This window comes from Heteronotia binoei, chromosome 15 (genome assembly GCF_032191835.1).
Source record: "Heteronotia binoei isolate CCM8104 ecotype False Entrance Well chromosome 15, APGP_CSIRO_Hbin_v1, whole genome shotgun sequence".
Taxonomy (NCBI): domain Eukaryota; kingdom Metazoa; phylum Chordata; class Lepidosauria; order Squamata; family Gekkonidae; genus Heteronotia; species Heteronotia binoei.
Window position 1 is genome coordinate 14,636,492 of NC_083237.1, and position 70,554 is coordinate 14,707,045.

Below are 70,554 nucleotides of genomic sequence, written 5' to 3' on the forward strand. Positions count from 1 at the left end.
TTTGTCAATAGATGGAACCAAATAAAACAAAAGTAAATGCATCATTAATCAGAACACATATTAAGTATCTACTACAAGAGTAAAATCATCATTTCCAAACAACTGAAATGCTAAAATTACAGCAGCCAATTTTGACCACTGGGCTGATGACTGTGAATCAATAAAGTTCACTTCCCACACCCTGGAGATCCATCTGTAAAAAGAGTTAACACATCTTGCAAATGGTATGGAAAAAACAAGCTATTAGTTTTAAGGCATTTGGAAAAACAACAACAAACATTTATCTTGGGGGGGTGTTACAAAGGATTGTTCCCAAAAAACCCTCAAAAGCTATTTGGAACTCTGGAATAGTCTGCAACAACCTGTGAAAAGGGAAAATAAACAACATTAATATCTTTTCCTGTTAACTGGATTAGATTACTTCTGGATTTAAAAAACAAGTCAGAGATTGCTATAATCTTTGAGAACAAGTTCTTTGAAAAAGTATGTGATAGATGAATCCATTCCACGACAGCAATTTCTTCAAAGGTAGACTTCAATCTTTTCTGCAGGAGATGAATGTCCAGCAAGTGCTAAAAATAAACGTGACAGTTCCATGGTTGTGAACTAATTAATGTTTCCCAATGTACTTTGTAATTGTATAAATGTCAATGTCTTTAAAAGCTGTACTTGTAGAAAAACTGGAATTAATGAAGCTGTGGAAAACTTGTGCCTTAAATACATATAAGGACTTTGACGTTGAATCTTTTCTGGTGCAATCATAAGGCCATATTCTTGAAACACTTGTTACTAAAAAAAATCCACATGATGACTTAATGTCCACTTTCAGCCAGCAGAATGTCATCCATATTTCCAGTGTATAGGCAGGGCATGTAATGACACTGCTGGATTTAATGATCCTTGAGCAGTTAAAACTGCAGCCAACAGGAGGCAAAACCCCACATTGTGGCACACTTTGAGCATAGATTGAATATCAGTGGTGGGATTGCTGTAGATAGGTGTCAAAGCTGCCTCGCAATCCTCATTAGCATTTTCAAAAGCCAACTGTTTAAGCAAAAGTTTTCTGGCTCTGGCACTGTCAATCTGAAGCTCAACTGCCCTCATAAGTCCATTAACAGATTCAGCATAGAGTTCTATGGCACCTTGGCTTGTGTTCTGGAATGTATCAAATCTGCCACAAACAGCTAGCTGTCCTCCCTCACATGAGCCTTCTGGGAAAACAACTTCACTTTGGCCTTGATGTTCTGTATTTGGGCTTCCTCTGATATTTTCATCCCCCTCCTCCAGCACAGCAGCTTGGAGATCTGTAGTTAATTGTGCTGGCCTCTGCATTTTTGGAACAAGAGCAATGCTGTTGAGTAGCTGCTCATTCGATTCTGAGCCATCCGGTGATTTAGGGGGTAGATGGTAAGTTTGGTCATTCCCAGGGGTTGTGGCAAATGACCCTGAAGGCAATGGGGGCAAAATTTGAGGTAAAAAACCAGAAAGCATTGTTTCAGCCTTTGTCTGCTGATTAAATAGAATGTTGGTAGGCTTAAGCCCTTCTAAACAAGCTTTCACTTTGGCCCAGGTGCACAGAACTTTGGCTGTGATTTTTGGATGATCCTGAAAAGCATATCCTATTTTGTGCCAGTCTTGTATTGTTAAAGTTTTACTCTCAGGAACCCACAGACAAATTTCTGTTATAGTTTTCACCAAATCAGAAACTTCAGATTTTCTAACAACAAGTCCTTCTTTGGAAAGAAGACAGTGTAAATATTTTCTGAGGCTGGCTTGGCCAGCTGATAAGGAACAACCCATTTTTTCAGGGTCTGTGTGCTCTTTACTTGACAAATCACTCCCACTGTAGGGATCCTTGTCCGGATGAATAAAATGTCTTTGAAGCGGAGTGGAGTGATTTTCAAGCACTAAATTAGCCTGAGCAGCACGTAACGTAGACCTCATCTTCACTATAGTGTGTGTGTGGTCTAACTTGACAAGCCAACTCACCCCGTTGGGACCTTGGCCAGGTGAAGTTCGACGTCGTTGGCCCTCGCCGGGCGCGAGGTGAGTGATGATCAATAAATCAGGTTATCTTGTCATGCTATCTCTTCTGAGCCTCCCTGAGGGGCACCAAAATGTCGTAATGCAGAAGCTGGGACCGAGTGCGTAGGTCCAGCCTATGCACTGGTGATAAGAGAGAGATTTACACCAAAAGAAAAACACACACATGCACACAAGGAGGCGCCTGGAAAAAGTTATCTAGTGCTGCGCAAATCAGTCAGAAGCTTCTTCAAAACTCAAAAACTCTTTATTATCTTCTTGGCACATTCTTAGTTCCTCCAAAGAGCCTTACAAAAGACAAAAGACCAAAGACGCTACAAAAGAAGAAGAACTCCTCCCAATATCGAGGGCTGCCTTTTATATCTTTCATGACTTCATAACATGCCACCTGTACCAGCCAATTAATTACCCTGTGCATTCTGCCCAGAGACAGTAGCTCACACATGCGTACAATAAAAACAACAGCAAGTTTCTTTGAGACATAAATCAAACTAGGCTGCAAAACATCCCGTCCAAGTTCTTATCTCTTTATGTTCCTCAAGCCTGCATTCCAACACGTCTTCTCTGTATTAAACTGAATGCCCACAGCTAAACTGGTGGCTACAGTGTCAACTGAAATCAAGATTTCAGAAGGATAAGGAAAAGGGTTTTTCGAATAAGCCAATTGAATTAGATCTTATTCTAGAGACTAAAAAGAAGATAATCTCTAAGGTGTATGATTGGTTACTCCAAGTTAAGATGCAAGACGAAGTTGTAAAAGAAGCATGGATCCATTGGCTGAAGGACTTTGGATACAATATAGCCCTAGATGAATGGGAAAAACTATGGAAACAGAACTTAAAATTAATAAAACCAGCAGATCTCAAAGAAAATGTATATAAATTGGTATATAGATGGTACCTTACACCAGACAGACTGGCGAAAATCTATCCCACATATTCAGACAAATGTTGGAAGTGCCGAGAAGCTAAAGGGTCGTTGTTTCACATTTGGTGGCAATGTAAAGATGCCAGAAAATACTGGACCCAAGTTAATATATGGATTCAAAAAATCTTGAAAATACATATTAATCATGTGCCAGAGTTGTATCTCCTGAACATTTGTAGACAAAACTTTCCTAAGATAAAACTGAAACTGTTACTGTACATACTTACTATCGCCAGAATACTTTATGCCAAGTATTGGAAGATTGACAGAATCCCTAATAGAGATGAATTTATTAACAAGCTGTTGGATGCCGCAGAATCTGATCTAATGTCCACAAGATTAAGAGATGGTAATGTTCAAAAATGTCAGGAGGAATGGGACCCTATATAAAAATGGGTTAAAAGTAAAGGTTTTGGCATGGAGTAACAATATTTTTTCTTTGTCTTTTAAATCCTCTCCATCTCTTAGTGTGTTTGAGTGGGTAGTTGTATAGTTGTTAGATTTATTATTGTGTTATTGTGTTTATTGTGTTTTGAATGTACTGCGCATTGAAGTGGTATGAATGCTCTGTGTTTTTCAATGTATTGTGCATTGATGTGTTCTTGAATGTTTTGTGTTTGTATTTTTGATAGTGTTGGTGGTACTTGTGTTTGTTTTATTTTTACTTTTTTTGTGTGTGTTATTTGTTTTTATTCTTTGTGTGCAAACTTTTTTTTCTCTCTCAATAAAAATCCTTTAAAATTAAAAAAAAAAAAATAACCCAAGGACCCCTGTTGTCATTAAGGGAAAGGGTCTGTTTAGTGTTACATTTATAGGTGTGTCTCTCTGACATCTACCTTTGCTGCCATTAAGTGCAAAAGGGTGAAAAATATTGTTGATGTTAAGGAATTGGATCTAATAAGTTGATGTGCCCTTAGAGAGTCTCAACCTCCAGCTCAAAGGAGGTCTTTCTTGTCTTTTTTCCCTTTTCTTTGTTACTTTGGTTATAAAGCCATAAAATAGAACTTAGAGCAATTTTGTCTTTTTCTCTTGCCCATTGGGGCTCAGCTGTCACCAGTCCAAGTCCACCCAGATACCTATTACATCCCACAACAATCTGGTGTTTGATTGTAGAAACCCAAGTCAATCCCACCAACCATAATTAGGAAGCAATAGCTTAATGTATATCCACTTCATGCATAAACTCGATTTTCCCCAGATATAGTCAACTTTTTGACATTATCCTTGAAATAGCCTTTAAAAGTAACACATTTAACAAATTGGGCAATGGAGTACCTAATTGTGATATTTATTTATTTCTCCTTGTCATTTGGTCCCGATTATTCATCTCAGGCCTCAACAAAAGGATATAGCATTTAGGGCAAAAGATGCAAACCAGTAAACCAGAACTGGAGGATAAGATGGAGAAGATCTCCACAATCACCATGGATTTCCCTTTGGTGCTTAAGTATGTTGGAACAAAGGACACCCAAACACTGCAGAAGACCAACATGCTGAAAGTGATTAATTTAGTTTCGTTGAAACTGTCAGGCAACTTCCTGGCCATGAAAGCCACAATGAAGCAAACAATTGCCAGGAAACCCATGTAGCCCAGGACACAGTAAAACATGAGAACAGAACCCTCATTGCATTCCAGTATGATTTTCTCAGAAAATGAGTGCATGTCCATATCTGAGAATGGAGGAGAGGTGCTTAACCAAAGGGCACATATACCTACCTGAATAAAGGAGCAGGAAAAGACTATAGAATTTGCCAGTCTTTTCCCCACCCATTTCCTCATCCCAGAGCCTGGCATGCTCACCATGAATGCCAAAACTACAGTAATAGTTTTGGCCAAAACACTAGCGAGGGCCACACAGAAGATGATGCCAAATGTACTTTGCCTGAAAAGGCAGGTCACCTGTCCCGGCTGTCCAATGAAGAGCAACGAGCAAAGGAAGCACAGAAAGAGTGAGATGAGGAGAAAGTAGGTGAGTCTTCTGTTGTTGGCTTTAACAATGGGAGTATTCTGATTCATCACAAAGGTTCCAAGCACCAAAGCTGTTATCAGGGAGAAAGATATAGCCATTGTAGCTAGGATGATTCCTAATGGTTCTTCATAAGAAAGGAAAGTGACACTTTTGGGAAGGCATTGGTTTCGGTCTTTGCTGGGATAGAGATCTTCTGGGCACTTTATACAAGTATCCATGTCTAGAAGGAGGGAGATAAGGAAGGAAAGGATGGGGGGGGGAGAGGGAGGTGATCATTTATTTAAAAAGGTCAAGGTAGTCCCCTGTGCAAGCACCAGTCATTTCCTACTCTGGGGTGATGTTGCTTTCATAATGTTTTCACAGTAGACTTTTTACGGGGTGGTTTGCCATTGCCTTCCCCATTCATCTACACTTTCCCCCCAGCAAGCTGGGTTCTCATCTGACCGGCTTCAGAAGGCTGAGTCAACCTCGAGCCGGCTACCTGAACCCAGCTTCTGCTGGAAGTGAACTCAGGTTGTGAGCAGAGGGCTCCGACTGCAGTACTGCAGGTTTACCACTCTGCGCCACGGGGCTCTTTGGTCATTTATTTACCTTTGTACTAGTTCTGTTAAAAATGAATATTAATGGAATATCATGGATATTCTATTTTGTATGGGCCATTTGGTCTGTATTTAACAACAAACTAATCTGCAGCCTTAAGAAGACAAAGCCAAGAAGAATAGCATCTGCTGACATACACATCGGCAGATAAAACATGGGTTATTTGGGGTGACTCAGAGATGCCTCAGAAGCCGACACAAAAAACCTTTCCAAACGCTAACATCTGCCACCCCCCATCCTGTACTCACCCATCCTCCAGCATCCTCAGAGTGGCTCAGAAAGCTAGCACTGTCAAAGTGGCTGCAAATGTTTGAGCTACATGTCAGTTGCCTCTTCAGAGTCTGGCCATGGCAGAGCACAAGCGAGGCAGATTGTGAACCCTCCAAGCCACCCCAAGCTGCTTCCAGGTTTGTTTGTTTTTTTACAAATAACTTCTCAGAGTGCATTTGCACATGTGCATATGTGTGCATGTGTGAATACATGCACATGTACATGACCACTAAAAATTTCCGAGAGGAAACCCCAAACCGAGCAACTGGGATGGCGCGTGACAGTCATCTGATCACACCCATGTCGCCCCATGGATGGGATGGGGACAGCTTGTGGGGAAGTGTGTGGATGCTTCAGGATGCCTCTATCTGAGCTGGCTCAATTTGGGTTGCCTCCCAAACTGTCCATCTGTTATCAGCGATCACGTGTCAAAAAAAGCAAATCTGGGCAGATTTTCTTTCTGCCTATGAGTCCAGACTGTTTCTGAACACATCACATACCCTTCTCATCAGAGAAACTTCCTTCTGGACATGGAGCACAATCATAGCAGCAAAATTTCTCTCCCTCCTTCCTTTTCCTGCTGGAGCCAGGATAGCAGTGGTTGTTGCACACAGAAAGTGGAAGAACCTGTCCATGCACAGACAGGGAGATGAATCTTGATTTTTTTTTTTTTAATCATGGCTGGTCTACAAGAAGAGGGCAACATGGCATGATAACACAAAGAGTTCAACTCGTAGTTGTGTGGTCAAGCAGTTAATACCTTTCTCCTTAATTATTGGGAAGAAAAGTTGAACCTGTGATTCATTTATCGAGGATGCCCATGACATAACTTAAGTGAACTGAAACAAAATATTCTGCTTCAGTCATCAGCAGAATATGGAAATATTTAAATGAGTGACAAAAGTGTTTCAGAAAAGAAATATGGGCCTCTTTGACTTCTAGCAATCAGAATGGGGAATAAGAAGATGCTGTGACAATTTAGAAGGATTAAAGTTCCATTTAAATGGGTTTAAAATCCTTTAAAATAGTTTGTGCCTTATATGCCCAAGTCATAAACCATCAAGTGAAAATATCAGGGAAGGAGTACATAAATCTCTTCCTAAACTAGAAATTTGGCATCAAAGAGACTGGGACACATTTATTCTGTGTAAGATTGCATATAATTCATATGATATCACTTACAACCAATATGAAAGACATGTTGTAGCAGTTTGGTACCCCTTATTCTTGTATTTCTCAGAAAATGGTATTATTCCAAAAAAATAACTACTATAGTAAGCTAATTTATTTTTGACTGTCTTCTTGTCAATATTACTTAAGCAATACAACTTTTAGCCGAAGTTATAGCTTACTGAAAACTGGATTGTATGCTTGTACTAACAAAACAATTGTAACAATATATATATCGCATTTTATGTATGCTGTTGAAATTATCAATAAAGTAAATATTTACTGTGGGAAAAAATCAAGGAAGGAGTGATAGCTACTTATTATTATGGTCACTAGACCATTATATATATATATATATACACATAAGTATACAAAATAAAAAGTTAAAATTGAAACCAAGTTAAAATACACTTTCCATGACCTATCAATACACAAAATCTAGCTGCCTGATAAGTAATCTTGGGATTCTTACTACATAAAAGGCAATCAAATCTAGCTTTATATGTGTAAGGAGCATTAAAAAAAAGGAATTCATCAGTACAGTAGGAAAGCGCAGGTGACGACAAAAAGTTAGTTGTCAAAATGTTCATCTGCTTCCTTGGAAACCAAGAAAGGGTTTATGTTGTGGGAAGAAAGCATCTCCACGTACATCTCACCTGGTTAAAACTTCTATGCCATGTAATTTGATCATCATGAAGGGCTAACTCTTCACCTGAAGGAGCCTGAAGAGACAGTCGCCCCACTTTTCTTTTAACAAATGAGCCATTTGGCAAGGCTACCCAGTTTGTGACATCAAAACCTGATAGTAATTCCCCATTTTCATCAAACCTCACGATGTCTCCAGCACTATTGTTGAATGAGATGATCTTGAGAAAACGATGGAACTAAGTTAAAAGGGGGGGGGGGATACGGGGAGAAAAGTTTTAAAATCTTTTACCATTGGGGCTTGAACCTGTAGCTCAGCTTAGATTGAAATCAATCTCTATCAGATTTTACAAATTGCCTTGCATCTCCATGAGAAAGGTGGACTAAGATGATGTAAATAAACAGTAAGTTTTTTTTTTTTTTAAAGCATCATTCATTTCTTATGTCACTAAAGCTAATGCATTTGAAAACTGAATGACCATGATTCTGGAGAATGTAACTAAACAGATTTACAGTTCAGAGTTGTATTCATCTCTGAATATTTATTATTATCAGGCCTCAGATTCAGCAGGAGCTCACAGGAGCACAGCTCCTGAACCTTTCTGAGGTTTCCCCCTCCTCCTCCCCACCTACCTTGTCCATTGAATAGTAGGTATAGCTGCATAACAATCCCTGGATTAGGAGAGCGGGCAGCCAGCCAGCCACCAGGAGCTTTGCCACACCCCCAGCAGCCCTCACTAACCCCTGGAGAAGCCCGCCCCACCCTTTCTCCACTTCTTATGTGATTTTGGGCAGTGGGTGGCTTGCTGGTCTTTTGACCCACACGTGGATCTCTAGCTAGCTCAAGCAGGCCTCACTCGCCTGGGACTCTCCTTTCTTACAATGGGTTGCTTTTGATTGGGGGGGGAGCATATGCCAATGAGTTATATTAATAAGCGCCAACACTTATTTTTCTACAAACCGACTTACTATTATTATTATTATTAGTAGTAGTAGTAGTAGTAGCAGCAGCAGCAATCAAGTCATGAGGTTTTTGATGCAAGAGATGACCAGAAGTGGTTTGCCATTACCTTCTTCTGGCCCCAACCCTGTTCTTCCTTGGTCTTCTCACATCCAAATACTGACCATGACCATATCTAGCTATCAAGTGATGACAAGCTCAGGCTTTCTGAGCTAGTCTGTACAATTGGGTCTTTGAAGTAATACTGCCTGCCATGGCTTTCCATTCTGGAAATCCGGAATCCTGAGTTTGGATTTGGACATGTACATTTCATGCAAAGCATGAGCTGCTGCATAGACAGCATTGTAGACATTGTAGCTGTAGCCAGTCATGCTCATCTCAAACAACACCCTGGGAAGGCTCTCCAGCTTCTCATCCCCAGTGCAGACTTTTTTATATTCCACCTGAGTAGTAAACGTTTTCAGTGAACAGCTGAAGGCTTGTTCCCAGAAGTTCTGGATAAAGCCATCTCCTTTTGTCCAGGAAGGTCTTATGACCTGAAGGAATTTTTGGAATCCTGGTGGCTGATTGGAGTGAATTGTAATTGAGAGGGCACCGTGGAAAGAGTCTATATTCCAGATCCTTTGAAGAGAGACTGATTCGAAGTCCCAGTGGGATGTAATAATCCACACTTTTCCTAGTGGGGGTAAAGAAAACATGGGGGCCTGAAACAATAGTATTCTCAATATGGTCATGACTGAAGGTTCTCCATATACACAACATACATTGGCTTTCCCATCCATGAGAACTGGGTACCATTCCCACTGCATTAAAAGCAAATTTACAAACTCTTCCACGTAAGCCGGTTTTGGTAATTTTAACATGAATGCAAAGCAAATGCTATTCTTGGCTAGGATTGGTAGTATTGTCTGCAAAAACTTGTCCCCATAGTCATCATCCACAGTCAGAAGCCCAACCCAAGTCCATGTAAAATAGAGCAGTAATCGGACAATCCCCCAGTACTGGTGGGTTTCACTTGGGACCATCTGGTACAAGAAATGGAAGAGTGTTTTCTCTTCATGCACTTTTGAAAATGACCCATAAGCAAGCTGAAAGAAAATATGTAAGTATTTTTAATATATTTCAAATTTCAAAGAATTATTAAATATATGCCATAGTGGTATTTTCCATATGTGTAGCATACCTGTGGAGCCTTGTAGATGGATAAAATGGTGGCCATACTGACAGATGTTCTGGACAAAAATCCTCCAATGACAGCTATTAGATTTTTCTGGGTAACACACTTGAAGTTGGGGACAAATCTCTCTTGGGTGGAAAGAAGGGACAAGATGGCCTTGTAGGTCATCCTTGCAACATAGTAGCTGTTGAGGATTTGGAAGCCCAGTGTGTTGTTTGGTAAAAGTTGAGGATCCCCATTAATCTCATTTACAGCAAATACCAAAGCCAAGACATGCTGATAGTTCTTGGTTATTGAACTGCAAAGAGAGTTATAGGGTATAGAAAACAACAACACAAAGTGCATGTATACTGTTCAACCACCCTGGGCTTTTTCTAACTTTAATTGTGCCTTAATTAGCTTTTTGTTCTACAGAAACATAAGGTTAGAAGACTGTTACATGATGCTAACCTAACTCATAACTCTTGTTCATTGCTACATGAGGTAGATTTGAGTCCACATCCCCCCACCCCCGGCAATTACAATCATCCAATATCAGGAACCCAGATTGTCACCTAGGAGCCTACCATAATAAAACTACAGACTGACCCTGCAAGTAACACTTTCACACGCCCGCTTATCTCTCACAGTTGTTGGTTACATCCTCCTCCTGGTGATGTCCTTGCTCTGCTCAGGAGGCGCCTGGGAAGCTAGCTGCGCACTCTGCACTTCAAAGACCTCGTGGGCCTTTGATACCCAGGAGACATTCATCCTCTCCCCCCCCCCCTTGTTACTGTACATGGTGTCAGGGTTAGTAGCAAAGGACTTTATTAAACATTCTGGTTAGTAAGCAGCAAGTAATATATTCAGCAAGCAAATGTATAACTTCAATGAAACAAGGTCTGACACTATTTTCCACAGTGAAAATAAATCTACTGATAAATAAACAGTGCACTGCTGCTCAACAAACTCCTCTTAGTGGTTATAATCTTAACATGTCACAGAAAGCACAAAAGCATTTCCTTACGCAGGTTCTATCAATGACTGGGTGGGTTGTTCTCTGAAGGAGGGTGGGTCACTCACATAGAAGACCTGAAAGACAATTCCACCAATGACATGGTCTCCTGGCTGATAAAATTCATAAGGAATTGGAGTAGGGTCATCCCGTGCGGTGCAATTAATAGAACCCGTCTCACATACTGTATGATGCAGCAAAAGCAGCAGCAACATTAATACTAGCAGCATTCTGATGACAAAATTCCATTCCAAATATCAATGTGTCCCCATCTACTGTATTCTTTCATTGGTATCCATTCTATTTTGCTGCAGACATCCCTATATGCCAATTGATTCTGTGGATGGGCCGGTTTCAAGGCTGGCATGTAAGCAAATGTCTTCATCCTGGGGTCCTGCCTTCACATACATGATTCGTTCCTCTTTGTATGATCTACGAAGTTGTGGCTCAGTGGTAAAACACCTGTTTGGCATGCAGAAGGTCCCAGGTTCAATCCCTGGCATCTCCAGTCAAAAGGACCAGGCAGTAGGTGATGGGAAAGACCTCAGCCTGAGACCCTGGAGACTAATGGAGAAGGGCTCTGGCTCAATGGTAGAGCATCTGCTTGGCATGCAGAAGGTCCCAGGTTCAATCCCCAGCATCTCCAATTAGAAGGACCAGGCAGTAGGTGATATGAAAGACCTCTGCCTGAGACCCTGGACAGTCACTGCAAGTCTGAATAGACAATATTGACCTTGATAGACCACGGGTCTGATTCAGTATAAGGCAACTTCATGTGTTCAAGTGTTGTAATGTACTCGATGATGAGACGTGTTGAAGGCAACATACTTTATTAGCTGGTACATCACAAAAGAGCGAAACGCGGGCCGGGTCCTGCTTTAGATACAATACCCGGAACAGCCCTCCAACTGGCCCAGTCCAATCCTGGCCAGTCAAACTTCCCGCAACAGATCTTAATTGGCGGAGTACTTTCACGCGCTATACCCAGTGACCAGGGAACTTCCTCTGGTCACCTCTGCCGCGTCGCAGTACTTCCGGATTACATTGCAAGACACAACACTCCTCCCTCCCTAGTTCAAGATACATAGTCCTTCAAGAAGGCCGGTGCCCTGCGTTCCCGCGTTGACCTCCTCGGGGTTATTTGGGGCATTGGAGCTGCTACCGTGGAGGGGGTATCTTCTCGGGGACTCGCCACCGGTGGCTGGCTGCCTGGCTCTGGTTGCTGTTCCAGAACCGCTAGTCTGGGTGGGTCGTACTCCCCGCTGGTTGGCCCTTCTGCTCGCGTCGTCGGTAGGGTCGGCGCCCGTGGGGCCGCTTCCGGGGGTTCTGTTGCTAGCTCTCCCCCGCTCCCGGGGGTTCTGTTGCTAGCTCTCTCCCCGCTTGGCGGAGTACTTTCACGTGCTACACCCAGTGACCAGGGGACTTCCTCTTGTCACCTCTGTCGCGTCGCTGTGCAATTGCTCTTATATTCTTTATATTAATTGTTAATTTAATTTCAAGCAAGTCATTTTTTTGACAGCAATTTAGCTCAAAGAGATTTTTGCATTTAGGAGATGCATAGGACTCGCTGCTTAAAATCATACGCTTAAGCGCCTTTGAGCTGAATTGCTGTCAAAAGAATGGCTTGCTTGAAGTTAAATTAAAATTAACAATTAATTAACAAGAGTATAAGAGCAATTGGTCATCTAAAGAACAGCTTGTTTTCAGTAATATATTGTAGAGGGCTATAGGCCAGCAAACTCCAGAAGGCGTGTGCATCTGGTTTTAACAAATAAGTTTGGACTGGCTCAGGCTCCTAATACAAATGGAGGATTGGCTACATCAGGGAGTGTGGCCTAATATGCAAAGGAGCCCCTGCTAGAATTCCAAGCTCTTAGAGGACTGGCTACATCAGGGGTGTGTGGCCTAATATGCAGAGGAGACCCTGATAGAATTCCAAGCTCTTGGAGGATTGGCTACATCAGGGGGTGTGGCCTAATATGCAAAGGAGCCCCTGCTAGAATTCCAAACTCTTGGAGGACTGGCTACATCAGGGGTGTGTGGCCTAATATGCAAAGGAGCCCCTGCTAGAATTCCAAGCTCTTGGAGGATTGGCTACATCAGGGAGTGTGGCCTAATATGCAAAGGAGCCCCTGCTAGAATTCCAAGCTCTTGGAGGACTGGCTACATCAGGGGTGTGTGGCCTAATATGCAAAGGAGCCCCTGCTAGAATTCCAAGCTCTTGGAGGATTGGCTACATCAGGGGTGTGTGGCCTAATATGCAAAGGAGCCCCTGCTAGAATTCCAAGCTCTTAGAGGATTGGCTACATCAGGGGTGTGTGGCCTAATATGCAAAGGAGCCCCTGCTAGAATTCCAAGGTCTTGGAGGATTGGCTACATCAGGGTGTGTGTGGCCTAATATGCAAAGGAGCCCCTGCTAGAATTCCAAGCTCTTGGAGGATTGGCTACATCAGGGAGCATGGCCTAATATGCAAAGGAGCTCCTGCTTGAATTCCACCCCTGCTCCCATGTGACTCGGTGACGTTATCAGTGCAGGGGGATATGAGAAGTTAGCCTTGCCTAGGGCACGAGACAATCTAGGGCTGGCCCTGCTGAACGATGAACTCTTTGATTGCCACACACGGATGAGGCAACTTGTGTTTACCACAACCCAACCCTTGCCACTTAGGGCCAGCGCTCTCAAGTGGCATCTCCCCAGAGAACCGGGCCTCTGCAATTTGAGATAACTGTCACCATTCTTCCAACTGCAAATTAGAAGCCTGTGAAGTGACTTCGGAATAAAGTTGGTTCCTAAAGGTGGCTCTTAAGGCAGATGACACCAGAAGCACAGGCAGCAATCCTAAACCAGTCAACTTTCAAGAAAGACCCAATTTATGGAATAGGTCTTAATCGCGGGAAAGTGTTCTTCAGATTGTAACCAGAGAGGCAAACTCCTCAGACTCTGGGAGGCAGCTGCTGCCTCTCACACGCGGTGATTGAGCAACATCAACCACAAAAGAGCCAGCAGGAGTTTAAGGACAGCCTAAGAAGCATATGGAATAACTGTCCACGCTTTCCTTTGCTACAGGGTGCTCCCATCCTACGGCACACTTTGTTACCGTTCAGAGCTGCAGATTCCCTGCCTCCCCAGGTTTTGATGTGCAGACCTTCAGCATGTGCCGCTCTTTTGCAATATGTTGGTGATCTTCATGTGTTTCTGGGAGCAGAAACAGTATTCCATGCTGTTGAGGGACATGGAAATTGATAACAGGAAGGAAAGGCTTTTCATTAAAGTGCTGCTAGTGCTGTTGCTGCTGCTTTTACTGCTGAAATACAATGTGGGCAAGAAGCATTCCATTAATTGCGCCACAGAATTAATGGACCCTCTTCCTATAGCTCATCAATTTGCTCAGCCTGGTGACCTCGCCATTGGAGGGATCGTGTCTCAGGTCTACCTAGTGCATGAGACTCCTTCTTTTGAGAAACAGCCTTCGCAGATGCTGATCAATGAACCTTTGTAAGGAATTTCTGGTAGTACATTTTACGGTTGTGCGATCTACTTTTTAATTTTATATGTATGGTTTGGCTATTAATTTTACTGTTCTGGCATTGTGGAATAATATACATTTTCGCAGATTTAAAATCTTCCTATTTGTATGCTACGATCTAGTACTGTTCTTTCTATTTTGTCACTTTCCACCATAGCTTTAAACATTTTCTGAAACAATTAAGTCTCTTGGAACGCAGCCATCAACAGTAATGCACTCCTAAATTCACTGGCACCATTGGATTAAGAAGGCTGTAACCGTGTTTAATATTCCATTGTTAGTTAATTCATATCGTACCACTCTTCCGTTAGATTTATTCTGGCAGAAAATACAGTGGTGAGACTCTTCTATTAAAGAGGTGGGTGGCAGGTGGAAACTTATGGCAGAGAGATTTGTGTGGACTCCGAGATTCCAAAACTTTTTAAAAAAGGGTTTTAAGATAGTTCACTGAGTGACTGCATAAAAAATATTAAAAGTACTTCAGCCACACACAATATGATCTTTCTGGGGCCATATAATCACATCTTTTGGTTTGGAATATGTGAATCAACTACCAAAATATACAAGAAAATTCAAATGGTTATATGCTCAGCATACAATGTAACAGTTAGGGCAAGAATATTGAATCCCATCTCTTATTCGTGGGGAGATTATGACAGAAAATTTGGAAAACATACATGTAGGTTGATACTGATATAAAACCTCATATATTCCTTGTATGTTATAGGACATATTACAGAAATGCAGATAAGCAGAAATCTCCAAAATACTCATTTATCCAAAGTTTCATCATTCCATTACATGAGACCACCAAAATCATTTTTGCGAGGAGCCCTCTCCTTTTATTTTTCCAATGAGTTAGGCAAGAGCTGTCTTTCAACAAATGCTTTCTGTTTACTGCCTTCCAAAGAGGTAACACTAGTTTTTTTTTAATTTTAATTCTGGCACCTGACTCATAAGAACATAAGAGAAGCCATGTTAGATCAGGCCAATGGCCCATCCAGTCCAACACTCTGTGTCACACAGTGGTCAAATATATATATATATATACACACACACACACACACACACACTGTGGCTAATAGCCACTGATGGACCTCTGCTCCATATTTTTATCTAACTCCCTCTTGAAGGTGGCTATGCTTGTGGCTGCCACCACCTCATGTGGCAGTGAATTCCACATGTTAATCACCCTTTGGACTCATGGAATCCCCTTGCCTTTGAGGTTCACCTGGCACTTGAATTGCTTTCTGAAAAGTGCCAGGAAAAAAAAATATATATATTCAACAATGGGTTCACGTGACATTAAGGTTTAAAAAAAAAATAGTTTGGTAAAAGGGCATGTGACAAACTGAGGGATATTCATGCATCTCTAATGCAAAGAGAAGGAGCCCATTAATTGCCATAGGATAGTTTATTAATCAAGTATAGAATGATGACCAAAAGCCAGAGGCAAAATATATTATATCATTCGTCGTTATGTTAGGTAGTCCCAATGTGCCTTTAACATCAGTGTCTGAAATAAGGTCATTAAGTCTGGGGGGGGGGGGGAGTTTATGACTTGGATGGTCAAGTCAAGTTTATTGTTACAGTCAGCAACCAAAACACTTCAGAAATTCATACAAAGCGTATGTATTGATACTTCAATACACTTTAGTGTTAAAAAGCCACAGAGCTCTGAAACAGGTCTGACAAATGAGAGAAAAAAGAGCATTCAATATAGAGAAATCGGTTTTGGTAATTGAAGATTATCAGAAGTTTAACACACCATTCAAAGAGCTTTCTGATGCTGCAAGGTATAAATCAACTGTTGATGATTCTCTGAACATCTGGTGACTCTAATTACAGATCAAAGCCAAAGAACTACCAGCATATCTTGGCCTTGGCATTTGCAATAAAAGAAATTAATGAGAATCCCCATATCTTACCAAACATAACACTGGGGTTCCATATCCTCAACAGCTACTATAATGCAAGGATGACCAATAAAGCCATCCTGAGTTTGCTTTCCACACAACAGTGGTGTGTCCCCAACTTCAAGTGTGCTATTTTGAAAAACCCAATAGCTATTATTGGAGGACTTGATTCTGAAACATCAGTCAATATGGCCACCATCATAGGCAACTACAAGATGCCACAGGTAGGCCATACAGAATGATAGCACGTTATTCGCGCACAATGGAATATTCTGTAGTAATTCATCAGGAAAAAAATACACTTACATGTTTTCTTTCAGCTCATTTATGGGTCCTTTTCCCCGGTACAGAATGATGGAACTCCGTTCTCTTCCTTGTACCAGATGGTCCCAAAGGAAGCTTATCAGTACATGGGAGTTATCAGTTTATTTCAGCATTTCAATTGGAAATGGATTGGGCTCTTAGCTGCAGATGATGACAGAGGTGAAAAGTTTTTGCAGACTATGGTACATCTACTCTCTAAAAATGGCATCTGCTTTGCTTTCTCTCTGAGATTACCAAAACTTACTTATCTGAATGATATGACAGATTCAATTTTAAGACAAGCAGAATTGTTTTTGATTGTTTTTGAGGACAAAGCCAGGGTCTGCTTTGTTTATGCAGAACCTCCATCCCAATTTGTTTTGAGACTGTTGCTGTTTCTAGCACCTTTGAGTTCATTCCCACCTTTGCATAAAGTATGGATTGTTACATCTCAGTGGGATTTTGAATCAATGTCCTTTCAAAGGATATGGGATATAGAAAGCTTCCACGGTACCTTATCCTTTGCAGTTCACTCTAAGCAGCCACCAAGATTCCAACATTTTCTTCAAGCCATTAACCCTTCCTGGGCGAAAGGAGATGGTTTTATCCAGAATTTCTGGGAGCAGGCATTCAGCTGTTCATTGAAAGTCTCCAACTTTCAGGGTGATAGTGAGAATTTTTGTACAGGTGAAGAGAAGCTGGAAACACTTCCTTGGATTTTGTTTGAGATGGGCATGACTGGCCACAGCTACAATGTCTACAATGCTGTCTATGCTGTGGCATATGCTTTGCAGACCATACACCTATCCAGATCATACCACAGACAACTGTTAAATGGAGAGCAGATGGTGGTTCAGAATGTACAGCCATGGCAGGTACGCTATACAATGAAGCCTTTCCACTTTCTGAACTGAATGCGTTATCATGTTTCTCTTAACTTTTATGCACAAGAAAGAAAAGTTTCAGCATTTTAAGAAAACAATACTAGTGACTATATGATGTAATCTGAATACTGCAAAGCCCACAACAGTTCTCTTGTCTTTTTCTCTATGAATTAGCTAAATTGGTTACTCAGGAACATCACATTCAACAACAGTGCTGGAGACACCATGCATTTTAATGAAAATGGGGAATTGAGAGCTGCTTTTGATGTGACAAACTGGGTCATTTTCCCAAATGGCTCCTTCATTAGAGTACAAGTGGGAAGATTTGATCCTTGGGCTCCTTCCGGCAAAGAATTAACCATTCATGACAATAAGATCATATGGCATAAAACCTTTAACCAGGTGGGACACAGAAGCAGTCACTTATGGGTGAAGAACTTGAAAAGAATTCTTTTTTCTCCATCGTACTGCCAATACTTGAAGCATGGGATGTCCACAGTCCACCTTTAATCTCTTGGGTTGGTTGCTCAAGGTCACCCAATTCCTCTCTTTCCTATAACCCACATCTCACATGGATTTTATCCATGCAGGTCCCATGATCCCCAACATCAGCTCTTGGGTAGTCAACAGGACTCTTCCTCCACTTTTCAGTATTGGAATAGCTTGTTGAGTCCCATTCCAAGGCTGCAATCCTAAGGACCTCTTCCTTGGGTTAAGCATTTCATTCTATCAATGAAATCCCTCATTCTTCCAATGTACTTTATGAATAAATGTTCCTGAGGTGGACTTGATTCACATAGATGTTGCTATGGTCATGTGTGATATTGACACAAAAAGTATAACTGTTCAGTTGGCCATTTTCTCAGTATGTTTGCTTGCCATGACGGGTCTAACATGACATCTTGAGGTACAATGGACAAGGAACCAATATTTAATTAAGGATTTGCTGTTTATATCTTTCTTGATGATGATGAAGTCCTTCCATATTTGAATGACATGCTTTAATTCTAGCTTGTCTGAATACCTCCTTAGGTTATCCTCTGTATTGTTTGGTTTCACATGAACATCATAGCTGCTGTTTCTTCTTCTCCTTAAGAACTGCATATATGGCAAGGCATGCTTCACATGTTTATGGTATCACCTATTACATCTTTATTGATTATCCATAGCTGGCCTTTGTATGCATATATTTTTGGCATATTGTTTCACATGGGATCTACAGAAAACCTGTACTTTATTGTTCTCATCACAGCTCAAAATGAACATTTATGCAATTCAGCCCCCTTCCCAGCCGAGCGGCGATCGCTGCTAAGGCTGGGGGCCGTCCATTGCCTCCCTGGAAGGATTAAAGCAATGGAATCATCCAATATCTGGGTGGGGGCAAGGCGCGGCCTTAAAAGTCCGGCCCTGCCCCCAGTTGCGCAGTGAGAATTTGCTCTCGGACGGGTAGCAGATCGTGTCTGCTGCGTCCGGAGCAGTCGGAGTGGCTCGTTGGGAGCTGGCAGTTAACGAGGGCAGCTTCGAGCGACGGTTTGGCTGCGGCGCGATCCACGCCGTATTTTTGGGAGCATCGGTGGTTTCCTCTGTCCCGGGTGAGCCGAGAGCGTAGAGCTTCGGGGTGATGTTTGCTGGGGAGTGGAGGCGAAGGCGCAGGCTGATGTGGGCCTTCGGCCCTGGGGGAAAACCATCAGGGCTTTGTGGGGCCCGGGCTGTCTGGATTTTCCCTATTAGGCTTGGAAAAGGGTGGTTTTGCCTGCCCGGGGGGGGGGGGGAGGGTGTTCTCTCACTGGCACCAACTTTATTTTTTTCTACTGGGGCCTAGTTTAGGCCATAATTGCCTGCAACATGGAGCCTAAAAAGGGCCAGGGGAAGTTAAAGGGAAAACAGCCTGCTAAGAGGCCTCCCAGGAGGCCTCCCCCTGAACAGCTACCGTGTGAGGAAGGGGAGGATGTACGGATTAGGCAGGCCATTATGGAGTGGCTGGCTGCCACAGAAGAGGCAAGAGGGGTTGGCAGCCCTTCATGGAGAGCCACTGGGCTCATGGGTTCGGGGAGAGTGGCCACCATATTATTCCAAAAGGAGGTGATCGCTCGGCTTTCTGTTTTGCAGGGTGTTGACGGAAACAGTGGTGGTTTGGGTAAGGTAGTGCTGCCGGAGGAGGATCAGAGGGATGAGCCTGATGCAGTAGTGGTAGTGCTTCCTGGGGTTGAAGGTCAGTTACCTGCACGGCAGCAGGGGGTGGTATGGCCATGGGGTCCTTGGGGTCCCAACTTGGCAGGTTGTTCTGGGCCGGCTGTGGGGTCCCAGGGTTTAGGGGCTACTTATTTTGGGGTGGGGCCCCTGGTGGTGTGGCAAGCAGTGTCAGGTACGACGTCAACGCAGGCATGCAGTTCAGCTGTGGCGCCTGCATTGAAGGGTGCGTGGGTGCAGTGGTGTCCGACTCCGGTGGGAGCCGGCCAAGCTAGTGACATAGGACCAAGCGGACAGGTGGCAGCGGGGGGTGTTTTGCCATGGGGATGGCTGCAGGCTCCTACCTTGTTGTCATCTTCGCCCCCACAACAGAGGGGGATTTGGGGGTTTCCATCTCACCCACCAGTCCCTTACAGTATGGTGGATTTTCACGCATTGCCATTCAGAGACCCTGCCATGCCTCTTGGTGATCATCTTACCGTTGCCACTAGGGAAAAGATTTTAAAAGGCGAATATATAGATGTGTTTAGCCTTTTTTATAGGGAATTGGAGAAGAAGTCTGACGAGCTTGATGAAAAGAAACTGAAGCAAAGAAAAGTGGATAGGACATGGTCGAACTGGCTTCCGGGCTTTCTTATCTACGCAGGGGTTATAGCCAGGACCCAGCTATGGCAGGCCGCCCCCCTTTTCCAGTGCTGTGATATTATATACAGGGCTTATAACAACTTTACTGGAGGGGCGTGGCTTCAGTATGATGAACAATTCCGCATGCGGGCGGCGGTTAATCCTGGCCTTCTGTGGGACCAGATTAACCAGCAGCTGTGGCTACAGCTTATGGCACCTGTGAAGCCAATAGCGGGGGAGAGATCTGATAGTGGACACCTCGTTCAGAAGACATCGACTCCTACTGGCTCCCGCGCAACTGCGTGGCAGTCGGTTCAGCTACAGCTGCTTTGCTGGGACTTTACCTCCCAAGGCACGTATGCCAGGAAGGCTTGTAGGTAGAAGCACGAGTGCCCGCTTTCTGGAGGGCCTCATGCAGTCATGGCCTGTAACAGGTCAAAACCAAAGGGAGCTAACAAGAGGCCAAGCGGGGGGGCGGGGCAGCATGCTGCTAAAGGGGCCCAGCCCCATTCATCTGAGGGTTCTTAGGGAGTTGTTGATGGATTATCCAAGTTTGGATGAGGCACGTTTCCTTTTGGAGGGGTTCTCCTACGGGTTTAGAATTCCTTATCAGGGTCCACAGACCCCATTTTCTTGTTCTAATTTGCGTTCGGTTAGGGGTTTAGAGCATATCGTTAGGGCAAAAATTAAGAAGGAGTGTGATGAGGGTAGAGTGTTGGGCCTTTTTGCGACCCTTCCAATTCCAAATTTGCGGGTGTCCCCCTTGGGGTTGGTGCCTAAGGAAGTGGCTGGCGAATTTCAGTTAATTCATCACCTTTCTTATCCCAGGGGCCGATCAGTGAATGATGCGATCCTGGCTGAGCTTTGCTTGGTTAAATATACATCTTTTGACCGGGCAGTGCAGATAGTTTGGTGGTGTGGAGTGGGGGCGGAGCTGGCGAAGTGTGATATTAAGTCAGCATTCCGTTTACTCCCGGTACACCCTAGGGATTTTGAATTGTTAGGTTTTGCTTTTGAAGGGAGTTACTATGTAGATAGAGCGCTGCCGATGGGTTGTTCAATTTCCTGCGCCACTTTTGAGCGGTTTAGCACATTTTTGGAATGGGCTTTACGAGCTCAAACGGGGGTGCAGGACACGGTGCATTATCTGGACAATTTTCTTTTTGTGGGCCCCGTGGGTTCCGGGCAGTGCCTTCTATTGTTAACGGCTTTTGAGGGGTTAGCCAAGGAGCTTGGGGTACCATTGGCTCGTGAAAAAAAAACGGAAGGCCCAACTACGGTTTTGACCTTTTTAGGTATCGAGCTCGATACTGTGCGCCAGTTATTCAGGTTGCCAGAGGAGAAGCGGGAGAGCCTTTTGGCTCGAGTTAAGTTAGTGCGGAGTAAGCGCAAGGTCACCCTCCTTGAGTTGCAGCAGTTGATGGGTCACCTGAACTTTGCATGCAAAGTGATGGCTCCCGGCAGGACCTTTTAAAAGCAATTTTGTGATGGAATGGTTGCCCTGCATTTACCGCATCATTTTACCCGGGTTACCAGGGAGATGTGCAGCGATTTGGGTGTTTGGGAGTCATTTTTTAAAGGATTTTAACAGCATTTCCTTTTGGTGAGGGGATATGCTGTTGGAAGCAGAGCTCCAGATCGTCTCAGATGCTGCCGGTACCACAGGTTTTGGGATTTATTTCAGGGGGCATTGGTGCGTTGAGCAATGACCACATGAATTGTTGGGTTCCAAGTTATGTTGGAACCTGTCTTTCTTGGAATTTTTTCCTATCGTGGTGGCTATCCACCTTTGGGGTGATAATCTTGCTAATCACATGGTGTATTTCTGGTGTGACAACATGGCAGTGGTACATGTTGTCAATAACTTGACATCTAAGTCCCCCCCAGTGATGCAGTTGGTTAGGGCATTTACTTTGCGCTGTCTGAAGTTAAATATCTTGTTCTTGGCAAAGCATGTTCCTGGCATTTGTAATGGAGTGGTGGACGCCCAGATGGTGCGCTTTCGCCAGTTAGCTCCAGAGGCCGACCTGTTTCCCATGCACATCCCAGCAGAATTGTGGCAGATTGGAGGCATGAAGGTAGCCGGGCAATCCACCTCGCCATAGCGCCCAGCACTAAAAGGTCGTATGACTGGGCGGCTAGCCAGTTTGTAGCCTTCAGGGAAGGGGCCAGGTTACCAGAATTATGGCCTGTTCCAGTCGACCAACTGTTGCAATTCTGTTTGGCAAAGGGAGCGGGGCCTCGCAGTTAAATCCATCGGGGACAGATGGCGGCATTGTCTTTTTTGAGTAAGGCACACGGGCATTTGGATGTGACTAAGGATTTTTGGATCCAAAAAATGTTAGAGGGTTGGTCCTGAGAGTCAGGTCATCAGGTTGACGGCAGACAGCCAATTTTGCCATCGATCCTCTTGGGGCTTCGTGCCACTTTGGCGCTTGTTTGTGGCTCCGCTTATGAGGAGGCGCTGTTCCATGCAGCTGCATTGATGGCCTCCGCAGATTTTGGTGATACATCTGGGAGAGAATGACTTGGGCTTGATGAAGGGATAGGCCCTTTTGATTCAGGCCCAGGAGGATATTGCCTTGATTGGCAAGAGGTGGCCGTGCGTCCTTATCCTGTGGTCGGCCATGTTGCCACGCTGGGTGTGGCGGGCAGTGTGGGACCCAGCAGGTTTGGAGCATGCTCAGATTAAGGCCAATAGGGCCTTGCGAAAAGCCCTAAGTAGTGGGCTTGGGGGGTATGTGCCTCATCCTTTCATTCAGGCTAGTCTTTCAGAATTGTATAGGGAGGAGGGTTCTGTCGCTTGTATGTGAGAGAAGTGACAGCTTATAGCACATGCTGTAAAAGTGAAACTAGAGCTAGAGGCTAGATGATCTTGATGACAGCAGGTGGCTGGGTGCCAGAGGTATTGCATCAGCCAGAAGCTCAGTCAGCATGACACAGCAAGATGCTGATTGGCTGGTCAATGTATAAATGTACAAAGACACTATGGTGTGTGTGGGTTAATGGAGTTGGTGTTGCAGCGGAGCATACTGTCGGAGAGAAGAGTGATTGGTGTGTAAATAAATGTATATAGTGGTTTTACAGCTACTGTGTACAATCTTCATTTTTGCGTCGCTAAGAATCACCCTCTTGGACTCTAAGCGCATCGACAGGTTCATCTTCCAATAAAGGGCAATGAAGCCTTTTTGGCTGACTTGCGGCAAGGGCTGGTGCAGGTTTTGGGGTTGGTTTGGATACAGTGGCCTAAGCAGAGGCTTGGCACTGTCAGTGGCTGTTTATTGTTGGGAATATGTTTTGGGGATTGGTGAGCTCCCGTAGCACCGCACCATTTTTGGTGAATGGCCTCCCTGGGGTATCGTTAAGCTGTACGGCCCAAGGTTGGCTCCAGGGAGCTTGGGGATCCTGTCACATGGTGGTGTCCACATTCCAGGCTGTACGGCTTTGGGGATGGTGGAGCCTTGGTGAGCGGTGATCATGTTGCTGGGCCGGCCGGGTCTGAGCCGTTGGTTTGGCTCATACCCGGGGCTTTGGGGGCTCACCCATTTTCAGGTCAAGGAGGTGGTCTGGCTTGACCCCTGGCTTGATCTGTCCGCATGTTTTTTGCTCTTGCCATTAAGTTAATAAAGTGGCCCTTTAATCCACCTCTGTGTCTGTCTCATTATTCCGACTGGGGAGGCAATATGAGTACTTCTATCTAAGTATTACTATGCATTGGGACTTGAAGGCAGTATATCATTTCAGGTTTTGTAGTCTTATCGATGTTTTCCCCCAGTGTTGGGCAATGCACTCTCAACAGTCTGCAACTGGACTGAGTGATCATTATCCAATGTGTGTGAAAGCAGACTATGTCTTGTACATCAGTAATGTGTCACATGTGAAATTCAGTTTTGCGCTAACGATTTGCCAAAGGAAAAGTAAACTGTGTTTTTTTTACCATTTATTGACTTATTTAGATATAATACTCAGGATTTTTCTACAAAGAAGGTGTAGAGCAACCTAAAACTTAGTCTAAGGAAGGACAACTAATCTATGGTCACCCATGGAAGAACATGATTTTAAAGCTGAATTTTTAGATCTTAGTCCAGCAGTATAGCTCCAACACAAAACTGGCACAAGGATTTGCTGCTATTACCAAGGCACCAGGGGCTAACATCTCTATCTGTCTCTGGACAGGTGGTGCCTTTTTCTCTTTGCAATGAAAACTGTCATCATGGATATAGAAGACAAAAGAAGGAGGGAGAGAAATTTTGCTGTTATGATTGTGTTCGTTGTCCAGAAGGGATGATCTCTGAAAAGAAGGGTAGGAGACATGATAAACTATATTCTCTAAATATGATATGTTTAAGTAGAAGAATGTAAAGATAATCCATACATTATGTGATCAGGAGTGTCTGAGGACATCTGCCACATCTTACATTTCTTACTCATTAATAAGATCCCCATATGTTCCACACTAATAATGATCTAAGACCATCAGGTTTCACTGTCAGACATTTTTCTTTTTCTTTCCCCCCCAGAATGCTACAGTTCTATGATTCAGAAATACAGTCCTTAATCAAACTTTTATAAATTATAGCCCTCATTGTGGTGCCAGAGGATGAAATTGTTTGTTTGTTTGGTGTACCCAGTAAAGCTTATTGTCCTCCCTCCCTTGTGTTCTGTTTGTATATTGAATTATTTGTATATTTTAAATGTTATTTTAATGGTCCACATATTTGTTTATTGTATTTTATTAACTGTTTAGATTACCCTGCCCTGTAAAGATAGGGCTTAGGATGGTATACAACAATTACAATTGTTGCAATTGTTGTTTTATTATTTTCAATATTATTTATTAATTTATTGTTTTTGATTTAATGGTGTTTTAATATTGCTTTATTATGAATATTTCATATTATCAATGTTTTGATGTTTGTCAACCGGGGGAATTGTATTTGGATGGATGTAGAAATGTTTTAAGGAAAGAAATAATAGTATTTTCACTTTGTCATTTTTTGAAACAATACTGATATTTTCCTAAGTTGCCATCATCCTTATAAAAGCAAAACACATTTAGAAAACAAGCAAAATTGGTCAGACTGCTCTTTACATATTTAATTCATCCAGAATCAATCAAATGGAGCCTCCAATATGGGGAACAGAACTCTGATTCAAACAAACTCCAGTCTATTCAGCTGCCATGATTATCTGTAGTGAATATGATATTTATGATACCATTCATTTTATACTGCCAAAGGCTATTACGATCAATCACAAGTAGATAGACCATAACTTTGTTAAATAATGAGTTCTTTCAAAAATCAAAAAATCATTCCCATATCACAGATAGAGAGACTTATAGCTTAACAAAGTCCACATGGTAAATGTCTTGAAATATTTTAACAGCTTGTTGGTTTTTTTTTCCTTTTTGCAGATGCAGATATCTGTGTCCAATGTCCACAAGGTCACTATTCCAACCATCACCAAAATCAATGTGTTCCCAAAACTATAAGCTTCCTTTCTTACAAAGAAGAATTAGGTATCACCCTAGCTACCTTAGGTGTTTCCTTTTCTCTGATCACAGCATTGGTGCTTGGGACATTTATGAAGCACCGGAACAGTCCCATAGTCAAAGCAAACAACCGAAGTCTTACCTATATTCTTCTGTTCTCTCTTTTTCATTGCTTCCTGTCTTCTTTGTTTTTCATTGGGCAACCTGGAAAAGTGACCTGCCTTCTCCGATATGCAACATTTGCCATCATATTCTCAGTAGCCATTTCTAGTGTGTTGGCCAAAACCATGACTGTAGTTTTGGCCTTCATGTCTACCAAACCAGGATCTAGGATGAGGTCACTGGTGGGTAAAAAATTAGCTTATTCTGTTGTCCTTTCCTGCTCCCTTGTTCAAGTAGGCATTTGTAGCCTTTGGCTAAGTACTTCCCCACCATTCCCAGATATAGACATGCTCTCCATGAATGAGAATATCATACTGAAATGTAATGAGGGCTCAATAACCATGTTTTACTGTGTCTTGGGCTATATGGGCCTCCTAGCTATAGTCAGCCTCATTGTGGCTTTTCTAGCCAGGAAGTTACCTGACAGTTTCAATGAAGCCAAATTTATCACTTTCAGCATGTTGCTTTTTGTTAGTGTTTGGGTGTCCTTCATTCCAACTTACTTGAGCACCAAGGGGAAATCCATGGTGACTGTGGAGATCTTCTCCATCTTAGTCTCTGGTGCTGGCTTACTGGCATGCATTTTTTTCCCAAAATGCTATATCATTGTTCTGAGGCCTGAGCTTAACAACAGGGGATTCTTCAAAAACAGGAAAGAATAACAATGATACAGATCTCTATTCTTGTTTGTCTGTATTCAGTTTGGTGTAGTGGTTAAGTGTGCGGGCTCTTATCTGGGAGAACCGGGATTGATTCCCCACTCCTCCACTTGCACCTGCTAGCATGGCCTTGGGTCAGCCATAGCCCTGGCAGAGGTTGTCCTTGAAAGGGCAGCTGCTGTGAGAGCCCTCTCCAGCCCCACCCACCTCACAGGGTGTCTGTTGTGGGGGAGGAAGGGAAAGGAGATTGTGAGCCGCTCTGAGACTCTTCGGAGTGGAGGGTGGGATATAAATCCAATATCTTCTTCTTCTTCTTTTATATGTACTCCAAATGCACTCCTTATCACTCTTGCCTGTGATATCTTCTCCAAATCTGCTAAGCTCTCAGTGAGCGAGCACATGAAGCTCAGAGAGGAAAATGATATAGCTACAGACATTTCAATTGACAGATTACATCTGCTGTTTGATCAGATATATATATTTTTTCCACTTGCCCTTCTGTTTCCTTCTACGGACTCTTCTTTTCACTAAGGCATCTAGGTGGTAAAACAGAAGATCCTTTCAGGAATCTAGAGTAAAGTTATTCATGAAAATGACTTACGATAATAGGAGAAGTCAGAAGAGAAGAATCCTGTGTGTCTTCATGTGTGTGTATTAGGGCCTCCCAGCTTCCCACTGGGGCTGGGGTTTCCACTGATTTTGGGATCCCCAACCTGCCACCACACAGCTGGCTTTTGGGGGGCCCACCCCCAAAGAGCACCAGCACATCGCAACATTCTCGGTGCAATGATGTCACCCAGTGATGTTATTGCACTGGGCACGTAACTGGGGACACTGACTGAGTGCACCCCCCCCCCCCCGGTGACATGCCCAAAGTGATAATGCCACTTCTGGGTGATATCATCATGCTGGGTGTATTGTGGCATGTGAGAGAAGGATCCCCTCCTGGGAGCCAGTAAGGACCTGGCAACCCATCTCTCTCTGTGTATGTGTGTGTTTAATTCAGATAGGGCCATGTTGAGAATTAAATATGTATAAGAGTGGAGTTTGGACTCACCCAAAGCCTGATTCCTCTCCCATTACTGCTGGAGAGGACTCTGGCACACCTGCCTCAGCCTACTTCTGTTCCATCTTTTAAAGCCACACAATTACATGACCACACAAAACTACCTTATACTCAATTAGACCATTGGCCTGTCAAAATCAGTATTGTCTACTTAGACTGGCAGGGGCTATCTAGGGTCTCAGGCAGGGGCTATCTAGGGTCTCATATCATCTACTATTTGACCCTTTTAACAGGAGATACTCGAGATGGAGCCTGGGACCTTCTGCTTGCTAAGCAGATGCTCTATCAGTAGCCACACCCCACGGTTCCATGACTGGGATGTGGCAATCAATTAATCTTTATTGGTTTAGGAACAAAATGCCATAGCAACTAACAACTAGACTTAACAATAGAAAAAAAAAACCTCAGTAAAACATTCAATACAACAATATAACTGTGGATCTCAATAAAACTATGCTGAATTATCATTAATAAATAATAAAGATTTAAAATTTATCCAATAACATCCTAAGAAAACAACCCAGAGTGGTAAAAAGGGGAGTAGTCAATATATCTCATTACTCTTTTTTTAAAAAAAAATCTATAATGGCAGCCACAAATCTTACCACTTGGAAACTAATATATTTATCTCCATCTAACAATCGGAATACTAATTTCTCTTGGTCCAACCTTCCAAGAAGGTGAGATACAATGGTACACAAAAACCTATTTCATCCAGCCGCATGTTTTACACAATAAAATATGGCATGAGATAGGTCTTCAATAGACATTTGATCACAGGGGCATACTCTTTCCTCATATGGTATCTGTTTAAAATGACCTTCATTGGCCAGTAATGGTAAGATATCAAAACGAGCCCTAGCGAAAGCTGGGTGTGGCAACCCAGGGACTTCCTTGTAAACCTTGTGAGGGGTGCTGGGCTTTGCAAGTTTCTTCTCTCAGTGCCAACTCTCATACAGCCTTTTCAGTAATCTTCCCTTCCTTCCAGTGAGTCTGAGGAAGAGCTACTTGTTCAGTAGCGGCCATTGGAGGGCTAATGAAACTGCCTGCCTCACCACCAGGCTTGATAGCAGGTGTGACATGCCATCAGTGCTGTGCTGTTTGGCGGGCCAGCTGACCAGTGTCATGGGCTCCTAAAACAGTTGTTGTTTGAGTCCATTTCTGCTGCTAGAAGAAGAAGAAGATATTGGATTTATATCCCGTCCTCCACTCCGAAGAGTCTCAGAGCGGCTCACAATCTCCTTCATCCCGGGCCACGGGACGGAGACAGTGCTGGTCGCCTTGGCAGATGACCTCCAGGCATTCCGTTGTTCTTTGAAAGGGTCTAAGGAGAAGGAGGAGAATAAAGAGATGTGTACTGGGGAGGAGAAGCTGGAGAACCTTCCAGGGATTTTGTTTGAAATGGGCATGTCTGGCCAGAGCTACATTGTTTACAATGCTGTATATTCAGTGGCACATGCTTTAAATGACATCCACTTATTGAAGTCCAAAGACAGAAGACTGAGAGGAGGAGGAGGGCGGCTGGATATCCAGAAGCTACAGCCCTCGCAGGTATCTCATGTTCTTAACACGAGGCATTACATTATCAAGAGAAAGTTGCAATTATTCTGTCAGGTCTTGGTTTATCTTCAATAATAACAGTTCTCTATAATTTCAGGAGTAATTTTTATTGTAATATAGGTAAGTGACACTGATAGGGCACCGTTAAAACTGAAGGGAACTCATAGATGATTTAGTTATATACTATCCACATAGCTGCTACAGGTGCACCTTTTGGATTAAGCTCAAGATTCGTTGAAACATACATTGTTCAAGCTAAGCATTCTCACACTACAAGCCATTTCAAAAACACACCAAGAGATAACAGTGAACTTGAAGACCAGGTTCTGTCTCAAGGGGTACAAAGCTTTTGGTTTCTCAGTAGACAAAACAAAGCATTTATATGCAATGTACAGAAAGAAAAAGAAACATGGCAAGGACTCCTGACATATTTAATATAACGTGACATCCCTCCATGGCCTCAGACCACAGGTCTCTGTGCGCATACTGCAAACTCCCTCCCCAATTCCTCCTTGATCACTAATACATACAATTTACACAAATGCCATTTGTATAGCACCTATTCAGGTTTCTACACCCACCACCTTCAATCTCAGTGCCTTCCCACTGCTTTAGCCAACCCAACCAGCCTTTGCTGCAAAGTCCACGGAAAGTCATGTTGCCCCTCCCTTGCCTCAGTTTCTTCTTCAGACTCCTTCCTAAAGCCCTTATTCATCTCAGTCATCTCATATCATCCCTGGTTTCATCAGTGCATCCTCTGGTCTCCAGTGTACTAGAGAACTGTTTCCCCACCCCTCTTGCTACTTTCTTCCTCTGAACCTTGGCTGTCTCTGCTGGGATCACTGGTGCCAGCAACAGTTCCCCCTTTCCCACCTTGCATCTTACATCTGTTGTAAGAGCATCCACCTCTCCTGTTTTTGCCATATCTTCCAGAATATTCATCTTCTCAGACAGTTATAGAAGACTTGTCAACCCAACGTAAGGCTCCTCAGTAACCTCCAGCCCAAGGTTTGTAGCTACTCAATCATCTTGCCCATAGTGGCCACCCTCTCCCGGCATCGGCCTTATTAACTCCCTCCAACCTGTAACAGAACACAAACAACTGATTGAGCATTCAGGTTCCCCCTCAGGACATGACCTGAGATAAAATATTAAGGGTTTCAGCTATGCAAATCCAGAGACAGAAGTAGAAATAGACATCAAGGTAGACACAGACTGATAAATAGATGATGATGATGATGATGATGATGATGATGATGATGATGATGATGATGATGATGATGATGATGATGATGATGATGATGAGAGATGATCACATATCTATGTGGGACTTTATAAAGAAGGGAGATGAGTTTTGGGTCAGGCATCAGTTTTTCTCCATGCCAGTTTTTCCAAGGATCCTGGAGGGCTTTTTTGCCATCTTCTGGGCATGGAGCAGGGGTCATGAGGTGTTTGGGGCGGGGGGAGGTTTTTCTGAATTTCCTGCAATGTTCAGGGGGTTGGACTAGAAGGGCCTGGAGGTCCCTTCCAATTCTATGATTCTCTTTTTCCTTTTATGTTCCTTTTTTGTTCTGTTTTAACCCAGGTCCACACATTGTTAAGGGGCATCTTGTTCAATAATAGTGCTGGAGACACGGTGCATTTTGATAAATACAATGAATTAGTTGCAGATTTTGATGTTACCAACTGGGTTACCTTCCCCAATGGCTCATTCGTTAGAGTAAAAGTGGGAACGCTGGATCCTCATGCCCCTCCAGGCAATGAACTACATCTTAATGATGCCCAGATAGTGTGGCACAGAAGTTTTAACCAGGTGAGTTGTAGTTGCAGGTGCTGCATTGTCCAACTCAGTCTTTTGTAAGCAAGCAAATTTCTTTTTAAAAGAAAAAAAATGAATTAATCAGTGTTATAATGAAACTTCTCTTCTTTACCTTCACTTTCCCAGGGAAATCAGAATAAATTTTCATCATACACATTCATGGGGGAGGGGGGGAATGATATTTTCGTAATATGTCAGTTTATGTTTTATTTCTCCGCAATTTGAATCAACCTCAGTACATTCAACATTTAATTTGGCTAAAACATGGCATCTTCTTTTTTACAAAGATTAAGAATAGTTACAAAATTTAAAAATTGTAATTGCAAATTCAATGAGGTAAATAAAAACCCAATATATATTTAAAAGCACATTAGATAACCCAGACTGGGCAATTCTATTGCTATTCCAGGAAGGGCCCTAGTTCAGTGGTAGAGCATCTGCTTGGCATACAGAAGATCCCAGGTTCAATCCCTGAATCTCCAGTTTCAAGAATCTGGTGGTAGGTAATATGGAAGACTTCTGCTTAAGACTCTGGATATCTGCTATGCATCTCAATAGACAAGGCTCACCTTGATCGAAGAAGGTTTCCATTTTTTATAAGGCAGCTTTACGTGCATTTATTTGTGTACTCACAGAGCCTGCCTACTCTGAAGCTTGCTGCAGTCAAAATATTTAATGTTCTGTTGAATATTGAGTTAGCAGTTTTGCTGCAGTGCTGCCCAAAGGAGCAAGAGGAAGAATGAGCATTCCTTTCTGCAGATTGTATCAAAAAATGATCTAAAACAAAGGTTATACCCCACCATTCCCACCACTGTGGAAACAACCCATCTTAGATTATTCTCCTCCCCACCATGATATACTCAACACAACCCTGTGTAAGTAGGTCTGGCAAAGAGAGTATTAATGGCCCACATTCGTCTCACAAGAGGGGATCCCAAGGAAGATATCCTTGATCCTAGCCAAACATTCCAGCCACCTCACCACTAAGGCAATGATCACTCAGGAAAGCTATTAAAAGGCTGAGTATTGTGAGTATAGGACATGAGCTCCAAGACTCCCCCCTCCCCCGCAACACCAGCATCACTTTGCACACCCACACCCATACAAAATCACATGCTTGTCTTTTTTGTCTGTGAATATAAGTTGGTAATAAGCAACGGAAATCTCTCTCCCTTTTTTTTTTTCTTTATGGACAGGTGGTGCCTCTCTCTGTGTGCAATGATCCCTGCCTTCCTGGCTACAGCAAGAGAAAGAAAGAGGGAGAGAAATTTTGCTGCTATGATTGTTTTCTGTGCCCGGAAGGGATGTTCTCTGACCAGATGGGTAAGAGATGTATTTGTGAAACATTCTCATTTGTGGTGTGTATATGTAAAAATTAGGAAGAAGAGAGGGTGGCATCAGTAAGCAGCCGGGCGGGGGTGGGGGGAGTAAGGTGCAAGGTCAAGATGGAAAGGACTAAAGAAATATTTGTTGTTGGTTTCTTAATTTGTAAATATGTAGAAGCATTTGACTGAATCGGACCATTGTCCCATCAAGATAGGCAAGGCTTTTTTTGTAGAAAAAGTCCATCAATAACTCATTTGCATATTAGGCCACACCCCATGATCGCATCATTGTTCCATACAGGGCTTTTTAATAGAAAAGTCCCAGCAGGAAGTTTTGAAGATACATATGAACATATGAAATTACCTTATACTGAATCAGACCCTTGGTCCATCATGTCACTATTCTCTACTCAGACTGGCAGTGGCTCTCCCGGGTCTCAAGTAGGGATGTGCATTCAGTTCGGCCGAGCCGTATATACAGCCGAATCACCACTGATTCGGCTATATTCGGAATCAGCTGTAGCCAATTCCCATTGCCGCCTATTATGCGGCAGCCGAATACGGCTCGCCGTATGCTTCCGAATAGCTATTCGGAAGTATACGGCTGTCAAAGCTGTCAAAGCAAAAGGCGGGAATGGCTTCTGCAGCCTCAAAGGAGCTGCTTTCCCGCCTTTAGTGGCCTCTTCCCGCCTCTTCCATAGCCTCCCTGGGATTAGGGAGGGGGGGAGGGGGAAGAGGAGCCCCAGCAGCCAATCCAAAGCATGCATTTGCAAAATGCATTGCAAATGCATGCTTTGCAGGGCTTTTGTGTAGCTGATGGCCCAGCCATCAGCTACATTGTTGTTATTTTGATCTCTTGCTTAAGGAGTCTTCCTTCTGGACTCCTCCATTGCTGTGTTGGTGTGTGGCTTGGTGTGTGTGAGAGAGATTGTGCTGCTGCTGGTGGCTGGCCCTTGGCTTCAGCCTGCTGCTGCCTGCTGCTCTCTCACTCAGCCTTACCTCCCTGGACTTAGAGAAAACAAGGTAAGACAGTTTTGGGGTTCTTGTTTTAGTTTTTGTTGGTAGAACGACTAGAGTCCCTTTACTTGTCCAGATTTGGGTGGGTGAGTACTGGGTGGGTAGGGTAGCCTATTTTGGGTTGGGGTTAGGTTCTGCTGGGGGTAGGGGCCTGGGGTGGGGGCGTTTTTGCTAATTAGCCCATCTTTTAATTTAGTGAGAGGACTTTTAAAAGTGCAGTGTCCTTTTACTTCTCCTGATTTGGGTGGCTTGGATTTCTTGGGGTTAGGGTGAAGGGGTTTTTTTTGGGGGGGGGCGGGAAAAGTTCCTGTATTGTTAAAAGTTGAGGTTTTTTTACTGTTTCAGTGTTTGATTTGTTGCTGCTGTGTTGTGTTGCTGCTGTGTTACTTTTCTCTTCAGGTTAGGGGGGGGGGGTGTTGTTGACTGATTTGGCCTGAGCTTTCTTGTTGGTGAAAAGGCCACTTTTTTAACACTTGGCCTTTTGTGATTCTGCTGGTTTTGTTTTGGTTTTTTTTAATTACCTCTGGTTGGTGTGGGGGTTGGCGAAGGTATGTGTGGGCTGGGTCACTTTCTTGTTTTTATAGAGTACATTGTGTGTTCTGTGGCAGGGAAGCTGGCACCTGGGTGAGAGACCCAGGACCAGCAGGTTTGTTGTGGTTGGCCAGCTCTCCCCGTTTTGTTTGGGGCAGGGCTGGAGAGCTGGCATCTGTAGATTGTGTGTTCTGTGGCAGGGAAGCTGGCACCTGGGTGAGAGACCCAGAACCAGCAGGTTTGTTGTGGTTGGCCAGCTCTCCCCGTGTTGTTTGGGGCAGGGCTGGAGAGCTGGCATCTGGGTTTGCTGCAGCCAGGTCTGCAGAGCAGACCTTAAGCAGATTGTGTTTTGTGTGGCAGTGACGTTGGCAACTGGGTTTATATTGCTTCCAGGCCTGCAGGGTTCATAGAGTAGATAGAGGGATGTAGTGCATTTGGGTCCTATAGAGATTCTCTGATGTGGTTAGGTTTGGCTTTGGGTGCCCCAGGAATTGGACCCCTTGTTTCAATTTTTTTTGGCCTTGTGGGTTTTGTGTGGGACAGTGCCCTGAAGCTGCACAGCAGTTTGGGGGGCTCTCCTTAAAACCCCCTGCTCCCCAGAGCCACTTTTCCCACGACAATTACAGGGAGGAAGTGGCTAGTTGGGCTTTCCCCATCATTGTTAGCAATGGGCCTTTTGGGGAGCCCAAAGACAGGGACCCCCTGGCCCAATCTTTTTGGGACTTGGGGGGGGGGTTTGGATGGGAGAGTCCCCTGAAAATTTGGGGGCTCTCCCTCAAACCCCCTGCCCCCCAGTAGCCTCTAATTATGCCCTATGTTGCCATTGATTTCAATGGCCCATAGGGTATAATGATGGAATAGGGGCACCCTCTTTGGGTGCCCCTGGAATGGGATCCCCTGGCCCAATCTTTTTGGGACTTGGGGGGGTTGGAGGGGAGAGGCCCCTGCAGGTCCCCTGCAAATTTGGGGGCTCTCCCTCAAACCCCCTCCCCTCCAGGCGGCTTCAATTATACCCTATTTGCCATTGATTTCAATGGCCCATAGGGTATAATAGGGCCGTATATTCGGAAATAGCCGCGCATTACCGTATATGCGGCTATTCCGAATACGGTATTCAGTAGTATATGGGGAATCCGAATTTTTTCCCCCGTATACTTCCGAATCCGTGTAATTCCGAATTTTTTTTTTTGCACATCCCTAGTCTCAAGCTGAGGTCAGGAAATACAGTTTTTCATGCCAAAGAATGAAACATGAATGAAAATTGAATGGAACCAGCGTGGAGGTGAGGCTGTATATATAGAAAAAAACTCGTTAGGGACAAATGTGAAGGTATATTAAATGAAAAGACACTTATCAATACCATATACAGAATTCACTAACTAATAAGGAAATTGATGCACGACTGGTAAATGGACAAACTTATATTAGATAATCTCAAATTCACTTTCTGGTACAGTGTTGTTGATCTTTCCCCCCTCCCCACCCCGGTAACCCATATTGATGGGGTTTTTCTATTTTTAAAAAGTTTTATTGATTTAAACTACTACAAGGCAAAAGCATTGCAGAAGATACATAAAAGAAGGGTAAAAGAGAGAAAGAGGGCCATACAGAATGGGAAAAACAAAGAGAAGCCAGTACAAATATATCAGTTATAACTCCACCTCCCAATATAATACTCAAATCTTTCTACCTACAAATATAAAAATCTCCTTAAATGTTACCTTCCTTTCTTCTTTTACCAGGATAAAAAAAGATAACCTAGTAAAGCACTATACAACTAAACAATTCTTCTTAAACACAAATTAAATATAACCAATTGCAAAAAAATATTTTTTTCTTACAAGACTGTCTCAACATCAAATTTTACTAAATTAACTTACACCTATAACAACCACAGAATAGGTTATTGATTTAGCAAAAGATCTATTGAGGAAAGCACATGAAAATCTTTTCTTTGTTCATAGCAAATTACATGAAGTACATCAAATACAACTGATTACTTTATCTATCTCCATCTAAATCATTTCTCCTGCAAATGTGTTAAATGCAAATCAACAAAAGGGGGGACTTCCAGGGTTGGGAAAATGGAGAGCTGACCCGCTTCTTGCAAGAGGAGCGGACAGTAGCCTTTGTTTTGGACATAAAAAGTGACTCCAATGCCTGCTGTCTACCTTTTCCAGTGAGGGAATTGTCTATGACATGCTTGAAGAATTTTGAGGGGATTTATTTTGGCTGTCGAGGAGTCCCAGAGGGATTCCTTTCCAGCTTTGAAGAGCCCCCAGTGAAGAATTGCATTTCATTGTCTACAAAGTATCTCCTCGGTCATTAAATTGACTTAAGCTCTTCAAGAGTCCAACTTTCTATGGATTACAATAACAGCTGAAAAAGAAAAGATCGGTGTAAGAAGGCAGAGACTTTTTGATAAGGTAAAGATTGTTATCTACCACTCCGGGACTAAAATAAGGTTTTTAAAATTAAATACTTAAGATCTGGAAGGAACTGTAAGAGCATAAAGCTAAGAAGAAGTAAAAGGCAGTAAATTTGGACTCTTTGAAACTTAAAATAAGCAGGAAAGTACCGAAAAATAACTGATGTTTGACATACCTGTGGTTTTGAAAAAAAATACCCCGACATAACAGATTTGCTAAGCTTCAAGAAAAAACAGGAAGTGATGTGTTACAACTATCGAGAGACTATTAACCATAGAGAATGAGACTTCATAGCCAGAAAGTCAGGAAGTTAACACTGAAGGGAGAAATCTGTTTTAAACCTCCGGGAATATCTCTAGAGCCAGAAATCATAGAGAAACATCAGCAGCCATTAAAGAAGGGTCAAAGGTTTTATATTTTAAAAACAGAACGGGACTCTAAAAGTTTATAAAACCGACAGCAATAATCTTTAAAAGAAGAAATATTTTGGACTATATGTTTAAAAATAAACTTTAAGGCTTATTGCAAAAAGGAAACCTTTTTTGAAAAAAAGGGGCTTGGAAAACTTGTGGCCACCATTTTGGATTTTTTTAGAACTTTTAAAATTAATATCTTAAGCTAGGAAGCTCAGAGGGCGATTTTGGGCTTGTTGGAAAGGGCATGCCCTAATCTATTGGAATATATCATTGGTTTGCTGATTGGTGAGGTCAACCTATAAGCCCATTCTGTGCAATGAGAGGACAGTGATGTCCGATCAAAAGTCGGAACCAAGGCTTACACGATTAAGATCAGGTTCACTGGGAGGTGGAAAAATGGATAAACAAGTTCAAGAGCAATTGGATGCGATGGAGACAGGACTGTTGAAGGTGATGAAAGACTTAGCAATGGGAACTGAGAAGAAACTAACAAAGGAAATAAACTCCAGTGCTGAAGAAGTTAAGAAAGAAATCAAAAAAGAGATTGAAGATCTCAGAAAAGAGTCACAAGCTACAGCTCAGAATACACAGGAAATAGAAATTAAAGTTAAAGACCAAGATGCTACCATCAAGAAAATGCAGTAGAAAGCAACACTACAAGACTGTAAGTGAATGGAAAACATGATCCGTCTAAGAGGTGTACCTGAAAATGACCAAGAGGACTTAAAGAAGTATATTTCAACAATCATTGATGAGTATATGAGAGGACCCTGATGTGACAGGACATCTGTATGACTATGTTCACAGGGCTAACTCTGAATTTGCTAGAAAGAACAAGATACCAAGGGAAGTGGTAGTAAAATTTACTAAAAGAGACGTGGTGTGAAGTATTATAAGTCAAAAATTTGAAAAAGCAATGGTGGCGGAAGAAAGCAGAATAAGAACAATGAAGGATCTGCCAAGGAAAGTTATAAGTGACAGAAGACATTTCAAAAAATTGACAGAAAAGCTAAGGGCGAAGGGATTAAGATATAGATGGATTTTACCAGAAGGACTTAGCTTTGAGTATAAATGACTGAGAATTACAAGAATAGATATTCAAGGCATGGAAAGGTTTTTTTGCGAACAATAAAGAATTTGGAGTTACAGAATAACTTTAGAATCACTGTGGATTACAAATTAATTTCCTGGAATGTAAATGGATGAAATTCACTGCAAAAAAGAAAAAAAAATCATTGGATTAAAAAACAAAAATGTAATATAATCTGTCTACAAGAAGCACATATCAAACAAATGGAATATAATTTTTTATGGAATAAATGTTTAGATGAAGAATTTTTTTCATTGGGTAAGGAAAAAAACGGGGAGTCATTTTTACATTAAAAAAGAATTGGAGCCAAAGTTGATTTTTAAGGACAGTGATGGTAGAAATGTTGCAGTGGAGGTGTTGATAAATGAGAAAAAAAATGTTGCTATTGGGACTATGTTCCCCAAATGGGGCAAAGAATGCTTTTTTCAAAGACATTATGCAACAGTTAGACCAAGTGACATATGATCAGATAATGTTAATGGGAGATTTTAATGGAAACATTAAAAAAAATTTGGACAGATACGGGGGGGGAAAATACAGACGGCAAATTACCAAAGTCATTTTTTGAACTTATAAAACAAGAAGGTTTGGAGGATGTATGGAGAAAGTTCAATCCTAATGTGTGTGATTATACCTTCTTTTCAGTAAGGCATAACTCCTTCTCAAGAATTGACATGTTATGGACCACCAAAGACTTGGGACTTATTACAAATAAAATAGAGATTCTTCCGAAAATAGGTGCAGACCATAATCCATTATTGTGGTTGGCAAAATACAGGAAAAGGGTGAGAAGATGGAGATTAAATGAGAATTTATTGCAAAATGCAGAAACAGTGGCATCTCTTGAAAAAGAAACTAAAGCTTTCTTCCAAATGAATGAAAGTCAGGATGTTCAATATCAGACCGTGTGGGACACGAATAAAGGTGTAATGAGAGGAATCTTAATTATATTGAACAATAAAGACAGAAGAGACAAAGAAAAACAAATGGTGGATTTAGAAAAAGAAATAGGCAAAAGAGAAAGAGAATTTAGAAAGAGACCGGGGAAAAAGAAAATTTTGCGGGAGATTACAATTTTACAGAGTCAATTGAAGCACCTATAGAATAAGGAGATAGAATGGAACCTTAAAAGACTGCAGTAGAAATCTTTTGAGGGAGCTAACAAAACCAGAAAATACTTGGCATGGCAAATGAAGAAAAAAAGGGAGAACAAATTTATAAACAAAATTATAGTTAAAGGTAAAGAGATTGTGCATCAAGCAGGAATTAAAAAGGAATTTTACAAATACTATGCTAAACTATTTAAAGGCCAGCAAGTAGATAAAGAGAAAATAGAAGTGTATTTTCAGAATGTAAAAGTAAAGCCTTTAACAGAAACTATGGAAAATGCCTTAAATGAACCAATTGAAAAAATTGAAATAGAAGCAGCAATTAGTTGAATGAAATTAGGTAAAGCGCCGGGTCCTGATGGTTTTTCAGCAAAATTTTACAATGTCCTGGCAGACGCATTAGTACCGAAGCTCCAAAAGTTGATGAATATTATTAGACAAGAAGGGAAAGTGCCAAACACATGGAAGGAAGCAGTTGTTTCATTGATACCAAAGGAAGACAAAGATGTCATGTGTGTTAAAAATTACAAACCGATTTCATTACTCAATAATTACTGTAAAATATTTGCTAGGATACTAGCAGAATGACTCAAACAGCATTTAAACACTTTTATTCAGGAGGAGCAAGCAGGTTTTCTCCCCAGAAGGCAAATAAGAGACAATATAAGAACAGTAATAGATATTGTAGAATATTACGAAAAGCATCCAGAAAAAGAGGAAGCATTATATTTTGCTGATGCAGAGAAAGTTTTTGACAATCTTAACTGAGACTAAAGCTAAACTTTGTGTTAATGCAGATCTGCCAGAACAAATGATAATTAGTAAAGGTACAAGGCAAGGTTGCCCTCTATCGCCGTTGCTATTTATAATGATTTTGGAGATTTTGCTGATTCAAGTTAAAGAAGATACTGAAATAGAGGGGCTGAAAGTGAAAAATATTTCTTACAAATATAGGGCATTCGCAGGTTATATGCTTATTAATGAAAATCCATTACAGGTGACACCATTGTTGTTAAGTGAAATTAAAGAGTAAGGAGAGTTGGCACGCTTCTATATAAATAAAGAAAAATCAAAAATTTTAAGCAAGAATCTGTCATTAAGCAAACAGAAAGAACTACAGAGCGTAACTGGATGTGAAGTTACCTCGAAAGTAAAATATCTAGGTATAGAGATTACGATGAGAAATATTGATCTGTATAAAAACAATTATGAAAAGCTTTGGCGTAAAATTGAAGGAGATTTCTTAAAGTGGAATAAGCTGAATTTGTCTATGCTGGGTAGGATCTCTGAAATAAAAATGAATGTTCTACCAAGAATTATGTTTGTCTTTCAAACAATTTCAACAGTGAAAGATATTAAACAATATAATCATTGGCAAAAATGGTTTTAGAATTTGTATGGGCGGGTAAAAAATCAAGAATTAAACTGAAAATTCTGACGGATACGAATGAAAGAGTGGCTTCCACTTGCCCGATTGCTGTTTGTTTGGTATGGATTAAAGACTGGATAACTTTACTTAAGAGGAAATTATTGCCATTAGAAGGCCATGGGAACATTTTTGGTTGGCAGGCTTATATGTATTATGGGAAGGAGAAGATGGATGTTTTTTTCTCACATCATTACATAAGAAGAAGCTTGTTGAATACCAGGAAAAAACATAATAAATATATTGATGAGAAAAAACCACTATGGATTGTGCCAACAGAAGTCATAAAGTTATCGTCAGATCCACAGGAAGATAAATGGTTATCATATAAACAACTGCTAAAAAAACAGGGAGGCAAGGCGGAACTAAAACCGGTGGTAGAATTGCAGGACAAATTTAATTGGTACCAACTGCAACAAATCAAAAGCTTGGTGGAGCAGGATATTAGGAATACAGAATTGGAAAAAATGCTGTTGGTTGAGAATGAAAAATTGATTTCAAAGATTTATAAGTTACTATTGAAATGGTCTACAGAAGATGAAGTAGTGAAACCTCAAATGATAAAATGGGCAATAAATATGAACTACAAAGAAATACAAATGGAGACATGGGAACACCTATGGAAGAACTCTATGAAAATATCGATGTGTTACAATATTAAAGAGAACTGTTTTAAAATGTTGTGCAGATGGTATATGACACCGAAGAAATTAGCAAAAATGAATAATCAAATATCAGACAGGTGTTGGAAATGTAAAAAACATGAAGGTTCTTTCTACCATATGCGGTGGACTTGTGATAAAGCAAAACAGTTTTGGCAAATGATTCAACAAGAGACCTTGAAAATTTTGGGTTATGACATTAAGAGAGCACCAGATATCTTTCTGGTGCGATTAGAAATGGAAAGTTTTCCAAAACAAGAGTGGAGATTTTTGTGGTACTTGCTTTCAGCTGCAATGACACTATATGCGCAAATGCGGAAGCAAGACAAAATACCAGAGAAATGGGGCTAGATCTTAAAAGTGTTACACTGGAGTGTAATGGATAAACTTACTAGAATCTTAAAAGATCGTAATTCAGAAAAATTTAAGGATGATTGGAAGAAATTTCAAGAATATGCTGAAAAACAATGGAAAGTCAAAAGACACTTAGTGGTCTGATAATATTACATGAACTTTTAAGGGGAAGATAAAGTTGTTAATATGGTTTTCTGATATGATATATAATTTTATAGGTGGTTAGATTATGAGAAAAATAGAAGGTTAATTTTAATAATTATTAATGCATAGTCTTGGTTTATTTTGTGTTAAGATAACTGGAAATGTAAGTGAAGATTCTATAATTGTGAATTTTACCTTTTTTCCTTTTTTTAATTACTTTAAGCACCAGCGGAGGTCAAGAAACTGAGGGTTGGGGGGAGGAAGAAATTTTTAATGTATTGGTTAACATTTTAAAGTATACATTTAAATATATTTCTATTTGTTGCAAAAATAACAATTTGTTTTTAAAAAAACAACCCAATTACCAAGTTTTTCAAATTCTGCAGCAGTTATGCCATCTAGCTTTTCACCATTGAACCCATTTTCACATCATTAGGGACAGTCCCTCTAAACAGGCAAACTGTCAGTACATCTGCTACATAAAAAGTTATGTTAGACTCTTTAACATCACTTTTTCAAGATCTCTCTTATTCTTTTAAAATTTGACATCTATTCATTATTAATGGTTACATGTTTACTTATTCACCGGGAGAAATGAGAGAGGAAGAAGAAAAAGAAAGAAAAAGGACCCAGATTCCAAAGTCCTTCTTCCCAAGGGTTAAAAACTTTCAAGTTCCTTTAGTTTCTGCGTCCAAATTGTATCCAAGGCAGCCCATTTGTCCATAGTTTATCTTCTGGTGTCACCTTACATTTCTTGGTCAAAGTTCCTTGTTCAGCCATTCACCAAAGCAGAGAGAAAAAATCCAAAATCCTTTTTACGAATAGCCTTCCAAATCCAGATTTGCTGATTGAAGTGCAGTTTTTCTCTTCACAACATGGCCCGCCTCCTCAACCACCAAAGAGACAGTTCATCGCCATTTCCCCTTCTCCGTTTGATCTTATAACAGCTCAACATCCGGTGCGCATATTGATGGTTTTCAGCCATTTGATGAATATATGGAGGGACAGAGAGTGTCAATATTTGCCCTTCCTTCCTCTCAAACACTTCTTGTATCCATCCTTCCCAGTGAATGTTATGGTTGAATGAATAAGAGACATCATGAGAACACTCTGAAACATGTCCCCAAAATGGACTGCATAAGGGGAACAAGGAAAAACAAAGAGTATCCCTGCAGGAAGAATCAGTTTTCCTTACTGATGAATCCCAGCATGATTAATTGTAGCACTGGACACTGCCATCGCTATGTTTGCAGGGAGGATTGGGAAGAAAAAATAAGAAGAGGAATTCTTCTCTAGTTTATTTACTTTGCTTTTCTTTTAGATGTTTCTCACAGTCTGCAAATTTTTAAACACTTCTCTTTTCAACTTTTCAGACCTGGAAGCCTGTGTCAAATGTCCAGATCATCTTTATCCCAGCAGAGAAAAAATTCAATGCATCCCCAAGAATATAAACTACCTCTCTTACCAAGGAACTCTAGGGATGGTGTTAGCTTTGTTGGCTATTTCTTTATCTATGGTGACAGTCCTGGTACTTGGAACTTTCATTCAGCACATGAGTACGCCTGTTGTCAAAGCCAACAACCGTAGCCTCACCTATATTCTTCTCATCTCTCTCCTGCTTTGCTTCCTCTGTTCATTACTCTTCATTGGGAAACCTGCAATCGTGACCTGTCTGCTCCGACAAGTGACATTTGGCATTGTTTTCTCTGTGGTCCTTTCCAGTGTGCTGGCCAAAACCATCACCGTGGTTCTGGCCTTCACGGCCACCAAACCAGGATCCAGAATAAGGAAATGGGTGGGCAAAAAAATGTCACATTCTATTGTCCTTTCTGGTTCCTTAATTCAAACAGCTCTTTGTACTATTTGGCTCAGTACTTCCCCACCCTTCCCAGATCAGGATATGCACTCAGTGCCTGGAGAAATCATACTTCAGTGTAATGAAGGTTCAGCCGCCATGTTTTACTGTGTCATAGGCTATATGGGCTTCCTTGCCATTGTCAGCTTCACCGTGGCTTTTTTAGCCAGGAAATTACCGGACAGTTTCAATGAAGCCAAATTCATTACTTTTAGCATGTTTGTCTTCTGCAGTGTTTGGTTGTCTTTCTTCCCAACTTATTTGGGCACCAAAGGGAAATTCATGGTGGGTGTGGAGATCTTCTCCATTTTGTCATCTAGTGCTGGGGTGCTGGGTTGCATCTTTTCCCCAAAATGTTATGTCATGTGGCTGAGGCCAGAGCTGAACAACAGGGAGCAGTTAACTAGGAAACTATGAAAACTGAAATTTGTCTTTCTTGGACAATAGACTAAGAATTACCCACTGAAATATTCCAATTCCAAAGGATCCAAAGGACACCATAATAATTCAAGTGTTTTAGAACAGTTTCCTAAACTTTGGAAAGTCTTTGTCTCTAAGATCCCTCTTTGTACCTTTCTCTCTTGCTATCCTGTAACTGATTACCAGAGGGATAATTTATTACACTTGTGGCAATTAGAATTTTTTCATCTTTTCACAACCTTTTCCCTGGCACACTTTGTCAATAGTATGTCCAAATAATAGTAATCTACATGGTATGGAAAAGAACTACCAGCATTCAAAATTATGTAATAATTTGTCTAGAACCACTCAGCAGTGACAGATTAAGCAAGGGATCCAAAAGAAAAATGTGAAGACAGACTTTCACTGTCCCTCATTCTGTACATGCCCTTGCTAATCTTATTCTAAGGCTGGCTCTTGAATGGTGAAGTGACAAAATTCTAAAATCTTCTCATTACTTTGGTGTCTTTGTACAGACAGGCAGCTCTTTAGATGGCCACGAGCAACGTGAGTTGTAGTTCTGGTATCCCATCTGCTTCCTAGATGGAATCAGTCAAAAAGGGCTTCCCTCATTATGCCAACAGGTTTAATTTTCTCTTTTTGCTAAGTTCTTGTGGGTCAAAGAAGCCTTTACTGAATTCTCCAGGGCTACAGTTTCTAGTCTCTAAGACCTCCCAAGCCTCTGTCCCCTTCTAGGTGTCAGCTTTGTGCTGGAGGTCTGAGTTAATCTTTATTGTGTCTGGTCAAGGAGGCCATTATAGCATTTTAAAAGCATTGCTGAGTGAGGATGAAAAGCAAATGTCTTCTCCTTCCCTGCCTCTTCTCAGCTGAGAGAGGGGGGAAAACAATATCTTGTGAAGGTACAAGTGTGGGTTTCCAAGCTCAGCTTAAGCTTCATTCTTGTTCATCATGAAGTGCTGGTTGGCTGACTGGCTTGCTACAACCCACCTCCTCCATCTTAGGCCTTTAGCATGAATTTGACTGGGCACCAGAGAAGGAAGAAACAGCTGCCGAAAGCCTACAAAAGCCTGCAACGCATTTCCACAGAGAATGCTAAAAGGATATCCACCTCTCAAACCCCACAGGGCTTCTTTGTTTCTGGCTCCAACTTTCAGGGTCGTACTGCCCACTAGGCAAATTAGATTTTTGCCTAGTGCACTGCTGGTCCAGGGGTGCCGAACTGAAGCATTGTACGGCGCAGACTAGTAGGGCTTTCTTCCTGCTTTTTCACTCTGGGTTGGAAAAGCAGGAAAAAAATTTCCCCCCAGGAGCTTCTCCATGCTATGGGTCCATAGGATAGAATGGAGAAAATGAGCCACTGCTGTGGCACAACCCTAGAAAAGGTTTTTTAAACTTTAAACCCCTTCTTTGGGGTTGTGCTTCAACAGTGACCCAATCTCTCGTTTCTATTATATGGGCACATAGGATAGAATTGGTTATCAGTGCTTGAGGGGAGGGCAAGTAGTTAGCGTTGCCTAGAGTGTCATACAGACTAGGTCCAGCACTTCTAACCTTGTGGAATGCTCTGCTGAATGAAATCCAGGCCCTGTGAGATTTGTCACACTTCTGTAGCGTCTGCAAGGCACAGACGTCATGCCAGGTAATTATTTCCATTTCCATTTCTATTCTTCTTCCTCTTCCTCTTCTCCTTCTGCTGCTGTAAGAATTGCTTAAATGTTTTAATTTTATATATATTGTCTTATGCATTTTTTGTTACCTGCTCTGAGCGCTATTGTAAAGGGAAGTATGGCTATGATTCCAATAAATAATAATGATAATAAAATAAAAAGTGAGCTGTGTCTTTCCCCAAATGCAGATCTCATGGTGAACTTTTATAGACTTTATAAGATACAACTTTTATTGACTTTTCTAGTGGATCCTGTAAATTCATTTGGAACAAGCCAGAACTGAGCATTTTTCATCATTTTGGAGAAATAATCATTCCCCCACTGAGAGCTACTTCTGGGCCTTACTCCTGCAAATCGACACACAAGATGCATTGAAAACAGAATCTTTCATCAACAAACTGGACAATAGGTCTCTTTGTGTCCTACGTCTCACAGAGGTACAAAATTGGTATCTGGATAGCACACATTCAGGCTGCAAGTAGGAGCTCTAATAATGCACTCCTGAAGTATAGAAAATTGGTGATGTTTACATGATCTGGTGGTACTTGGTTGGTGGGAGGGGAGTTAAGCCAACATTTCAGCCAGTGTTGGGTCTTGTGTAAGCAAGATGCTTGGTACGTCCCCCTCCAGACTAGATGAGAAGGACCTACATCGTGTCAGGGAATCACTGCCTGAGTGTCTTAAAATCCCTCAGGCCCTTAATCAAGAGGGAGACTGCCAATCTAGTGCCCAGAAAATGTTTGCCAGAATGCATGACTGCAACCTGGGGAGGTGCTCCTGCCAACTGATGATCATGAAAAAGGGGGATAAGAGCTGGCTCCAGTGCATTCCTCTGCTTCCCAGCCATTCAACAGAAGTGCAGTCCCAAGGCCTAGCTCGGTACTGATGCTGGAACCACTGACCCTCCTTCCTGGCCAATACATGATGAAATGCCTGCAAAACAGTATACCGATGATCACTGTCCTGTAAAGAATCACACTACGAGCCATCACCATTTCTGCACATAAACCTTGGATGCCCAAACCAGCAGTCCAAACACTGAATTCCAGAGGGGCTAAACCCCAACCCAGCAGCTATCAACGCCGCTGCAATGTGAAAGGAGTGGGTTCCAAAGTTATTCCCTGCCATCTAGCCAAGCTGGTGGCCTGGCATAGCACAGCCCAGAACTGATATCAGGTCAACGGGAAGCCGCTCTCATGCTGGAACAGTGGACCTGACCTCTGCCCCATAGCTTGCATCTGGTGAGCCAGCTCACGCACCAGGCACAGTATCTCCTCCATTTTACTGGAAAGGGTAACCATCTGCTCTGATTCCTACTAGTTCATTTTGGGCCACTGCACCCTTAAAGTGACGACCTCTACTCCCAAATGTACATCTGATACAAGTAATGCTCTGTCCCTATTGTTCCAGTGTGGCCTAAGTAGAAACTCACTTATCAAGATACCCTGAATAATGTCATCAGTGTGTCCACCCTTAACAATGACTTCCATTCTTAAGATGCACATTGAAAAAAAGTTTGTTCTAAAACAGTATTTAATTCTTAAGGCATTCCCCAAGAATCCCCAACAACTGAAAAAGATGAGTGAGTAACTTTTGGTGTATTGTATAAGACAGACAAACTTACAGCTTTCGTCTTTTCCTAGTTAACTACTCCCTGTGGTTCAGCTCCAGCCTCAGCCAGTGGAGATGTGATTATCTCCCCCCAATAATTATGAAAACGACTGGTTTCTGGCATGTTCACAAAAGTTCTACAGAACGTATTAGAAAAATTAATAATTGCACCCCCATACGGAATAAAAAGGCAGACAAGGTTATTGGGAAAATGGGCCACTTTATTAACATATAACACAACCTGGCAACGTAAACTGAAATAGGGTGAGCCCTGGGGTCACACCTGACCCCGCCAAGTCCTACAAGGGCAAGGCACCCTGTGGCGGAACCGGCCCGATTCTGCCTTCAGACCCGGTCCCGTCAGCTCCCTATGGAGTCGCCAACTCCTGGAGGGAGCTATGTCTCCTCCTGCCCCTTGGGCTCGCTGCCACCACCTGCTCAGTCCCGGGGTTCAGATTGAGAGGAACAGGACTCCCAATCCCCCTCTCCTGCTATGAGGCTAGGCCTCAAGGTCCTCTGCCACCCTGCACTTGGGTTTCACAGAGACCTCAGCGCTTCTTTGGGGCACCCCTGGAGGATTGGCACCTTATCCAACTGCATGCCTTCCTCCTTCCCCGGGGCCCCCTTCCTAAAAACAGCGTGGCCTAAAGCGGTTTGGGGATCTATGTGGTACAGAGATTGCCAGTATTTAAAACAGAAAAAACATTTATTTAAAAGAGAAAAATATAGGAAAAGAAAAACACCAAAACAAAAGCAGTTGCATCTACAAAATTAGCACAGCACAGCACAGCACAGCAAAGCCCAGCACAGCAAACAGCATAACAAAATAAAGTTGATTATAAACGCATCCGGCTGGCCCTGATCTAAACTTGCCCTGTCTTGTGAAGTACTTACTTAGTCTGCCTGCCTGGAGGCCTCATTTTCCTGAGCAGGCCTCCCCCACAGGCAGGAGCCTCCATTGCTCACCACATACTCGCTCGAGCGCTGGCTTCCAACTGAGAAACTCTTCCTGCCTAGCACATGGCAAGAACAACAGCACTTCCTGCTTCTCTAGGAGACTTTCCCCCTAGCGTTGTTGGTTTGGCTCTGGAAGGGAGGGGGGGAGTGAGGGGAAGGCTACAAAGCCGGCTGAATGGATTTACTGATCCCTGCCTTTTTGGATGAAGCACCAACACTCTCAGATGGCGTTTCTCCACACGTCCCCCTCCTTAAATTCTGAGCCGGAGGGGTTGCCTCCTACAGAGGTGACCCCGTAGCAGAATCCAAACAAACAAGGAGAAACCCATTAACCAAAATATTACACAAACATTACACAAACATTCAGGTATTTCTCCAATAATACACAAAGTCCAGCACCCTAGGTGCTCATGTCCTTTCTGGACAAAACGTCGCATTGCTGCATGCAGCAGGAATGTCCAGTCTTTAAGATGTACTCCTCCGTCTCCCAGGACCACCTCTGGAGTTTGGTGCTCTCCCTCCGTTGCTGCTGTGGCTGGGGTGAGTGGCCCATCAAAGGAGCAAATTCCTGGCCCCACATCTGAAGTTGGAAACTGCCCAGTTCCCACACAGTTGCTTCTTCTTTATCCCTCATTGGTGGAATGTTCCCTCTGTCCACTCTGTCCTCCCAGAAAACTACCTCTGGGGCTCCAAACAATTGCTGTCCCAGCTTCTTTTTGTCTCCTTCCTTCCTACCTATATGCAACACCATGGGCCTCGCAGAGACTGGCTGTGGTACATTCACCTGCACCACTTGAACTGCCTTTCCCGTCTTCTCCATAGCCACCACATAAGTAGCATCGCCCAGGTCATCCACAATCACATGGGGTCCCTCCCATTCCACTTTCCGTTCACCAGTATGAAGTGGCAGGGAAACCATCACCCTATCCCCTGTCTCAACTTCTGAGAACTCCACTTCCTGGTCCCTTGCCAACTCACACAGTGGTTCCAGCCTCGGGTCACTTTGAACCTCAGACAGGAACATTTCTGGCTGCCCCAGACTTCCTATCATCTGTTCCTTCAAGCCACCCCTAGTCCCACTGTTTCCAGAACACTTAGCCAAAGTTGGATCTGGGTTCTCCGCCCCCACAGTTGCTTTTTCAGTGTCAGCCAACTGAGCTCCTTCCTGCCTGGAAGGGTCCACAGCATGCTGCTGCCCTTGTGGAAATTGGCACCCCACTTCCCATTGGGCACACCCTCCTGCAGGGTTTGAGACAGACTGGTCCTCCCCCTCCCTGGTTGGTGGTGAGGTGGCTTCCCTAAAGTTGCCCTCCTCCCCCCACCTTCCCCTGAGGGTTTGGCTTGGGTTCTCAGTCCCCTCGGTTGGTTTTTCAGCACTACCAAACTGACCCCCTTCCTGCCTGGAAGGTCCCACAGCTTCCCAGGACTCCTGTCTGCCCTGCTTCAAGACGACCTGTTTTGAGAGCATCTTGGACGATCCCACTTCCTGATCCACAGCTACTTGGTGAACCGGTTCCAACCTAAGGCCGCTCCAGACCCCCTTCTGGAACCGCTCCCGTCCCCCCAAGCCTTCAGCTATGTGCTCCTCTGAGCCCACATTAGCCTTGCTGCTCTCAGAACCTCCTGTGAAATCTCCACTCTCCACCTCGGTCCCTTCAGCTTGCACATCCTTTACGCTAGACAGGTTTCCTTCCTCGCTAGGAACATCCACAGCCTCTTGCTGCACTTGGGGAAAGCTACACCCCTCTTCCCCTTGGGAACACCCTACTCCAGGGCTTGAGATAGGCTGGCCCTCCCCCTCCTGGGTGACTGCCCTCTCTTCGTCCTCAATAACCTGGGCTATTTCCCCCTCCCAGGTTGGTGGTGAGGTGGCTTCCTTAAAGTTGCCTTCCTCCTCCCACTTCCCCCTGGGGGTTTGGCTGCGGGGTACAGCCTTGATAGAGTACTGGCAAACCACCAAATCCCGGCCCAATAACACTGGAACTGTTTGTTCCTTCATTACCCCACATTCAGAATAGGATTTACCTTCTTGTGGAGCCAAACCCCTGAACTGCTTTCGGGAGTGGTCTGGCCCCAGTTTAAACCTTTTAAATACAGTGGCTTTATAGGCCGCAAAAGTTATCCCCCCATCTTCCATAGGCATGCTGTAATAGATGGCTGAAAGCTCTCCAGTCAGGTTGCTACAGAGGTAAGACATATAGTCCTCCTCTGCAATCCCCCACTGTTTGGCTGCCCTCTCAAAGTTGGAAAGGTATGTGGAGGGGTCTTCTCCCTCCTTGTACACTGCAAAGTCTTTGGGGGTGACTTGGATCTCTTTGCTTAGTTCAGCTTCCAGACGTAGCACCTCAAGCTCATGGCGACGTTGCTCTTCCTGTTCCCGTCTGCGGATATCAGCTTTCTCTCTTTCTTCCTGCCGGCGGATCTCTGCTTCTTCCTGTCTGCGGATCGCATCCCTCTCTGCTTGTCGTTCCTCTCTCTCTCTTTCCTCCTGTCTGCGCTCTTGGTACGCCTTGGTACGGATTCTTGCCAATTCCAACCGTAACCGCAAGAGTTCTTCTGACTGGGTGGGGAACATTTTTGCAAGTGCCCCTGCATGCTGATGATACTCCAACAGGAGGTCTTGCATATCTACTACAGTCAGGTTGTCACACTCCAGCTCGAGCTTTGCACACTCTTCCTGGAGCTGTGGCTTTGTCATCTCCAGGATTTTCAGCCTCTTAGCACGCTCCATCCTAACTAGCTAAACTTTCCCTACTCCAGTTGACCCGAAAATAAAACAAAACCTCTGTTGCTTTCTCTGGGTGCTTGCACGTATCAAAAAAAACCAAAAATGCCTGGCCAATCAAGTTCTCTGTTTGTTCTTATCCCACCGCTGCCGCCAAGTGTGGCGGAACCGGCCCGATTCTGCCTTCAGACCCGGTCCCGTCAGCTCCCTATGGAGTCGCCAACTCCTGGAGGGAGCTATGTCTCCTCCTGCCCCTTGGGCTCGCTGCCACCACCTGCTCAGTCCCGGGGTTCAGATTGAGAGGAACAGGACTCCCAATCCCCCTCTCCTGCTATGAGGCTAGGCCTCAAGGTCCTCTGCCACCCTGCACTTGGGTTTCACAGAGACCTCAGCGCTTCTTTGGGGCACCCCTGGAGGATTGGCACCTTATCCAACTGCATGCCTTCCTCCTTCCCCGGGGCCCCCTTCCTAAAAACAGCGTGGCCTAAAGCGGTTTGGGGATCTATGTGGTACAGAGATTGCCAGTATTTAAAACAGAAAAAACATTTATTTAAAAGAGAAAAATATAGGAAAAGAAAAACACCAAAACAAAAGCAGTTGCATCTACAAAATTAGCACAGCACAGCCCAGCACAGCAAAGCCCAGCACAGCAAACAGCATAACAAAATAAAGTTGATTATAAACGCATCCGGCTGGCCCTGATCTAAACTTGCCCTGTCTTGTGAAGTACTTACTTAGTCTGCCTGCCTGGAGGCCTCATTTTCCTGAGCAGGCCTCCCCCACAGGCAGGAGCCTCCATTGCTCACCACATACTCGCTCGAGCGCTGGCTTCCAACTGAGAAACTCTTCCTGCCTAGCACATGGCAAGAACAACAGCACTTCCTGCTTCTCTAGGAGACTTTCCCCCTAGCGTTGTTGGTTTGGCTCTGGAAGGGAGGGGGGGAGTGAGGGGAAGGCTACAAAGCCGGCTGAATGGATTTACTGATCCCTGCCTTTTTGGATGAAGCACCAACACTCTCAGATGGCGTTTCTCCACACACCCTATCCCTGGTCCCAGCCATACAATGTGGCTAGAACCGGGCCGGCAGAACAAACATGCCCTACCCTTACCCTCGCCCCGATCACCAGAAGGGGGCAACTAAAGGGAGGCATGAAACCCGATCCGTATTTCAGGACATTGAGCTGTGAAGCCCATCTGCCTTTCCTACGGATCGCATGCACAACACAGGTGCCTAGACCTGGGTGCACACCGGCAAGTTCTGAACCCCTTCCAAATTCTGCCACTGCAAATGCCAAGCCTTTGCTTAGGCATTCACGACCCCCGGAAGGCCCAGAGCCTCCCGAAGACCTTGCCGCAGGTTGGATAAGAAGGCCCAATTTCCCACATCGGACAGATGAACGACATCTGGCCGATACAACTCAGACCTATCCACCCTAATACAAGGGTGTGGAAGGAAGGTGCCCAGACCTCCATCTAAGGCCAACCGCAGGGCCCGATTCGCCTTCCTCTTGGCCTGCTCGATCCCAGCCGGGTTCCAAGCGGCACGCCAGACTCTGTGAGGCAAGATAGCAGACCAAATGATCCGGACCCCGGGCCACCTCCTCACGATGGCCCGCAGGTCCGCAATCGCCTGCAAAGATAGGGCCTTCCCCTTCAACAGGCCCAGGTCATTTCCACCAAGGTGGCTGACCAATATGTGGGGCGGGTGACAGGTAGGGATGTGCATTCAGTTCGGCCGAACAGAAAATACAGCTGAATCAACACTGATTTGGCAGTATTCGGAATAGGCTGTAGCCGATTCCCATTGCCGCCTATTATGCGGCAGCCGAATACGGCTCGCCATATACTGCCGAATAGCTATTCGAAAGTATACGGCTGTCAATGCAAAAGGCGGGAAAGTAGCTTCTGCAGCCTCAGGGGAGCTGCTTGCCTACTTTCCCGCCTTTAGTGGCCTCTTCCCGCCTCTCCCATAGCCTCCCTGGGATCAGAGAGGGGGGGAGGGGGAAGAGGAGCCCCAGGAGCAAATCCAAAGCATGCATTTGCAAAATGCATTGCAAATGTATGCTTTGCAGGGCTTTTAAAGGAGTCTTCCTTCCTGGTTGGACTCCTCCATTGCTGCTGTGTGTGAGAGATTGTGCTGCTGCTGGCTGCTGGCCCTTGGCTGCAGCTACTGCCTGCTGCTCTCTCACTCAGCCTTACCAGACTTCCCTGGACTAGAGAAGACAAGGTAAGACAATATTGGGGTTCTTGTTTTTATTTATTGTTGGTAAAAGGACTTTTTAAGACTTAGAGTCCCTTTACTTATCCAGATTTGGGTGGTGGTGGTGGTGGGGTAGCTTATTTGGGGTTAGGGGGTTAGGGGTTTCTGCTTGGGGAGGGGGCCTGGGGTGGGGGAGGGGTTGCCAATTTGCCCATATCTTAATTTAGTAAGAGGACTTTTAAAAGTGCAATGTCCTTTTACTTCTCCTGTTTTGGGTGGCTTGGATTTCTTGGGGTTAGGGTGAAGGGGGGTTTTTTGGGGGGAGGGGTTGGCAAAGTTCCTGTATTGTTAAAAGTTAATTTTTTTACTGTTTTAAAAGTATTCAGTGTTTGATATGTTGCTGCTGTGTTGTGCTGCTGCTGTTAGTCTTCTCTTTGTGTTCTTGGGGGGAGGGGTGCTGTTTGGCCTAATTTCCATTGTTTGAAACGCCACTTTTGTCCCCCTTTTCCTGGTTCTGGTTTTAGGGGGGGGGGGTGTTGTTGACTGATTTGGCCTGAGCTTTCTTTTTGGTGAAAAGGACACTTTTTTAACACTTGGCCTTTTGTGATTCTGCTGGTTTTGTTTTGGGTTTTTTTTTAAATTACCTCTGGTTGGTGTGGGGGTTGGCGAGGGTGTGTGTGGGCTGGGTCACTTTCTTGGTTTTATAGAGTAGATTGTGTGTTCTGTGGCAGGGAAGCTGGCACCTGGGTGAGAGACCCAGAACCAGCAGGCTTGTTGTGGTTGGCCAGCGCTCCCCATGTTGTTTGGGGCAGGGTTAGAGAGCTGGCATCTGTAGATTGTGTGTTCTGTGGCAGGGAAGCTGGCACCTGGGTGAGAGACCCAGAACCAGCAGGCTTGTTGTGGTTGGCCAGCTCTCCCTGTGTTGTTTGGGGCAGGGCTGGAGAGCTGGCATCTGGGTTAGATAGAGGGATGTCGTGCATTTGGGTCCTATAGAGATTCTCTGATGTGAAGTTAGGTTTGGCTTTGGGTGCCCCACGAATTGGACCCCTGGTCCAATTTTTTTTGGCCTTGTGAGTTTTGTGTGGGACAGTGCCCTGAAGCTGCACAGCAGTTTGGGGGGCTCTCCTCAAAACCCCCTGCTCCCCAGAGCCACTTTTCGCACAACAATTACAGTGAGGAAGTGGCTAATTGGGCTTTCCCCATCATTGTTGGCAATGGGCCTTTTGGGGAGCCCAAAGACAGGGACCCCCTGGCCCAATCTTTTTGGGATTTGGGGGGGGGGGGTTGGAGGGGAGAGTCCCCTGCAGGTCCCCTGCAAATTTGGGGGCTCTCCCTCAAACCCCCTGCCCCCCAGTAGCCTCTAATTATGCCCTAAGTTGTCATTGATTTCAATGGCCCATAGGGTATAATGATGGAATAGGGGCACCCTCTTTGGGTGCCCCTGGAATGGGATCCCCTGGCCCAATCTTTTTGGAACTTGGGGGGGTTGGAGGGGAGAGTCCCCTGCAGGTCCCCTGCAAATTTGGGGGCTCTCCCTCAAACCACCTCCCCTCCATGCGGCTTCAAATATACCCCATTTGCCATTGATTTCAATGGCCCATAGGGTATAATAGGGCCGTATATTCGGTAATAGCCGCGCATCTACCGTATATGCGGCTATTCCAAATGCGGTATTCAGAAGTATACGGGGATTCCGAATTCCCGCCTTCCCCCCGTATACTTCCAAATCCGTGTAGAACCGAATTTTTTTTTCTGCACATCCCTAGTGATAGGCCCTTCCATCAAACAACAACAGCAACAGCTCAGACCATCTGAGCCAACGTCGCCCCAGCCAGTCAACCACAGCCCACTTGCTCAGCCCCAATTGCGAGCTGACTGATGATCTTCTGGCGAAGTGGGCCGCCCAAAAAACCATGCTCTGCCCGCATACGAGGATCCTCAGCCTCCCATTATGAGCCACAGCACCTGTAACGAAAAACATAATCAGAACAGAACAACAACAAAACCCCTTCTCAAGGGAACAACAATGGATGCACATAGGCACGATAAGCCGCAGACCTCCACCGTCCTACCCGTTGGATGGTTGGTCCCAGATAGCCCAAGGCTGTGGCAGTCGACGCCGCCCCATTCCGAAAGGAATGGGTCCCGAACTTAAATACCCCCAATCCAAGCTTACCCAGTGCACGGGCGGTCACTGCACAAAATTGGTATTTTGTGAGGGGGGACCCGCCCTCATGGCAGAAAAAGGGGCGTTGCGCGGTCCCACAGGCCTTTACATATTCCAATAAAGCTTGGACCGGACATAGCCCTGGCTCTGCACAAGGGCCAAGCTTAATTCTAGTGCCCTTCTGACCTTGATCCGTTTTGGATTGACGTACCTGCAGCAAAACATGCTTCTCCCTGAACAAAACGTCACCGCTCTGCAAAGCAGCGTCAGATGGGTCACTACGTGCCGACTGCACTAGCTCGCTGACCCGCAGGGCTCCCAAAAAAGTAGTGAGTGCCGCCGCATGGAACAAAATGACCTCATAATCTGAGCTGCAAACCTCAGGCCAGACCCCTCCCAGACCTTGTAAAATGGATGGAGATATGGGCTGCCTAGTATCGGCACTTGCCCCATGCTCCCTAGACCAACCCTCGAGCATCTTAATTTTGAAGTCGTCCCCGGTGGTCGGGTAACCCTGGGCCTTACTAAAGAACACTAAAGCCACCAACTGGCCCCGGATAGTTTTAACCTTCATACCCTTAGATTTTTGCAGTACGTAAAACTGCATCAAGTGTGCAACTGGGATGGGCCAAATGTCTCCCAGCCCCAAGGAATTGTGGAATACCTTAAACTGGGAAGCTGCGTGGTCATAAGCCCTCTGGGTGCTTGGGGCCAATGCTAAGAGGATTGCCCTACCAGCTTCAGCCTGCCAAGCTGCCAAAGGTCAGGTGGCATCTGTGACGGGTGAGGATTGGCCTCCGGGGCCAACAGGCAAAATCGCTCCATCTGCCGGCAAGACAGGGTGTCCGCCACCCCGTTATTAACTCCCGGCACATGCTTAGCTAAGAACAAGATATTTAAATGGAGGCAACGTAGGGTTAAAATCCTGACCAGGGTCATAGACTTAAAAGACAGTGAATTAACCACGTGCACAACCGACAGGTTGTCGCACCAAAAATGTACGGCCCGGTTAGCTAACTGCTCCTCCCATTTACAAACTGCCACTATGATCAGAAAAAATTCCAGGAAGGTCAAATTTCTGCAAATGCCGCTGCAATGCCAATCTTCCGACCACTGCTCCGCGCACCACTGTGGCCTGAAAAAGACGCCAAAACCGGTAGAGCCAGCGGCGTCCGAGGAAATTTGGAGGTCAGCTTCGACCTTCATATCCTCTCTCCAAAAAGACACCCCATTGAATGCCTCTAAAAAATTTTCCCAGACTTCCAGGTCTTTATGCATGCTCTCAGTTATGCGCGCCCTATGGCGAGGTTCACCATGGCGTCAGAGAGGAGCCGTATAAATGCCCTACCCGGTGCAACAACATGACAAGCGAAATTTAGATACCCCACAAGCTGCTGCAGCTCCAGGAGTGAAACTTTTTGTTTCACCTTTAACGCTGTTAGCTTCACCCTGAGCTGGTGGACCTTTTCGTCCGGCAACCGAGATGTCTGCTGCAAAGTGTCCAGCTTTATGCCTAAAAATGTGATGCAGGTCACTGGGCCCTCCGTCTTCTCATGAGCCAGAGGTACCCCCAGCTCGCCAGCCAGCCGGGTAAAGAGGTCCAGCAGCCAAGCGCAACGCCCTGAGCAGGGCGCGCCTGCGAACAGGCAGTCATCCAGATAGTGCACGACCTAATTGCAGCCCAACCTGTCCCTCAACAGCCACTCCAAAAATGAGCTGAATCGCTCAAAGGCGGCACAGGACACCGAGCATCCCATTGGCAATGCTCTATTTAAATAAAAATTGTCCTCAAACTGAAAACGCAACAACTCGAAGTCCGTGGGGTGCACTGGCAATAGCCGGAATACAGACTTGATGTCGCATTTTGCCATTTCCGCCCCTATCCTGCAACCCCATACAATTCTAACCGCCTGGTCAAACGATGTATAACGAACAGAACATAGGTGATCGGGAATGCCGTCATTCACCGACCCCCTGGAGGGATAAGACAAATGGATCAACCTGAACTCTCCCGCAGCCTTTTTAGGAACAACGCCTAATGGGGAGACCCTCAAATTAGGCACTGGCGGGGCCCGAAAGGGCCAATGACTCGCCCTTCGGCGCACTCCTTTGCAATTTTGTTCCTTGCAACCTGTTCCATACCAACAATGAAACACAAATTGAAGGCCGCATAGGGGGCCCTAGGCCCCATGTATGCGATCCGAAAACCAAATGTAAATCCCTCCAACAAATAAATCCTGTCAGCGACCCTTGGATAGTTCTTGAGAAATTGCTCAAGAACCCTCAGCCGAATGGGGCTGGGACCCTTTACCCAGAGGTTGTGAACCACTGCCGCCCCCGGGGCGCTTGGGCTGGCCTTTCGGCTTTTCCTTGCTGCATGCTGAGAAGGCGTGGGAGCCACCACATAGTGGGCACTCATGTTTAAATTTGCATGCCTTCCTGGAACAGACTCCTTGTGAGGTATACTCCCAACACAACAGCCGGGGTTGAACCGGCTGACCCACCGTGAAGTGGGCTGTTGGGGTATTTGTCTGTCTATGAACTAAATGCCCACTATCCACCCTATCCCCGAGGTTGGGCTTAGCCGGGGCCATCAACTGTAACCACAACTATTGGTTAATTTGGTCCCACGGCAACAACGGGTTAATGGCTGCCCTCATGCGAAATGTCTCATCATACTGTAACCATGCCGGCCCCGCAAAATCGGTGTAGGCCCAGTATATGATATCACAGTATTGAAACAAGGGGGCGGCCCTACTTGGCTGTGCCCTGGCAATAACCCCCGCATAGATGAGTAAACCTGGAAGCCAATTGGCCCAGGTTCTATTGACCTTCCAACGCCTGAGCTTTTCCTTCTCCTTTTCGTCTAATTCCTCTTTACTCTTCTTTTCAAGCTCCCTGTATAAGAGTCTAAAGACGTACATGTATTCCCTTCTCAGGATCTTCTCCCTTGTAACGGGAGTGAGATGGTCCCCCAAAGGCATCGCTGGGTCTCCAAACGAGATGGATAACAAGGGGACGACCCATATGGGTTGTGAGGATAGCCCCAGGGGTTACAAGTCACAGCAGACCATCCCAATGGATGAGTTACTGGCATTTGGCCACCCCATGGCAGAACTCCGGCGGTAGCCACTGTTGCTGTAGGCCCTTGAGCGGCCACCGCCCCTCCCGCAACTGGGGCACCTGACCCCACCCCGCCTGCAAACACTGTGCCCACCCCATCGGGAAACTACCCATCACCCATGATGGTCCCGGCTGTGCCGGGAGCGGCCACTGCCTGCCCTCCAATGGCGCGGACACTTGTCCAGACCCCCTGGTATGCTGTGGTACACTAGGGCCCCAAACCCCCCAAGGCCATTTTGCTTGCTGAGAGGTCATCGCTGCCCTACCTTCCTCCACTGCCGGTGTCACCGCGACAGCCACGGGTTGCACCGTCTGCTGCTGGTCCTCTGCGTTTTCCTGGTCACTGCTCTTGTCACATGGTGCCACTTCCCTGGCCGAATCAACCTCTTGACTTAGCAACCATATTTTCCTGTAAAACAGAAAGCCTGGACAGCAACTCTCAAAAGTGAGAGTCCCGGACCACCCGGTGTTGCTATGGCGCCCAGGCCAGACCGCCTGTGACCCTGACGCCCCCTGTTCATCCTCCAACACTCGGACCCTATCCAATATAGCCTGGCACATCACAGTGCTATCCAGGTCATCCCTAGGGGGGTCAGCATTTTTTCTCTTCGAAGCAGCCTTGGCCGGCTGCTTGCCCTTGGAAGGGCCCTGCCCCTTCTTGGGGCCCATAACTAATGTAGACCGCCCACCTGGCCGTTCCCTGATAATGCAAACTCTGTGGGGGGGCACTGTTGCAGACCCCGTACAACCCAAATGGGGGGGTCTAGTGTAAGGGAGGGGGGTGTAAGTTAATCAAAGACCTACCCTCCCTGGTGAAGGCATACCCTCCCTGGTGTTCCCTCTTCTAAAACCCCCAGTCCCAAAGCACCCCCGTTACAGCAGGCCTCCGTTTTTTTTCCAAACCCCATCAAGGTCTGCTGCTCACAGCAGCAAAGATCGCTCTCCCAGGCCCCTTGCAGCCCCAACCAGATAAACTTGAGGGGGGCAGCGCCTGGCCCTCCGTTCAACGCCCTGCAAACCCGAGCATGCTGGCCGCCCTGGCCTCCGAAGACACGCCGCCACAAGGACCACCGCTGTCAAAATGGGACGTGGCCAACAGCCTCGCTGTCCCTGCACACCGCCTCAAAGCCTCCCGGCCACACAGAGACGGACTCAATCTCCACCGCCTATCGAGCCGCCTCCCAGCTCAACTGCTGATGACGCAGCTCCTGAAGGATCGAGCAGCCGATGTGCTGCCGATCCCAGCCCGACGACTCCACGAGACTGCATGGAGAGAGGTGGGACCGAGGCTTCTTATAGCCGTGGCCCCCACCCACACAAAATCCCCGGATGCCCGGGAAGGCAGCCCTTTCATCCTGCCGGGGCTGCAAAAAACGGCCCCGCGGTGCGCAGCCGCTTTGCGACGCAGCCGGAGGGGGGCCGAATAACTTGCAATGTAAAAATTATATAAAAATTGACCTTTCTTCATCAGAACTGCCAGCATTTGGGAAAGACACAACTCTCAGCCTTCTACATGCTTCTTAGCCATCCTATTTTATGGTATATATATTTCCTTAAATTAATTCCACCTATGCTTTTCCTTTTCTTTTTTCCAGTGCACACCTTTATACTATACTTCACCTAACCCTTTCTCCTCCCCCCCTCCTCTGTCATTTCTGGTTCCTAAATTTAAAACAGTACTCACAACTACACACATCATCCTAACACATTTCTCCTGTTTGCAACCCTCGGGCCTCCTCCGCTATGAGAAGTTTGTTGACTATGAGAGGTCCCCCTCCTTTTTAATGGACTATTGTTATACATGAATCTACTTTTCACACTAATAGACGGTTGTCAATATTGATAGCTGAGGGGAATTATATATATATAGTTCCAGGACACATTGGGGTATTTACCTTGCCTGCATCTGACTACAAGAGTTGATGCCCATTCAATTATGTTTCAGGCACCTATATTTTCATTACCCTGGTAAAGTGTGGATTATTACATCCCATTGGGAATTTGAGTCAGCCATGAGATGGTTTATTTTATTTCAATTTGTAGTGATTTAATGATTATTAAAGTAGTTTTCACAATATTTGTTTTTTGAGGCCAGTGTGAACTAATTGAATGTTTACTGCAGAGAGATAGTTTACAACTGCTGAGGCAGTTAGCTGAGAAGAACCTGATAGTTCTGACCCAAGGAGAGCCAGAGGAGTAGCCTGTCATGGGCTGAGGAAAAGTTATAGAGCATGAATTGAATTATAGGCTAAAAGTTTAAGAACTGGGAAACAGTTTTCATGGTCAGTTTCTGTGAATCCATGCTCATTTGAGAAACAGGACTATGTTCATGCAGAGATGGCATGAATTTTGGCAATTTGGGGGTTTTGGGGAGACTTGCATATTCATATATAGGTATATATATTTAGAAATCCTATTGAACTTAGCAAAAGAAACTCTGGTTCTATCCCATAAAGCCTTGCAGCCTGTCACTCTAAGCAGGTGAACTGTGTTCTACTGGAGAGTCTACATTCTGTTGGGTTTTGTTTAGGATGGCTGGACTGGTCAGGCAGCCGTCCTGACCTTCACTTAGCAGAATGCTTCTTCTGAGCTTCAGCACAGCAGCGTGGCCTAGTCTAATGGTTACGACACGATCTCAAAAATTGCACAGAAAGTCTTTGTTTTAAGTTAAGAAACTGCTGGATTTATTTAAAGAAGCATAACATATAAATGTAGTGGGAAGAGAGAGTGACTATTCTAGCTGTCGGGTGGCTTTGGATTTTTAGTAGGCCATCTGCTTAGTTCAGGAGGAGAGACACCATGCTGTTCCTCCTGATGCATGCAGGGAAGAAGAAAGAAGAAGAGAAGAACAAAGAGGAAGGAATTTCCCTGATATTACATTCTATTGGTCAGAGAGGGTGAGTGAAAACAGAGCAGACGAGTTGATATTGTCTTATTTATCTAGCTTATTCTATAGTGATTGTAGTCTTGGAAGACTGAGCAAGAAACAGCACCAGTCTGTTCTTCTAACACATTCTTGGATACAGAAGGTGCCATCCCCAAGACATAACACCTATAGATAGTTCAACACAACACCTTGTTTTGTTTAAAGACCTCGTGATCTGATAAATAACCCAAGGACCCCTGTTGTCATTAAGGGAAAGGGTCTGTTTAGTGTTACATTTATAGGTGTGTCTCTCTGACATCTACCTTTGCTGCCATTAAGTGCAAAAGTGCAAAAGGGTAAAAAATATTGTTGATGTTTTTCAGAGCCTTTGAAGATTTATTATTGATACCCTTCAAGAAAGTAATTGAGAACACCTATAATACAGGCAAGATCCCAGATTCTTGGAAAGAAGCTCTGATTACGCTCATTCATAAAGAAGGGACTGATGCATCGGAAATTAAAAATTATAGACCAATTTCACTCTTGAATAGCGACTATAAGATCTTTGCAGCAATATTAGCAAACAGATTAAAGAAAGTAATAGCTGGCTTAATTCATGAAGACCAAACGGGCTTTGTTCCAGGACGATTAATGAACCAGAATGTGAGGCTACTTTTAAATGCGATTGAATATTACAGGGATCACCCTGATAAAGAATTTGCAGGTATCCTAGTGGATGCGGAAAAGGCATTTGACAATGTTAATTGGAATTTTATTAAAGTTACATTGGTGGCGAATGGTTGTGGTGAAAGATATCGCAGAATGGTCGAAGCGGTTTACTCGAAACAGGCAGCGAAAGTGAGCTTCAATGGAGTGATGTCCGATTCAATAGAAATAGAACAAGGTACTAGGCAGGGATGCCCGTTATCTCCCTTGCTCTTCATTTTGACGTTAGAACCGTTAATCAAGAAGATTAGAGAATAATAATAATAATAATAATAATAAATTTTATTTCTATCCCGCCCTCCCCACCTCGGCAGGCTCAGGGCGGTTAACAACAGTCCCCAAATTCAAGGAACTAGAATAAACAACGTAGAATTCAAGACGTTGGCGTTTGCGGACGATTTAGTATTTACATTGGAACAACCCATTTCTTCGATAGTTTTTTTGAAACAAAAATTGAGAGAATTTGGAGAAATATCTGGTATTAAATTGAATGCTTCTAAGACTAAAATTTTAGCAAAAAATATGGTGAAAGCCCAAATTGAATCTTTAGAACAACTTTCAGGATTTAAGCATGAAAAAAGATAAAATATCTCAGAATTCATTTGACAAGTGACTCAAAGACTTTGTATAGAGATAACTATGAAAGAATATTGAAAGAAATCCGCAATGATTTAACTAACTGGAAAGACCTTCAAATATCGCTTTTAGGCAGAATCGCTACAATAAAAATGAACATTCTTCCAAGAATTTTATTTCTCTTCCAAACAATCCCAATCATTTTACCCAAATTATTTTTCCAGCAACTTAATTCTATGACTAAGACGTTTATTTGGCAAGGCAAGAAGGCCAGAATAAAATTGAAAGTTCTACAAGACAGTGAACTAAGAGGCGGTCTTGCCCTTCCAGATTGGAACTTGTACTATAAGGCTAGTTGTATTGCCTGGTTAAGAGACTGGTGTAAGCTAGACAATAAAAGATTATTGACCATCGAGGGCGCGGGCCTGGGGGAAGGTTGGCATAGTTACATGTGGTATCACACGCCTATAAAGACCGGCCGTTTCCTCAGACATGAAATAAGAAGATCCTTGTATAAGACTTGGGAAGAAATCAAAGTACATTACACTTATACTCCAAAGTGGCTATCCCCGATAGAAGCCTTGACCCATCCTAATTTGTATAATTGGGATAACCCACAAGATTACGCCTATCTGTTGAATAATCAGAATGAGTTGATTGAGGAAGAGCTCTCTAAGCTAAACTGGTGGCTACAGTGTCAACTGAAATCAAGATTTCAGAAGGATAAGGAAAAGGGTTTTTCGAATAAGCCAATTGAATTAGATCTTATTCTAGAGACTAAAAAGAAGATAATCTCTAAGGTGTATGATTGGTTACTCCAAGTTAAGATGCAAGACGAAGTTGTAAAAGAAGCATGGATCCATTGGCTGAAGGACTTTGGATACAATATAGCCCTAGATGAATGGGAAAAACTATGGAAACAGAACTTAAAATTAATAAAACCAGCAGATCTCAAAGAAAATTTATATAAAATGGTATATAGATGGTACCTTACACCAGACAGACTGGCGAAAATCTATCCCACATATTCAGACAAATGTTGGAAGTGCCGAGAAGCTAAAGGGTCGTTGTTTCACATTTGGTGGCAATGTAAAGATGCCAGAAAATACTGGACCCAAGTTAATATATGGATTCAAAAAATCTTGAAAATACATATTAATCATGTGCCAGAGTTGTATCTCCTGAACATTTGTAGACAAAACTTTCCTAAGATAAAACTGAAACTGTTACTGTACATACTTACTATCGCCAGAATACTTTATGCCAAGTATTGGAAGATTGACAGAATCCCTAATAGAGATGAATTTATTAACAAGCTGTTGGATGCCGCAGAATCTGATCTAATGTCCACAAGATTAAGAGATGGTAATGTTCAAAAATGTCAGGAGGAATGGGACCCTATATATAAATGGGTTAAAAGTAAAGGTTTTGGCATGGAGTAACAATATTTTTTCTTTGTCTTTTAAATCCTCTCCATCTCCTAGTGTGTTTGAGTGGGTAGTTGTATAGTTGTTAGATTTATTATTGTGTTATTGTGTTTATTGTGTTTTGAATGTACTGCGCATTGAAGTGGTATGAATGCTCTGTGTTTTTCAATGTATTGCGCATTGATGTGTTCTTGAATGTTTTGTGTTTGTATTTTTGATAGTGTTGGTGGTACTTGTGTTTGTTTTATTTTTACTTTTTTGTGTGTGTTATTTGTTTTTATTCTTTGTGTGCAAACTTTTTTTTTCTCTCAATAAAAATCCTTTAAAATTAAAAAAAAAAATAACCCAAGGACCCCTGTTGTCATTAAGGGAAAGGGTCTGTTTAGTGTTACATTTATAGGTGTGTCTCTCTGACATCTACCTTTGCTGCCATTAAGTGCAAAAGGGTAAAAAATATTGTTGATGTTAAGGAATTGGATCTAATAAGTTGATGTGCCCTTAGAGAGTCTCAACCTCCAGCTCAAAGGAGGTCTTTCTTGTCTTTTTCCCCTTTTCTTTGTTACTTTGGTTATAAAGCCATAAAATAGAACTTAGAGCAATTTTGTCTTTTTCTCTTGCCCATTGGGGCTCAGCTGTCACCAGTCCAAGTCCACCCAGATACCTATTACATCCCACAACAGTCTGGTGTTTGATTGTAGAAACCTAAGTCAATCCCACCAACCATAATTAGGAAGCAATAGCTTAATGTATATCCACTTCATGCATAAACTCGATTTTTCCCAGATATAGTCAACTTTTTGACATTATCCTTGAAATAGGCTTTAAAAGTAACACATTTAACAAATTGGGCAATGGAGTACCTAATTGTGATATTTATTTATTTCTCCTTGTCATTTGGTCCCGATTATTCATCTCAGGCCTCAACAAAAGGATATAGCATTTAGGGCAAAAGATGCAAACCAGTAAACCAGAACTGGAGGATAAGATGGAGAAGATCTCCACAATCACCATGGATTTCCCTTTGGTGCTTAAGTATGTTGGAACAAAGGACACCCAAACACTGCAGAAGACCAACATGCTGAAAGTGATTAATTTAGTTTCGTTGAAACTGTCAGGCAACTTCCTGGCCATGAAAGCCACAATGAAGCAAACAATTGCCAGGAAACCCATGTAGCCCAGGACACAGTAAAACATGAGAACAGAACCCTCATTGCATTCCAGTATGATTTTCTCAGAAAATGAGTGCATGTCCATATCTGAGAATGGAGGAGAGGTGCTTAACCAAAGGGCACATATACCTACCTGAATAAAGGAACAGGAAAAGACTATAGAATTTGCCAGTCTTTTCCCCACCCATTTCCTCATCCCAGAGCCTGGCATGCTCACCATGAATGCCAAAACTACAGTAATAGTTTTGGCCAAAACACTAGCGAGGGCCACACAGAAGATGATGCCAAATGTACTTTGCCTGAAAAGGCAGGTCACCCGTCCCGGCTGTCCAATGAAGAGCAACGAGCAAAGGAAGCACAGAAAGAGTGAGATGAGGAGAAAGTAGGTGAGTCTTCTGTTGTTGGCTTTAACAATGGGAGTATTCTGATTCATCACAAAGGTTCCAAGCACCAAAGCTGTTATCAGGGAGAAAGATATAGCCATTGTAGCTAGGATGATTCCTAATGGTTCTTCATAAGAAAGGAAAGTGACACTTTTGGGAAGGCATTGGTTTCGGTCTTTGCTGGGATAGAGATCTTCTGGGCACTTTATACAAGTATCCATGTCTAGAAGGAGGGAGATAAGGAAGGAAAGGATGGGGGGGGAGAGGGAGGTGATCATTTATTTAAAAAGGTCAAGGTAGTCCCCTGTGCAAGCACCAGTCATTTCCTACTCTGGGGTGATGTTGCTTTCATAATGTTTTCACAGCAGACTTTTTACGGGGTGGTTTGCCATTGCCTTCCCCATTCATCTACACTTTCCCCCCAGCAAGCTGGGTTCTCATCTGACCGACTTCGGAAGGCTGAGTCAACCTCGAGCCGGCTACCTGAACCCAGCTTCTGCTGGAAGTGAACTCAGGTTGTGAGCAGAGGGCTCCGACTGCAGTACTGCAGGTTTACCACTCTGCGCCACGGGGCTCTTTGGTCATTTATTTACCTTTGTACTAGTTCTGTTAAAAATGAATATTAATTCGGCACCACCCAGCCGAGCGGCCCATCGGCCGCCTTAGGCTGGGGGCCGCCCATTGCCTCCCCTGCAGGATAGGAGACTATGGTTTTTCCCCTGGGCTGCTGGGAAGCGGGCAGCCTTAAATAGGCTGGCCCGTCCTCCTGTGGCGCAGTTCTAGTTCCCAGGGGTTTTCGGTGCAGCTCAGCCACAAGCGTGCGTGGCTGGGAGCTGGCCTTGGGACCTAGGTGCCTCGCTCGGCAGCAGGAGCTGTCTGGGAGCGTTTACGAGCATTCAGTGGCGAGGTTTGCCGAGGTGCTTCGGGCGGCAGCTTGTAAGCCGGGATCAGCGGCGACGGAGCAGGGAGTATCGGGCGGCCGCGGTTGCGGTCGCTCGTCTTCTCGCCCCCCCTTTTTTCTTTCCTTGTTTAGAGCGCTGTCTGCGAGGCGTGCTACGCTCGGGGCTAGGCAGGCGGGCCGCCTGGGAAGTTCGTGGAGACTTACGTAGCTCCCACTTCATTCTACCTTGTCTCGGGGAACGCTCTGGTGGCCCGGTCGGGCTTCCAACGGGAGGCCTTGGCTTACCTTCCCCCCCCACCCCTCCCCTTCGGCTCTCAGCGCGGTTAGCCCATTAGTCTTTGTTTTAACGGCGAGAGCGGCGTTAGCGGCAGCTGTGCAGATGAGCGCCGTCGGGTCTGTTGACGGACAGCCGAGGGAGCCGGGCGTCTGAAGCTTGTCGCAGGGAGGAGTGCAGGCTTCACAGGGAGCAATTCGGCCGGGTGCTTCGGCCTCATTCTTTTGTAGTGGGGCTTGGTCGGGTTGTAAGGAGCCTTAGCGACGGACCGGTGAAGGTCCTTGTTTGCGCTGCTACGTTTGCGGCGACTTCGGCTTGCTCGCCCCCCCCCCCCACCCTCACCCCTATTTGTTCTGTTGCGGCCGGGAGGACTGCACGTGTTTTTTGGGGTGTTGAGTTGAGGCTCCCAGTGTCCAGTGCTAGCAGGATCCGCGGCGGAGCGGCCGCGGCTGTGGCGGTTTTTTCCCCGCTCTTTTTATTCCCCCTTTCTTCTTCACTGCTGCTCTGTCTGCTGGGCTGTGCCTATAGGGGGAGGATAGGAGCCTGTTGCCAGGGCTTTGAATTCCTTCCTGAGGCTAGCGCCGTGCTAGCGCTTAGCTTTTTCCCGCTCTTTTGGGCCATTGTGACCTGCCCCCCCCTTTTTTCCTGCTGCTTCGAATTTGCGCGGGCTGCGGGCAGAGGGGGGGCATTTAGTTAGGGTTTTTTGAACTTTTACCCCCCTCCCTCCCCACTTTCCTGGTTGGGTAGCTGGCATGCTGTGTGCTCTGGCGTGGGTGTGGCTTGCCTATAGGTCCTGAATGGTCCAGGCCGCACCCCATGGAAATAGTTGTGGGCTGGGGGAAACAGTCCGGTTCACGGAGGCAGGTTTTGGGATAACGCCCTCCTCCCTCGTATAGTCAGTTGGCTGACGAAGTAGAACAAGAGGAAGATATTGGATCTATATCCCACCCTCCACCCCGAGGAGCCTCGGAGCGGCTCGCGGTCTCCTTGCCTTCCCCCCCCCCCCCGCGGCTGTCGCCCTGTGCGGTGGGGGGGCTCTTGCAGTGGTTGCCCTTTGGGGGTCTGCCTCTGCCGGGGCTGTGGCTGGCCCGGGGCCATTTCGGCGGGGGCGGGAGCAGGAGTGGGGAGGCGGGCGCGGTCCTCCCAGGTGGGGGTCCGCGCGCTTGACCACTACACCAACCCGGCTGGTGGCTCATTGCGCATAAGGGCCTTGCCCATAGGCACAGGGTTACAGGTAACAACTGGATCCTGTTGGGCATGGGGCTACGTGCTAACTTCTAAGGAGTGCATATTTCCCTTTAGGCCTCGAGGTCTGAGTTCCGGTCAGGTGGGGCTTGTTTACATTGCATATTATAGGTCCTAAAAAGGGTCAGGGCCCTTTCAACCGGTAAGCAGTCTGCCAAAAAGCCAATGAAGAGTCCCTGTCCAGTGGAGCCCCCGGCCGAGGAAAGGGATTATGCTGGCACTCGCCAAGCGATCCTTGATAGCTTGGCGGCTTTAGAGGGGAAGAGAGGCGCGAAGGGTCCTTCCCGGCGCATTGCAGGTCTTACGGGAAGCTCCTGGGGGCAACCATCGCGTTTCAGTAAGAGGTTCTTGTTATTTATCTGCTTTGCAGGGTGGCAATCATGGCGAGGCGCTGGACCGGTCGCTCCGGACGATGAGCAAGGGCAGTAGCCGGGGGCCGTGGCAGTGGTTTCGCTTGAGCAGGAAGGGTGGCAACGATGGTGACCCGCGGATCAAGTAGCTCCGGAGGAGGAGCACGGACGTGAGCCCGAGGAAGTGTAGTCTTTCCGGCGGAGAGTGATGCCCCTGGGGTCCTTGGGGTCCGGCCATTGGAACTCGGACAGGCACAGGAGCGCCTGTGCAGGGGCCGGTCTGCCCGTATTCGATTGAAGCACCCTCTTTGAGTCAGCAGGCAACGTTGGGGGGGTCGCCTTCCTTGCCTCCCTCATGGGGCAAGCCGGTGCTGGGCTCCTGGTCATCTCCGCCGCTTTCGGTGGGGCAGGGGGTGAGCTCCCATGGGAAGGACAGTTAGCTACCCCTCCTGCTCCACATTGGCCACGCAGCAGCGGGGCGTGCAGGGATTTCCTCACACCCCTCTGTTTCGTATGCTGGGGTTTCTTTTCATGCCATTCCCTTGGTGACGCGGCCATGCTATTGGCCGACCACCTTACTGTGGCAGCTAGAGAGATTATCCTGAGGGGCGAATACGTTGCCGTATTCAGCTGGCCATATCGGGAACTTGAGAAGAAGCCGAAAGGGGTAAGGTATGATAAGGATAAAGAGAAGCTTAAGTAGAGAAAAATTGATCGGTCCTGGTCGAACTGGTTGCCGGGGTTTTTGATTTATGAGGGGGTAATTGCGAGGGCCCAGCCTTGGAGGGCCGCCCCGCTTTTTCAGTATTGCGTTATCATTTATCGCTCCACTATGATGAGGCGCTCCGTATGAGGGCGGCGATTAATCCCGGATTGCCGGGGATCAAAGCAGCAACAGCTCCGATCGCAACTGACGGCTCCTGCAAAGCCTAATATGGGCGCAGATCGGACAGTTGTCATATCGTCCAAAAGCAACTCAGCCTGCCGTTACCCACGCGCCCGCGGGGCGGCCGGTTCAGCCTTGGCTGCTTTGCTGGGAGTTTACCTACCAAGGGGCGTGCTTCAGCATAGCCTGTAAATATAGGCATGAATGTCCGGTGTGTGGGGGTTCCCATGCTTTTACAGCATATAACAGGGAAGCTGAAACAGGGCTTCAAGATGATGGCATTCCAGACGAGTTGTGTTCGGTTAGGTTCACCTCATTTTACCGGGCAGTGTGAATAGTTCGTCGCTGCGGGGTGGGCCCAGAGCTCGCTAAATGCGACATTAGGTTTGGCCCTTAGGTTGTGGCCCGTGCATCTGGACGATTCTGAGTTGTTTGGTTTTATCGGAGGCCTAGCTGCAGATTGTCCCGGACGCGTCGGGCACCACCGTCTTTGGTGTGTATTTCCGGGTCAGTGGTGTGCTGAACCTTGGCAAGCCGAGTGGCGGAGATCAGATTTGATTAGTATCTTGGCAGTTTTGGAGTTCTTTCCTATTGTGGTTGCAGTTTTCTTGGGGGAGCTCTTTGGACAATTATTTGGGGCACTTTCGGTGCGACAACATGTTGTCCACGTTGGCAATAATCTTACTTCCAGATCCCCCCAGTTATGAGCTTGGTTGGGCGCTTTATGTTACGCTGCCCAGAACTGAATGTGCTGTTTGCCGCCCGGCATGTACCGAGCTCTAGTAACGGTTTGGCGGATGCTCTGTCTCGCCAACAGATGGAGTGGTTCCGGCAGCTCTCCATAGAGGCCGACAGTTGTCCAGTGCCCATGCCAGCAGAGGTGTGGCGAATGGGAATGAGGAAGGGGGTCGGGCCATCCAAATTGCAATTGCACCCAGTGCAAGGAGGTCGTATGATCGGGCGGCAAAGCAATTTTCTTTGTTTAGACAAGCTGGAAAAGGGGCTGGCGGTCATTCAAGTCCGTTGGTCAAAAACTGGCCAAAAACAGAAGGCTAGCGCGATTACGCTGGGTTCCGTTCAGAGGAGGAGTCGTGCCCGGTGCGGGCTTTTGCTCCATATTTGGTAATGCGGGGGTCGGCTCAGGGCTGGTTATTCTGCCATGAAGGCTCCTCCCCTCTCTCCAAGTTCCAGTTTTGGGCAGTCACCTACACCATCCCTGGAATGGCTGGGTTTCGGTAGCGTGAGGTTTGGCACCCACTCTTTTCAAATTGTAGCAGCGTCTACGGCTGCGATGAAGGGCTACCGGGTGATGCCATTTGCCGAGTGGGCCGTTGGAAGTCCCGGGCTTTTCCGGCATATAGACGGCTGCTGGTTTCCATGTTGCTGTGTGGTTTCTTATATTATGTTATGGTTTTTAACGGTTGTGAATTTACTGTTTCTTTTCATAGGTGCTGTGGCTGGCCCGGAAGGGAGGAGGATCCTTATTTGCGGCCACAGTATCATTCCTGGGCGGCACATCGGCCCGTCGGATGCCGTGAGGATCTCAGTTGGGCCTGAGCGA

General features: G+C 44.8%; 4 protein-coding genes across 4 annotated transcripts in view; 2 read left to right on the top strand and 2 right to left on the bottom strand.

The window, feature by feature from the left end:
- Positions 1-2,083: 2,083 nt before the first annotated feature.
- Positions 2,084-10,513, bottom strand: LOC132583111 (vomeronasal type-2 receptor 26-like). The gene is made up of 7 exons (XM_060254780.1): positions 10,404-10,513; positions 9,770-10,061; positions 8,832-9,674; positions 6,311-6,437; positions 4,291-5,160; positions 3,615-3,674; positions 2,084-2,166 (listed from the first exon to the last, which is right to left on the bottom strand). The coding sequence occupies exons 1-7, from the start codon at positions 10,511-10,513 to the stop codon at positions 2,084-2,086; spliced, it is 2,385 nt and encodes a 794-aa protein (XP_060110763.1).
- Positions 10,514-13,930: 3,417 nt separating this feature from the next.
- Positions 13,931-26,519, top strand: LOC132583112 (vomeronasal type-2 receptor 26-like). The gene is made up of 8 exons (XM_060254781.1): positions 13,931-14,253; positions 16,133-16,424; positions 17,166-17,378; positions 18,838-18,979; positions 21,497-21,648; positions 22,154-22,279; positions 24,378-24,504; positions 25,618-26,519. The coding sequence occupies exons 1-8, from the start codon at positions 13,931-13,933 to the stop codon at positions 26,517-26,519; spliced, it is 2,277 nt and encodes a 758-aa protein (XP_060110764.1).
- Positions 26,520-28,932: 2,413 nt separating this feature from the next.
- LOC132583113 (vomeronasal type-2 receptor 26-like) lies at positions 28,933-43,736 on the top strand. Its single transcript, XM_060254783.1, has 4 exons — positions 28,933-29,133; positions 30,728-30,955; positions 32,158-32,284; positions 42,838-43,736. The coding sequence occupies exons 1-4, from the start codon at positions 28,933-28,935 to the stop codon at positions 43,734-43,736; spliced, it is 1,455 nt and encodes a 484-aa protein (XP_060110766.1).
- Positions 43,737-63,170: 19,434 nt separating this feature from the next.
- LOC132583114 (vomeronasal type-2 receptor 26-like) overlaps positions 63,171-70,554 on the bottom strand; it is a 13,315-nt gene continuing 5,931 nt past the window's right edge. The window contains exons 6-8 of the mRNA XM_060254784.1: positions 64,691-65,560; positions 64,040-64,077; positions 63,171-63,251 (exon numbers count right to left, since the gene is read on the bottom strand). Coding sequence (XP_060110767.1) covers positions 63,171-63,251; positions 64,040-64,077; positions 64,691-65,560 — 989 coding nt within the window. The remainder of the gene's footprint in view (positions 63,252-64,039; positions 64,078-64,690; positions 65,561-70,554) is intronic.

What these genes read in the sequence shown, in the direction of transcription:
- LOC132583111 (XM_060254780.1), bottom strand. Translation starts at nt 10,513, where the DNA reads ATGAATGTCTCCTGGGTATCAAAGGCCCACGAGGTCTTTGAAGTGCAG. An exon ending in CCATCTACAAGGCTCCACAG is followed by an intron (nt 9,675 to 9,769) that starts GTATGCTACACA and finishes ATTTTCTTTCAG; the next exon opens with CTTGCTTATGGGTCATTTTC. An exon ending in GTTGAGGCCTGAGATGAATA is followed by an intron (nt 3,675 to 4,290) that starts ATCGGGACCAAA and finishes AAAAAAAAGTTT; the next exon opens with GCACACAAAGAATAAAAACA.
- LOC132583112 (XM_060254781.1), top strand. Translation starts at nt 13,931, where the DNA reads ATGTTGGTGATCTTCATGTGTTTCTGGGAGCAGAAACAGTATTCCATG. An exon ending in ACCTGAACTTTGCATGCAAA is followed by an intron (nt 21,649 to 22,153) that starts GTGATGGCTCCC and finishes TTCTTGGCAAAG; the next exon opens with CATGTTCCTGGCATTTGTAA. An exon ending in GATGATCTCTGAAAAGAAGG is followed by an intron (nt 24,505 to 25,617) that starts GTAGGAGACATG and finishes TCCTTTTTGCAG; the next exon opens with ATGCAGATATCTGTGTCCAA.
- LOC132583113 (XM_060254783.1), top strand. Translation starts at nt 28,933, where the DNA reads ATGTGTACTGGGGAGGAGAAGCTGGAGAACCTTCCAGGGATTTTGTTT. An exon ending in AGAAGCTACAGCCCTCGCAG is followed by an intron (nt 29,134 to 30,727) that starts GTATCTCATGTT and finishes GTTTTAACCCAG; the next exon opens with GTCCACACATTGTTAAGGGG. An exon ending in GGCACAGAAGTTTTAACCAG is followed by an intron (nt 30,956 to 32,157) that starts GTGAGTTGTAGT and finishes CTTTATGGACAG; the next exon opens with GTGGTGCCTCTCTCTGTGTG.